The sequence below is a fragment of the Zingiber officinale genome, chromosome 9A (genome assembly GCF_018446385.1).
Source record: "Zingiber officinale cultivar Zhangliang chromosome 9A, Zo_v1.1, whole genome shotgun sequence".
Classification (NCBI taxonomy): domain Eukaryota; kingdom Viridiplantae; phylum Streptophyta; class Magnoliopsida; order Zingiberales; family Zingiberaceae; genus Zingiber; species Zingiber officinale.
In genome coordinates, this window is record NC_056002.1 from 62,167,099 (window position 1) to 62,239,187 (window position 72,089).

General features: G+C 39.5%; 3 long non-coding RNA genes across 4 annotated transcripts; all 3 read right to left on the reverse strand.

Moving 5' to 3' along the window:
• Positions 1 to 31,335: 31,335 nt before the first annotated feature.
• On the reverse strand, positions 31,336 to 32,483 carry LOC122021082. Its single transcript, XR_006122442.1, has 3 exons — positions 32,095 to 32,483; positions 31,708 to 31,965; positions 31,336 to 31,366 (listed from the first exon to the last, which is right to left on the reverse strand). It is a non-coding gene; the product is annotated as an uncharacterized LOC122021082 (long non-coding RNA).
• Positions 32,484 to 36,696: 4,213 nt separating this feature from the next.
• On the reverse strand, positions 36,697 to 39,224 carry LOC122020705. Of its 2 annotated transcripts, none has more exons than XR_006122300.1 (3): positions 38,848 to 39,224; positions 38,461 to 38,718; positions 36,697 to 36,895 (listed from the first exon to the last, which is right to left on the reverse strand). It is a non-coding gene; the product is annotated as an uncharacterized LOC122020705 (long non-coding RNA). The 2 variants fall into 2 exon arrangements; XR_006122301.1 differs by lacking the exon at positions 36,697 to 36,895 and adding an exon at positions 38,089 to 38,119.
• A 30,122-nt stretch (positions 39,225 to 69,346) lies between these two features.
• Positions 69,347 to 71,897, reverse strand: LOC122020703. The gene is made up of 4 exons (XR_006122299.1): positions 71,554 to 71,897; positions 71,340 to 71,449; positions 71,049 to 71,262; positions 69,347 to 69,384 (listed from the first exon to the last, which is right to left on the reverse strand). It is a non-coding gene; the product is annotated as an uncharacterized LOC122020703 (long non-coding RNA).
• Positions 71,898 to 72,089: the final 192 nt, after the last annotated feature.

Genomic DNA, 72,089 nt, shown 5'->3' on the forward strand with positions numbered 1-72,089 from the left:
TTTGCCTTTGTTTAAAATGACTATCTATTCGCTTGTTTACTTAACTTCGAATTTGTGTTGCCATAATCAAAAAGGGGGAGATTGTTGGTGCGGGAAGCATCCGACGATCGAACTCGTGTTTTGATAACGACAAAGAATTCAAAGTTAAGATGTTTTTTAGTCTAACAAGTCTACTTGAGGATTTCAGGAAAGTCCTAGCTGCGGTTAGGCAAAGGGAAAACCCTAGGGGGCGGTAACCCTAGGTCATAGGGGGTGGTAACCCTATGCGTAAAGTCTTGGTAGGTTGATGGCTTCAGGCAAAAGTCCTAGGGGGTGGTAACCCTAGGTGAAAAGTCCTGGTGTCGCGAACCAGGTGAAAGACTGGACTAGCCGGGGAAGCGGATGTCCAGCAGAAAGTCCGGAAGCATCTAGTGCTGAGCAAAAGTCCAGTCGATCTGGAGGATCGACTGGCAATAGGTAAATCTCCTGAGTGGAGTAGGTGAGGACGCGTTCCCCGAAGAGGGAACAGTAGGCGTCAGGTCGACCTAGGGCTTCCGGCTGGAAATCCAAAGTCAGACTCGGACAGTCCGAAGACTGTCAATTATTACTTACTGTGTTTTATCAGATTCTAACATTGTCTTGCAGGGTATTTTGCTCGGACTAACCTTTGTTTGCAGGTGAGGAACCTGCTGGAAAAAGGCTGTCCGGGCGCCCGGAACAGGTCCGGGCGCCCGGGACCAAATTCTATCCCCTGCGCGACTTCGCCACGTGGAGCATCCTGGTTGGTTGGCCACGTCACACTCCAGGCGCCCGGAAGGGATCCAGGCGCCCAGAACCGCATATAAAAGGAGGGTTGAGGTGCAGCTTCAAATAAGAACGAATTCTAAGTGATCTTTCATCTACACGCTGCTCCAAAAGACGCTCCTAAGTGCTACTACAAGTGCCCGACGACCCGAAGCTTCAGAATTAGCATTTCTTGTTGTCGGTATAATTTTTGATAGCTTTTATTTGTACTCATAATTGTAATCTTTTAACGAGCTTATAGTTGTTGCCCACCGGAAGCGATCAAGGATCGCGGGCCTTCGAGTAGGAGTCGACTTAGGCTTCGAACGAAGTAAAATCGACCTGTCTCTTTGTGTTATCTCTTTATTTTATTTCCGCTTATTCCGCTGCACATTTTAACTCCGATAGTTTTTCGATAATCGAACGAAATAGCCACGAGCGCTATTCACCCCCCCTCTAGCGCTTCTCGATCCAACAGACAGCGCTTCCACAGATGCAGGAGCGGGAAGAGTGTCCACCTGTTCGGACACGTGAACAGAAGAAGTGGCCGAGCGGGTGGGGGTGCTCGTTCAGCGGCGTTTACGCCCGCCCAACGGAAGCTCATCGTCATCAGATCCGGCTTCCTCGAGCTGAGTGACCGGTTGCGCACTCGATGGAGCGATCTCCTCAGCTGCATCGGTGGTGGTCATCGGAGCGGCAGACGCCTCGCCCGCAGTCTGAACCTCTTCACTCTCACATTCGTGAGAGTCGATCGGGGTGAGGCCCAGTTTCTCCGCTTCCTGTGCGGCAACCGCTTCTATCTCGGCGGCCTTGCATTTCAGCTTGCCAAACACCACTGCTTTCATCATGGTCTCGGCTACGGGAAAGAAAAAAAAATCAGTTAGACTCAAAGAAAAGGAGAGAAGGTTATTTCTTACCAGGGCCGTGATGTGCGTAGATTTTATATACTCTTATGCATGTTTTGACGCACATTTACATACTTTGAGCATGCTTGATCTATGCATTTTTGTACTTCCAGTTTTCCTTTTAGCATATTTACTCTTTTTGTTCGGAGATTTGCTTTTGTGCTTTTTCTGTACACAGGAGTTGAATTCGGTGAAGATTCTGCATCCTTGGACAAAACTTATGAGCTAAGCAAGCGAGAAGGCACCTAGACATGTATCAGACACGACCCTACCTGGGTGGAGTGCTCTGGCCGTGTGGTCAACCTGGAGGAACAGACAAGGAACTTGGCCTGGCCGTGTGAACCTTACACGGCCGTGCCAAGTCTTGAAGCAAATTAGAGTTCAATCCTTACATGGTCGTGTGGATCTACATGGTCATGTAAGGTTTCCAGAGACCAAGAAGGCCCTGGCCGTGTGCATCACATGGCCGTGCAGGGTTCCCAGCGCTTAAAAGTGTTCTGGCCGTGTGCACCACACGGCCGTGCCAGGTTTCCAGAAGCTGGGGCAGTTCAAGCCGTGTGGATCTACACGGCCGTGCTTGGAAGTCTTGATGGGAGTTGTCCACGGCCGTGTACACCACACGACCGTGTATGGATGGCAGAGAGGGGAAAGGCTCTGGCCATGTGAACCTCACACGACCATGCCTCGGGGCCGTGTGGCGCCCGAAAGGCCCCCTCTATTTAAAGCATCTTTGAAGATTTGAAAGGGGATCTTCTCCCCTTTGGGAGAAAGCAAGATTTTGTGGATTCCTCCCATTCTTGGGAGGATCTTTGGGCGATCTTGTCACGCCCCAGAGGAGTCCCTGTCCGAAGAAATTTCGGCAGCATCTCCCCTGTATGGGTGACAATCCGAAGCATTACTAAATACAAAATATACCTCAGCTACACTCGGCTGGAATATATACACAACCACGCAGTTTATATCATCAGCCCACTCGGCTGGAACAAAATAAACACACAGCAGCGGAAGACATAAAGCGATACGACCGTAAAACTAACAACGACACTAACAAAAATACCTGTCATCACAGACTTGACCCAAAATTCACATCGACTTATTGAAAAACAAAATACACAAAATCAATATAACATCCCAAATGATAACAAAACCAAAATGAAAACTACCCTCGAGTGTGACGTAGGACCCAGGACTGGCAACCGACATCTCTCCAAGCATCCATGACTCATCTATTTGTTACATGACGAAAAAAAACCATTTTGTGGGGTGGTGAGTATTGGTACTCAGCGGGTAAAGAAAGAGATAGTGCATGAACATATGAACCAATAGAGAATGCCAAAAGGAATACAGTCTCATAAGAAGAATAGCAGATACTATAATAGAATCAAAATAAATGCTCATACCTGAAACCATATCCTAGGCTAGGTATTGTAGGTCAGAACTGATATTAATCTGTTACAGTACTGCTCATACTACAGAGATAATAAGCAAGGTATATACAAATTTCCAATGAATAAGCCAAAGTCTAAACATCTACAATGAGAGTATATCTCAACATAAGTAAGCATATCAGCATATGTGAACAACAGCAGTAAGTGAGCAATAACAACATATATAAATAGCAACTAAAGTAAATATAATAATAATCAGCGTATGCACGGATGGTCACCCCGCCCACCTCTCTGCACCATTACCCCTGTATGGTCGAGAGGCCGGATCAATGACAACTGTACCACCCAAAGGCCGCCACTCCCGCGAGTGACCGGATGGACAGGTGCTGAGTAGCTAACTAGCTACACAGCGAAGGGGGTCCATGCTACTCGCAACTCCAGCTACCACTACCCACGCGTGGCCGAGTGCGGCACGACAGGACAAGCGGCATCAACTCCAGCTACCACTCTCTCAAGTGGCCGAGGGTGAGGCTCTGGTCAACGACTCTCTCGACCGTAAGGGAGAATTGATCGTTGACATGCATGCCATGATATGATGCGCCAAATGCAACAGTCATCATACAAATATAACCAGAAAATCAGGTATGCTACATGAAGCCAGCATGTTCAATATAATACATGAATAAACAACAATCAAAGCACACAAACATGGTGTCTAATATCTACTACTTATGATGGACAACAATAAGAGACTGTACATATATGGAAACGAATATCTCAAAGATCACATGGAAGTATCAAGCGTAGGACAAATACGAGTGGAGTCAAGGTAAAACAGTCCTTATCCAAAATAGTTCATGCACCAAGGTCAAAGTACTAAAAGAAAACAAAGCAAGAAGTACCCGCCTTAAATGTAGATCGAGCTAAACAATCCCCCGCGTTGAAGTGCTCGTCTCGAAACAACGTCCTGCAAATCGTATACTGTACAATTTAGCTAATGTCATAAGCAACAACTAATCAAACCTAAACCCAACTTAATTAGGAAAAAAATCTTAATCGAAGTGATCATTAATTAACCCTAATTAATGATAATCCAACAATCCTCAATCAACCGATTGTTTCATCTTCCAATCCATTCAAATAACCCGAAGCCATCACATAAACCAAACCCACATTGGAATCTTGCTACCCACCTACTAAATCTGTCCACGAAATTTAGCTAACACAAGAAAGCGTTCACATCACCAAATTCCCCTATGCGGAACCATCACAACCTCGAAATCAATTTGTCAACAATCGAATCCACTACTAGAAGCCCAGAACCATCATGAAAATAAAGCGACCATGGAGACAAATCCCCAATCCACTCAAATCTGTTACCCTATCCTCCATTACAACAAGAAGAAACAAGTATCGGGTCACGATAAGGAAATCATTAACCCTCTAGAAAAATGTACGGTTTTCCCAATTCTATTCCGAAACTTAAGGTCATCCGAGAGAATCATTCACCACAATACAATCCCATTCAAACCAAACCCAATCTGTTAAAAATTTAGAAAACATCACAAGGTGCATAAATCTATCTCACAGGTTCATAATTATCATTAAAGGAAATCAAATTCGCATGGAAACAACCTCTAGTTCAACCCACTCTACCCTAAATTCAATCACACAGCAGCTGTATATAAAACCCCCAAAAAATCACGATAGAATTCTATCGAAATCCATGCTCAAAATCCCACAGATAACCGCAGAGACAAAACACTATCGAACAGTATCCACACAAACTCTACAATCAATCGACAAAGCAAAACAAGGTACCTACAATCCAAAATTAAAACTCCAACAATCTGACCAAAACCTAAAGAGAAATATAGCAACCACCAGCCAATCGATCAAAACCTTCCCAGGAAAAATAGGGGAGAGCAAAACATCTTCAAGATTATCCCCAAACTAAAATCTTACCTTCACTTGGTCTTTAGGTTTTGCACCTGCGAGTATTCCAGCCAGCACCAAGATTTTTTGCCCAAAGCCCTATCTAGATCAGTGAAGAGGATTCTTTGGGAAGGCTCCGTCATAGGCGACAACATCGTCGCCCAACACTAGGGCACGACCAAAGGCAGAGGAGGGGCAGCGAGGGTGGCTTCGACTTCCGGCGAGTGCTTGACATTCGCGATGAGAAGAGGCGGCAGCTCTGCGGCTCGTCATGACCGACGGTGGTGTGGCGTCTCGGGTGCTAGTGTGAGGAGGAGACGCCGGCGGAGTCCGAGAACTCGAGAGAGGGCATGAGGGATGGAGTTGGTGTTGGACCCCGTGGTAGTTTTTGATGTGATCAACCAAGTTGGTTAGGTCCTGCTGTGTTTGATCCCTGTGTCTGAGTGTGTAGGAGCTTAGGAGCACAGGAAGTCGAGCGGAAGATGCAGCTAGCGAGAAGGACGGCACGGGAAGGGAGCCGACGGGCTCGGTGCGTCCGAAGGACGAGAGAGCTGCAGAAGAGTACTCCGGTGGGCGTGAAGAGCGTGCACGGCGTTCGAGGGACGTTAAGCCGGGACGGAAGGCTGCTCGAGGAGAAGGCCAGGAATTGGGTTCGGGTGAGCCCTATTCTGGTTGGCCGCAATCACCCAAAAGAACGGAGCTTCGGAAGCCAAAGCGAAGAAGAAAAGGAGTCAAAAGAGGCTGAAAGTTACTGTAGCAGGAAGTTACTGTAGCAGAAGTTACTGTAGCTTGAAGGCGCCTTCAAGCCTGTTGAAGGCGCCCTTGAAGGCGCCTTCAAGCCTGTTGAAGGCGCCTTGAGCAGGCCAGTTTGACCGTTTGCGCTGCGGATAAAGTTTTATCTGCAGATTGAGTTAGAGGCGCCTTGAACCTTATTGGAGGCACCTTGGACTCTCGGGATAAGATTTCCAGGGCCTATATAAAGGCCCCTGGAGCTAGGAATTTAAAATCAACTCAAGCAATCAATCTGTACTCAATTTCTAGCAACTAAGTGAGCGTTCTAAGTGTAAAAAGGCTTCTTCGCCTACAGAGATTCTGATAGTAGAGCTTTTCATCGCCCTGAATTAACAACCTCCTTGGTTGTAACCAGGTTAAATTCTATTTCTGTTTCTTTTTCTGTCTCCTTAATTTAGTTGTTATTTTATTGCTGATTTAAATTCTGAGTTGAAATCCGAGGAGGGTATAGTTTGTTTTGGTTTTCAGCAATTCACCCCCTCTTGCCGGTCTCCGCTGCACCAACAAGTGGTATCAGAGCCAGACCGCTCAGAATGACTAACCGCCGACTGACGCACAACGATCAAAACGATGGCCGGAGATAGTGACTACTCACCTGCATTCGAGGGGGAGTTTGCTTCATGGAAGCAAAAGATGGTGGTATACCTTAACTCTGATTTTCTATTTATTTAATAATGAAATCTGGTTATGAAGCACCAAAGAAAGCAAACGGAGAAGAGCTCGAGAAATACCTCTGGAACGAGAAGCAACGTAACGAGTTTATGGCAAATGCACGAGCTGAATTTCATCTTCTAACCACAATACCAAATGAAGATCTCGACAAAGTCGGAGAGTACAATAGCGCAAAAGAACTTTGGGAAAAGTTTTTAAAGATCTATGAAGAGTCCGAATCCAAGGTAAATGCCGCAACAACCCCAACAGCCGAATTCCATCCTGAAGCCACAGAAAGCTCATCCCAGATGAGCATCGATGAAGGGGAAGAGACTTCGGAAGAAAGCAACTTGACAGGGGGAGAATCAATAGCTGACAAGGTAAGTCAGGTATGGTCTCCACCTTCTGAACAATTAATTACATTAATCGAGAAGGTACCTGAAAATTTTTGCGAAATAAAAATTAAATCTTCGAAAGAATTTTCTGGATTAGAAAAAATTTTGTCGAACGAATCTTACCAATTAAAAACACCGTCGAAATATTTTTTACCAACTATTTTGTTGAAAGAATTTCTAAAACTAAAAATATTGCCAAAAAATTCTTGTGAGTTACAAAATAATTTGTCGAATGAATTATCAAAAGATCTTTTATCAATTATTTTGTCAAAACAATTTTTCGCATACTTAATATTGTTTTCCTTAAATCTAAAAAATTATGATAAACTAAAGTGGAAATTAAGATATCATAATAAGGTTAGAGAAATGGCAATAACTTGAGAATGAATTTTGTTTTAATAATAATAAAAAAAAAATTTGTCTAAGTTAAAAGCCTTTTCTATAATTCTAAAAAGTAATTTAACTTAGAATTTCTTTTAAATATTCTTCTGAAAAATTCAAAAATTCATTTTACTAAAATTTTTTGGAAATTTTTTTTTAACTTGAAAATTTTTTGTGGAAACTTTTTGACTTGCAAAATTTTACCTAGAAAATTTTTCAAAATTTCATTCTTACTTGGAATATTTTTGAACCATTTATTTTACCTAACATATTGTTGGATAATTCTCTCTATTTTTATTAACCCCGTTTTTGCTGTGATCAAAGGGGGAGAGAAAAGTACAAGTTTAGGGGGAGTTAGAAAAATTTAAAATTTAATTTTTTTTTCTATTTTTTGTTGCAATTTTACTAATTGCAAAAATTATACTTAACTTGTTAGTTTAGTAATTTTACTTTAAAATTACTATTTTTTTGTCTATTTTTAACCCTAACTTGAACTTGGGTTGATGCACATCAAAAATGGGGAGATTGTTGGACCCCGTGGTAGTTTTTGATGTGATCAACCAAGTTGGTTAGGTCCTGCTGTGTTTGATCCCCGTGTCTGAGTGTGCAGGAGCTTAGGAGCACAGGAAGTCGAGCGGAAGATGCAGCTAGCGAGAAGGACGGCACGGGAAGGGAGCCGACGAGCTCGGTGCGTCCGAAGGACGAGAGAGCTGCGGAAGAGTACTCCGGTGGGCGTGAAGAGCGTGCATGGCGTTCGAGGGACGTTAAGCCGGGACGGAAGGCTGCTCGAGGAGAAGGCCGGGAATTGGGTTCGGGTGAGCCCTATTCCGGTTGGCCGCAATCACCCAAAAGAACGGAGCTTCGGAAGCCAAAGCGAAGAAGAAAAGGAGTCAAAAGAGGCTGGAAATTACTGTAGCAGGAAGTTACTGTAGCAGAAGTTACTGTAGCTTGAAGGCACCTTAAACAAGCTTGAAGGCGCCCTTGAAGGCGCCTTCAAGCCTGTTGAAGGCGCCTTGAGCAGGCCAGTTTGACCGTTTACGCTGCGGATAAAGTTTTATCCTCAGATCGAGTTGGAGACGCCTTGAACCCTGTTGGAGGTGCCATGGACTCTCGGGATAAGATTTCCAGGGCCTATATAAAGGCCCATGGAGCTAGGAATTTAAAATCAACTCAAGCAATCAATCTGTACTCAATTTCTAGCAACTAAGTGAGCATTCTAAGTGTAAAAAGGCTTCTCCGCCTACAGTAAAGGAGATTCTGATAGTAGAGCTTTTCATCGCCCTGGATTAACAACCTCCTTGGTTGTAACCAGGTTAAATTCTGTTTCTGTTTCTTTTTCTGTCTCCTTAATTTAGTTGTTATTTTATTGCTGATTTAAATTCTGAGTTGAAATCCGAGGAGGGTATAGTTTGTTTTGGTTTTCAGCAATTCACCCCCTCTTGCCGGTCTCCGCTGCACCAACAGTTGGCAGTGGCTTTGAGGAGAAAAATCGCGAGAGGGAGAGGCTCGGGGAAGAAGAAGCCCGGCGCCGTGTGGGGAGCTAGGGCACGGGCAAGGGTAAGGGCGAGGGCGAGGGCGAGGGTGAGGCAAGGGTTTGGCGCCGAGGGTTCAAGGGAAATCCAGCTTTTATAACTTAGGCTTTTTAAAAATTTAACCCTAGATAAACCTCTCAATCAATTCCCACTTCTAGGTATTCCAAACATACTTTTTCTCGCCCATAAGTGCATCCCCTCTAAATACGTCACCCGAGCTCCGATTAAATCCCAGAAAATTTCTAAAAATTCCTAGAAATTCCATTAAGATTTTTCATCCATTAAATCTTATTATTTAATTATTATTTGGTTGCAGTATTTTACAAATCTAAAGGGAGATCTTGGTGAATTCAACTCCGGGAGCAAGGATTGGATCCGAAGATGGAGCTATATTGTAGATAAGTTTTCTTTCTTTCCTCTTCTTGGATTGGGATTGAAGAAATGCTTGTAATCTTCTTATCTTTGGTTTTCATTCTTCATTTTATGGAGTAGATCTTTATGTTCTAGGATGGAGGGAGTATTTGTGAGATAAATTGATGTAAACTCTTGCGGATTTTGCATTACTTTGTTTCTATAATGTTGCCTAGTTTGTATCAATTGGATCTTGAATGATTAATTGTGATTAGGGCTTAATTCTCTTTCTTGATTGATTGTTTGGATATCTTATAGACTTTGTAGAGATTAACTCTCACTCGATTTTCCGAGGGATCCACGTGACAGGTGCAAGCCCGTGTAAGGTCGTTTGAGGGATAACCTTGAAGGGGAAATGAGAATATTCAAGAGGGTAGGATAGATTTTAAAATTCAATCCTTGTATCTTTATGAGTTAAGAAGCTATGAACTTCTATGTTGGTATCCGAGGGAAGTATAGTAATAGGTGCAATCCTGTGTAAGGACAACGTAGGTTCATATCTAATTGATCACATTTAGGTACATTTTTCAGTCCTAAGCCGGTTATCTATTGCAAGAGAGAACTGACAACCTTCTACAAATATTAGACAATTGAGAAATAAGAATTGGTAAACCATATACATTCAAGAGATCTTACAAAGAAACCAAAACTCCTAGAGCCTCCCTTTATCATAACTCAAACCCCAAACTCTTGTTTGTTAATCTTTCATTTTAGATTTGTTTTTCATCCTTAGCATTTGAAATCAATTGATTAGTTGTTTAGCTAATTCTCTTTGAGATATTTCTAGTGCTTATTCTAGTCCCTGTGGATACGATAATCTTTTATATTACTTGCGACATTTCCGTACACTTATGGAAGCGAACAAGTTTTTGGCGCCGTTGCCGGGGACTGCGCTATAACATTAGAGATTATCAATTGAGTTAGACTAAACATAACTTTTCTTTCTTTCTTTACATTTGCATAGTTGTAACTAATTTTTTTTTTTTAGAATTTTGTTTCTATAAGATTTTCTTTTCTTGAATAACATTCTTGACAATTCTTTTTGTTGAAATTCTAATTCTAATTCTAACTTTGCATTCTTGATTTCTAGCACTCTAATCTAACTTTTCTCTGTTTTCTCTTTTGATCTAGTTACTTTCTTCTTTTCTTTTGTAAACATATCTTGCAATCTTTAGCATATGAATTATTCTAGACATTTTTCTTTTTTCCTTTTATCTTTTCTTTCTTGTTTTCATTATGCACTTTCTTTCTTGCAATTTAAATTCTGCATTTTCTTTCAATGCATGAGACTTGGCCTTGCCTCTGGCATGGGTCTTACCCATACCTTTGGCTTTCATTTACCTTCACCCTTTTACACCATCAAAATGGTACTAGACTTTGCCTTCTTAAGGTTGAGTTCAGCAGTTCTCAACATGCCTAACATCTTAAGTAATGGTTTAATTTTATTCATGTTACAGTTTATTACAAATTGACTATAGCTCTCAAGTAATGACTGTAAAACAAGATCAGTGGTCAATTCTTGGCCCAAAGGAAATCCCAATATTTCAAGGTTCTCAACGTACCTAATCATTTTAAGTACATGAGCTCCTACAAGACTTCCCTCTTGCATCTTGCATTGAAATAAAGTCTTAGATATTTTAAATCTCTTGTGTCTTTCCTGCCCCTAATATAGTTGTTTAAGATGTGCAACCATATCATAAGCATTCATGCTCTCATGTTGCTTCTGAAGCTTAGAGTTCATGGTAGCAAGTATAAGGCATGACATATCTAATGTATCATCTTGATATTTCATATAAGCATCTCAACACGAGTAGCAATAGTGGCGGGTGGTTCAGGAATAGCTTGCTCTAGGATATACAGTTTTCATTCTTGCTTGAGGATAATTCTCAAGTTTTTGTACCAGTCCAGAAAATTAGTTCCATTAAACTTATCCTTATCAAGGATAGATTGCAAAGATAAAGTATTTGATGTATTAGACGACATGGTGATATACAACAAGAAATGCATAAATAAGTACTATATTTCAATGATTTAATTAGGTCTTTAATTAAATGATTCTCCCACTAAAAACTTGGTAGGAATAAATCATGGATGTGGGCAACCAAAGTTTACCCACACTACTAGCTCCAAATCCAATAGCGATGACATTTATGTGGGACAAGATCCATATTATACATCATCTTGAGTTACCTTTGGCTAATCACCCAAGACTCGTATAATGTAGGTAAGCAACTTATACCAATTACATCAAATGTAACTCTTGTATAGTTAGATGAACATGACTATCTGTTCATTTGCCTATCTCATGAAATTTATTATAACTCATCTTGAGTTAGCTTTGGCTAATCGCCTAAGACTAGTATAATTTGAATTATATCATTTGGGATATGCCTCTAAGTTCTCAATCCAATTGAGGTAACTTAGTTAAGTCACACCCGAAGTTCAATAGTCAAACATCATAATTATCCTATCACACTCTACCAAGATAGATTAAGTCACTTTACTTTGGCAAAATGTGACTATAATTAATCGAGGTAGTAGTGAGTACCAAACTTTGGTAGGCATGTTAAATTGACCTAATTATGTTCTATGTCTCTAAGTTCTCAATCAAATTGAGGTAACTTAGTTAAGTCTCATCCAAAGTCCAATAGACATTACAATTATCCTGCTGCACTCTACCAAGATAAATCGAGTCACTTTATTTTGGCAAAACCTGACTACAATTGATCAAACTAGTAGTGAGTACCGAACTTTAGTAGGCATATGTAAAATGACCTAATTATGATAACTACACATGCATTGCATACAATCATGACATATCATGGCATACATCAACATATATGCTAAATAGAACGGAACATGGTTATGGCCCCATCTACTATGATCTTCTCAAGTCAATGAAAAGATTGAAAGGTTAACTTAGGTAAAATCATCTTCTCCAAGTGTTTCCTTGGCCGTCGTGTGTTGTTGTCCTTCTCCCTTTTTCACCATAATCCAATAGACTAGTTTTTTTAAAATTTGTACATTACAAAATCTAAATATGTTAGAATGTATACTAAAAGCCTAGCTTTTGGTATAAACATTTATCTAGAAATAAGAATCACATTGGTTAAATGTCTACATTTATGATAAATGTAGTTGTTCAATTAATTTATATTGTACATAACATGGTGTGTGGTGTCACACACAGAAGATCATGTTATCAATACCTTATAAATTATAAACAGTAGCTCACGACCAAGATGGAAAGGAACAAACCATTGGAAGGTCGTAGTGTAATTAGGTATTAGTTTATCTTAACTATATAATTACACTAGTACACTTAGAGTGTATTGAGTAGGACCATTAGAGGTCGTTTCTTTTATACTGACTTTATAAAGGAACAAAGACCTCAGTTATTATGGAAGTGTGTGCTCTTAATCCCAATATAATAACAAGCACATATATTTGATATTTATTTCTTTAATTTATCAATGGGTGAGATTTAGTTCGATAAATCAATAAGCCTGATAAGTTGAGAAATGATATCACTTATAGTGTGTGTTGTTGATTATAGAAGGAAACTGTGTCCTAGTGATCTAGGTTGAGAATGTCCCCAAGAGGAGCTCAGAAGGATTGTCATGTTAAACCCTGCAGGTGGACTTAGTTCAACATGACGATGAAGTTGAGTGGTACTACTCTTGGAGCTAGATATTAATTAAGTGAGTTGTCAGTAACTTACTTAATTAATGGACATTTGTTATCTTAAACACAGGGAGACTAACACACTCATAATAAGAAGGAGCCCAAAATGTAATTTGGGATTGGTGCGGTAGTTCAATAATAGTTCTCTAGTGGAATGAATTATTATTGATAAAATTAATTTGTGTGTTCGGGGCAAACACGAGATGCTTAATTTTATCGGGAGACCAAAACCAATTCCTCATCTCGGTCCCTATCGTAGCCTCTTAATTATAGAGTACTATACCCACCTATACCCACCTTCTTACCCATCCCATAGGGGCCGGCCAAGCTAGCTTGGAGACCAAGCTAGGGCCAGCCAAAGTTTGGTTCATGGGTGCTTCAAGGTGGTCGGCCCTAGCTTGGGTTCAAGCTTGGTGTGGCCGGCCCAAATTAAAATAAAAGGATTTTTATTTTTTAAAATTTTTCTTATGTGGATAACATGATTTAAAAGAGATTTTAAAAATTTAAATCTTTCCTTTTATAAGATTCTACAAAAGAATAAGAGAAGAGCTAAATCTCTTTCCTTATTTGTAGATTAAAAGGTTGATTTTAATTTTGGTAAAAACTTTCCTTTTAATTATGTTCATGATTTAAAAGAAAGTTTAAAAATTAAAAATTCTCTTTTATTAGTTTCTACAAAAGATTAAGAAAAGATTTAATATCTTTCCTTATTTGTAGATTGAAAAGAGATTTTAATTTTTAGAGATAACTTTCCTTTTTGGAAATTATCCACATGTTTAAAAGAAAGATTTTAATTTATAAAATTTCTTTTTATTAACCAATCATGAAGGGATTAAAATTATTGGAGAAATTTTTATAAATTTCTAGAAACAAATTAGGAAGTTTTAATTTTTGTTTTAATTAAAACTCTCCTTGTTTTGGGGAAAGAGGTGGCCGACCAAATAAATTGGAGAAGAGAAAATTATTTTTAATTAAATAAATTTTCCTTTTCATGGCAAAAGAATTAAGGAAGTTTTTATTTAAATTTCCTTATTTGCCAAGACCAAGGATTATAAAGAGAGGGTAGAGGAGGCTTCATGGTGAACAACTCTATTCTTTTTCATCCTCGCTTTTCTTCCTTGGTGTGGCCGGTCCCTAGAGGTTCCCCTTCTCCTTCTCTCTTCTCCTTCTTGTGGCCGAGACTTCATCATCTCTTGGAGGCATAGAAGAGGCCGGATCTAGCTTGGAGAAAAGGAGAGAAAGGAGTCTTGTTTCTTGCATCCCTTGGAGCTTGGTTGGTGGAAAAAGATCTTCATCTTTTGGAAGCTTTGTGCTTGGCCGAAACTTGAAGAAAGGAGAAGAAGGTGCTTTGGTGGTTTCTCATCTCGGAAGATCGTTGCCCACACAACGTCCGAGGTTAGAAGAGGAATACGGTAGAAGATCAAGAGGTTTTTCTAAAAGGTATAACTAGTATTTTTCCTTTCCGCATCATACTAGTTATTTTTGGAAATAATTCCAAATACAAGAGACATACGATTCTAGTATTTCGAATTTATTTTCGATGTTGTGTTCTTTTGTTTTTTCTTTTCCTTGTGATTTGATTGTTCTTTTCGGTTGACCTAAAGTTATTTAAGGAAATTAAATATTAACTTTCCTTAAAAGGCTTTGTCTAGTCGGTGGTGGTTGTTCCCATATCCAAGAAGGTCATGTGCCTCGCCACGTCAGTACTGGGAGCCAATTTTGGAAACTAATATTAAATGAAATTAATAACCTAAGTGATTTGGATCGAACGTGTTAAGTTCCGCAGGAGATCCGAGTCTAAACCTAAAAGAACAAATAGATTAAACTTTGGATCAAACGTGTTAAGTTCCGCAGGCGATCCAAGTTTAATTTAAAAGAACACATGGTAGCTAGGAAAAGGTTCAGACCTTTGTACAAAATTTTTGTACAGTGGAACCATTAGGTTTTCTGAGTAGCAACCAACAAAATAAACCTCGAGTTATATTTGAGGGTAGTCTAAATTTACAACAAAAATGAAAAAGATGAAAGACACGACATATATACCATATTATGAATTGCAACATATACACATGCATCTAATTACATTAGGGTAAAGGGCCATAAACATATACCATGTTATATAACATTCATAATAGATCTATGACATATTATTTATTATGATTTCAATAATAAATTATAAGTCACAATGCCACAGTAGTCTCAGTTAGTGGGCGGGCTTCAAGGGGGCAGCGCCCCTTGCGAGGGTTTCAGGTGGCAGCATCCCCAAAGCAAAATTAATTTGCTAACTCATTTGAATGAGTTGCTATCATACCTGAAACCACCCACATACCCGAGACCAATAAAATTGTTCACAATAGTTTATGTCTTTCACATAATCTGTTCTTAGCAGATGCCAACCCGAGACCACTTATAGTAATGTATGTTTCTGTTGAACAAAATCAGACCATAGCACGCGTTCATAACACGTATGAAATGTTATATCCTTTAGTTTGTTCAACACAAAATAAATACCCATAACTATTGGATCGAGAATCACATGAGAGGGCAGGGTGAATTAAGTGGTTTTAAAAACTTTTTTTCAGTTTTAATAAATAAGATTTGATTGTGATTTGATTTAGGGTTTAGGGTTTAGGGTTTAGGGTTTAGGGTTTAGGGTTAGGGTTTAGGGTTTAGGGTTTAGGGTTTAGTATTTCGAATTTGTTTTCGATGTTGTGTTCTTTTGTTTTTTCTTTTCCTTGTGATTTGATTGTTCTTTTCGGTTGACCTAAAGTTATTTAAGGAAATTAAATATTAACTTTCCTTAAAAGACTTTGTCTAGTCGGTGGTGGTTGTTCCCATATCCAAGAAGGTCATGTGCCTCGCCACGTCAGTACTGGGAGCCAATTTTGGAAACTAATATTTAATGAAATTAATAACCTAGGTGATTTGGATCGAACGTGTTAAGTTCCGCAGGAGATCCGAGTCTAAACCTAAAAGAACAAATAGATTAAACTTTGGATTAAACGTGTTAAGTTCCGCAGGCGATCGAAGTTTAATTTAAAAGAACACATGGTAGCTTGGAAAAGGTTCAGACCTTTGTACAAAATTTTTGTACAATGGAACCATTAGTTTTTCTGAGTAGCAACCAACAATTGGTATCAGAGCTAGGGTTTTGCCTCTATGTATTTGGTATTAGTTTAATTATGCACATGTCATACATAATTTAGGCAGGTTAATTGTAGGATGTGCTAACTTTGTGGATGCAGGATCCAACTATTATGGCTTATAGTTATTATGTGTGTGATTGGACCCTTGGACATGTCAAGGGCATTTTATTGTGTGTGAATGATTGTATTATGAAATGCAGCAGGAACTATATTTAGTTTTATTAGGATTTTATTTTTTGATCTAGTTACATGTACATTCCTTTTATGGAATATAGGATCGATGGATGTAAATTTTATTTTATGTTCGATCTAGTTTACATGTACATTCCTTCGAGGAATATAGGATCGAAAAATGTAAAATTCTATTTATGTCGCGGATCGAATCTTGCAAGGCGTGGAACCTTTTGAGGATCAAAGGCGCAGCGGAACAAGGAGCAAGATGGATGCGACAACTAGACCCGGTGACAGCAGCTAGGGTTGACGACACACGGAGGACTGCAATAGATAAAAGCCATAATAGTTGAAAATTAGTTTTTCTATTTATTGCTTTTTATGCTGTGTTGTGTGTGCTTGTTAGTATGCATGCTATGTAGGCTAGCATAGTCAAAATTCCTCACTTTAAATAACTAAGTGGGAGAGGGATTTATTTTTAAAATAAATTCCACGGTCTCCATTACTGGTTTATAAGTGATGCAACAAGCTTGCGCGTTGGCTCTGAGTGCCTTCGTCCATATCGGATGAGCTTGTTTACGGATCACTAGCTTAAACTTCCATTTTGGATAACTATAGGAAGTTAATTAAGAGCGTGTGATCTTCCCCATCGGAAGGGACACAATCTTATTAACGGACTTAGTGTCAAGTAATGGTATACACTTAGGCACGTCTAATAGTATCCTCCCCATCGGAGTCACTGCTATTATTTGTGTGACCGAAGAAAACCAACTATTGATTTGTCAAATAAATAAGTTGACAAGCTAATAAAATTAAAAACCCCTCTAACAAATGTTTGATTTTGTATACGTTCACACTATCGTGGCATACAAAATTCACGGTGTTTGAGGTAATTTTATTTGTCATAAAAATTTATTGACAAGATAATTAATGGGTAAACCCCTCCTCTTACAAATGTTTAATTTTGTATACGTCCACACTATCGTGGCATGCAAAATTCACGGTGTTTGAGGTGTTGGAGAATTTAAATAATATTGTTTGAGGAATCAATGTTATTTTAAATTCAAAAGTTTTGACCAAATATTTGATCAAAGAAAGATCAACTATTAATTTTATTCGTCATAAAGTAAAGTTGATGAGATAATAAAATTAATGGATAAAATCTCTTCTTTGATTTTGTATACGTCCACACTATCGTGGCATACAAAATTCATGGGGATTTTAAGGAATTGATCTTGACCAAATATTTTTGTGATTCTTAGGATTTAAAATGTTTGTCAATTCCCTAGCTGTTATACTATAGAAAAGACTTAGTAGTCCCGATTGTAAAAATTGGAAATAGGACTTGGTCATTAAGGTAGTCTGTCTTTTTAGAACTAAAGAACAATATAGGTATATTTAATTCATTAGTTGAAACATGTTTAGTGGTGTTATCTACCAGAACCTAGAGAGTAGATACAGATGCCATTAATCATATTCGCAATTCATTGCAGGGTTCCAGGAAACCCGACAACTAAATGAAAATAAAAACATCGTCCATATGGGCACTGCTGTAAAAGTGGCAGCTGTTGCAGTGGGAGATGTTTATCCTTTAAATAGGAATAAAATATGGATTATTAGAAATTGTCTTTACGTACTAAGTTTAGAAAGAACCTGATTTCAGTTTCTAAACTATTATAGAATAGATATTCAAGAAAAATAGAAAAGTTATCTATTCTGGTATGTTAGTTGACAATTTATAATCCAATAACTCCCACGATGCAATAAATGGAAATTATAACACATCTTCTAACTTTAAGAGAAAGCAACCTTCGGAAATGAACCAATTATATCTTTGGCATCTAAGGCTAGGTTTTATTAACTTGAGTAGGATTCATTGGTAGCTGATGAACTTTTGGGTTTATTAGTAGTGGAAATCTTTCCAACCTGCGAGTCTTACTTGGAAGGAAAAATAACCAAAAAGCTTTTAAGTCTAAGGGGTATGGAGCCAAAGATATGTTGGAATTGGTTCATTCTAATTTGTGTGATCCTATGACTATCCAGACAAGAGGTAGTATCGAATATTTAATCTATTTTATAGACAACTATTTAAGATACAAATACATTTACTTGATGTGCCGCAAGACTAAGTGTTTTTGATTAGTTCAAAAAGTACAAGGCTGATGCGGAGAAAAGTCAAAGTAAAAGTATCAAGACACTACGGTGAGATCGTAGTGGCAAGTACCTCTTTGGGAGAATTTAGGAGTCACTTATCAGAAGTAGGGATTCAATCCCAACTAACTGCACCTGGTACACCCCAACAGAATGGTGTAGAAAAAGGAAGGTATAGGACTCTTATAGAAATAAGTAGATTGATGATGAGTTATTTAGAAAATTACCAAATTCATTTTAAGGATATACTCTGGAAACGGAAGTGAACATAGTACCATCCAAAGTCAGAACTCTCTACTCATATAGAATTGCTGAATAAGCGTAAGCCTATTTTGAAGCATATTCGGATTCGGGTAGTCTAGCACATATACTGAAGAGAGATAATGATAAGTTGGACAGGAATTCACTTGTTTGTGGGTTATCCTAGAGAAATGAAAGTAGGATTATAGTCTTAAAAATCAGAAGGTCATTGTTAGCATTAATGACCGATTTTTAGAAAAGGACTATGTAATAAATCACGTGCCCATAAGTAAATTTGTTCTTAAGGAAATAATAAAGGACATGTCTAACCTAGTACCAACTGTACAAGATGAAATATCACAAGAAACTGCAACACGTATCACAAATGATACACAATTGCAGAAAGTGTCTCGTCGTAGTGGGAGTGTTGTTAGGCAACCTAAAAAGATTAATGTTTTGGGAGAGTTTTTGAACTCGATCCCTGGAGGACATGAACCTGATCTCCGGACATATGACGAAGCACTCCAAGATAAAGATGCAGCATCTTGGCAAAGAGTAATGAATAACAGAATTAGAATATATGTATTCTAATAAAATCTGGAAGCTAGTAGAACCACCAAATGGTGTAAAAGCCTTTGGGTATAAAAAGGTCTATAATAGGAAAAGAGGGATAGACAGGAAGGTAGAAACTTTCAAAGCAAGGCTTGATGAAAAAGGAAACTTTTTCATTGGCAGCCATGCTTAAATCTATCTGGATTCTTTTATCTATTTGGCAAGTGGATGTCAAGACAACATTCCTTAATGGAAGTCTTGAAGAAAGCATCCATATAAAGCAACCAGAAGGGTTCATTGCAAAGGGCTAACAGCATCTTGTGTGCAAGCTCAATCAGTCTAAGGACTGAGACAAAGCTTCAAAGGTCTTGGAACATCCAGTTTATCAAAGTTATCCTGACCTATGAATTTATTTAGTAACCGGATAAGTCTTGTGTATACAAAAGGTGTGATGGAAACGTGGTGGTATTTCTTGTACTATACGTAGATTACATTTTTGATAGTTGGAAACAATATCAAGGTGTTATCGGAAGTAAGGGTATGGTTGTCCAAGCAATTCGTTATAAAGGACTTAGGAAAATAAGCACATATTCTTGGGAACAAGGTTCGCAAGAAAGGAATGTTGTGCTTATCTCAAACTTTATATAACAAGCTTGTTTTAGCATGCAAAACTCCAAGAAAGGTTTTCTACCTTTTAAGCATGGAGTGTCTTTATCTAAAGAGATGTCTCCGATGACATCAAAGGAGATTGAGGACATGTAGGCAGTTCTTTATGCTTCGGCAGTTAGACAACCTAATGTATGCTATGCACGAGATCAGAAATCTATTTTGCCAAGGGCATAGTTAACAGATATCAAAGTAACCCTAGACAAGGACATTGGACTGCAGTAAAGCATATATTAAAGTACCTTAGAGGCACTAGAGATTATATGCTAGCTTACAAGGCAATTAATTTGGTCCCTGTGGGTTGCACGAATTTTGACTTCCAATCAGATAGGGACAATAATAAGTCAACCTCGGGGTTTTGTGTTTACTTTAGGAGGAAAAGTCATAACTATGGAAGAGTGATAAGCATAGGTGTTTTTCTGGACTCCACCATAGAAACTGAGTATATGGCAAGCCTCTGAGGTAGCCATAAAAGCTAAATGACTCAATAACCTCAAGATGGACTTAGATATGATTTCTGGTTTGTCCAAAGATTATTACAATTCATTGTAATAATAGTGGTGCAGTAGCAAACTCGAAGAAACCATAAGTCTATAAGGCAAGTAAACGCAATAGAGCGCAAGTACCACCCAATACGAGAAATCGTATAAACGAGAAGAAGTTGTTGCTGCCTAGATTGCATCAAGTGATAACCTAGAAGATCTTTTCACTAAAGCCCTTAAGGCAAGAGCTTTTGATGGGCATGTTGAAGGTTTGGGAATTAGATGTATGGTAGCAGTTATGGCAGCTTAGTCTTTTAGTATAAGTGGGAGATTGTTAGAATGTATACTAAAAGCCTAGCTTTTGGTATAAACATTTATCTAGAAATAAGAATCACATTGGTCAAATGTCTACATTTATGATAAATGTAGTTGTTCAATTAATTTATATTGTAGATAACATGGTGTGTGGTGTCACACACAGAAGATCATGTTATCAGTACCTTATAAATTATAAACAGTAGCTCACGACCAAAATGGAAAGGAACAAACCATTGGAAGGTCGTAGTGTAATTAGGTATTAGTTTATCTTAACTATATAATTACACTAGTACACTTAGAGTGTATTGAGTAGGACCATTAGAGGTCGTTTCTTTTATACTGACTTTATAAAGGAACAAAGACCTCAGTTATTATGGAAGTGTGTGCTCTTAATCCTAATATAATAACAAGCACATATATTTGATATTTATTTCTTTAATTTATCAATGGGTGAGATTTAGTTCGATAAATCAATAAGCCCGATAAGTTGGGAAATGATATCACTTATAGTGTGTGTTGTTGATTATAGAAGAAGCGTGTCCTAGTGATCTAGGTTGAGAATGTCCCCAAGAGGAGCTCATAAGGATTGTCATGTTAAACCCTGCAAGTGGACTTAGTCCGACATGACGATGAAGTTGAGTGGTACTACTCTTGGAGCTAGATATTAATTAAGTGAGTTGTCAGTAACTTACTTAATTAGTGGACATTTGTTATCTTAAACACAGGGAGACTAACACACTCATAATAAGAAGGAGCCCAAAATGTAATTTGGGATTGGTGCGGTAGTTCAATAATAGTTCTCTAGTGGAATGAATTATTATTGATAAAATTAAGTTGTGTGTTCGGGGCGAACACGGGATGCTTAATTTTATCGGGAGACCAAAACCAATTCCTCCTCTCGGTCCCTATCGTAGCCTCTTAATTATAGAGTACTATACCCACCTTCTTACCCATCCCATAGGGGCCGGCCAAGCTAGCTTGGAGACCAAGCTAGGGCCGGCCAAAGTTTGGTTCATGGGTGCTTCAAGGTGGCCGACCCTAGCTTGGGTTCAAGCTTGGTGTGGCCGGCCCAAATTAAAATAAAAGGATTTTTATTTTTTAAAATTTTTCTTATGTGGATAACATGATTTAAAAGAGAGTTTAAAATTTTAAATCTTTCTTTTTATAAGATTCTACAAATGATTAAGAGAAGAGCTAAATCTCTTTCCTTATTTGTAGATTAAAAGGTTGATTTTAATTTTGGTAAAAACTTTCCTTTTAATTATGTTCATGATTTAAAAGAAAGTTTAAAAATTAAAAATTCTCTTTTATTAGTTTCTACAAAAGATTAAGAAAAGATTTAATATCTTTCCTTATTTGTAGATTGAAAATAGATTTTAATTTTTAGAGATAACTTTCCTTTTTGGAAATTATCCACATGTTTAAAAGAAAGATTTTAATTTATAAAATTTCTTTTTATTAACCAATCATGAAGGGATTAAAATTATTGGAGAAATTTTTATAAATTTCTAGAAACAAATTAGGAAGTTTTAATTTTTGTTTTAATTAAAACTCTCCTTGTTTTGGGGAAAGAGGTGGCCGGCCAAATAAATTGGAGAAGAGAAAATTATTTTTAATTAAATAAATTTTCCTTTTCATGGCAAAAGAATTAAGGAAGTTTTTATTTAAATTTCCTTATTTGCCAAGACCAAGGATTATAAAAGAGAGGGTAGAGGAGGCTTCATGGTGAACAACTCTATTCTTTTTCTTCCTTGGTGTGGCCGGTCCCTAGAGGTTCCCCTTCTCCTTCTCTCTTCTCCTTCTTGTGGCCGAGACTTCATCATCTCTTGGAGGCATAGAAGTGGCTGGATCTAGCTTGGAGAAAAGGAGAGAAAAGAGTCTTGTTTCTTGCATCCCTTGGAGCTTGGTTGGTGGAAAAAGATCTTCATCTTTTGGAAGCTTTGTGCTTGGCCGAAACTTGAAGAAAGGAGAAGAAGGTGCTTTGGTGGTTTCTCATCTCGGAAGATCGTTGCCCACACAACGTCCGAGGTTAGAAGAGGAATACGGTAGAAGATCAAGAGGTTTTTCTAAAAGGTATAACTAGTATTTTTCCTTTCCGCATCATACTAGTTATTTTTGGAAATAATACCAAATACAAGAGGCATACGATTCTAGTATTTCGAATTTGTTTTCGATGTTGTGTTCTTTTGTTTTTTCTTTTCCTTGTGATTTGATTGTTCTTTTCGGTTGACCTAAAGTTATTTAAGGAAATTAAATATTAACTTTCCTTAAAAGGCTTTTTCTAGTCGGTGGTGGTTGTTCCCATATCCAAGAAGGCCATGTGCCTCGCCACGTCAGTACTGGGAGCCAATTTTGGAAACTAATATTTAATGAAATTAATAACCTAGGTGATTTGGATCGAACGTGTTAAGTTCCGCAGGAGATCCGAGTCTAAACCTAAAAGAACAAATAGATTAAACTTTGGATCAAACGTGTTAAGTTCCGCAGGCGATCCAAGTTTAATTTAAAAGAACACATGGTAGCTAAGAAAAGGTTCAGACCTTTGTACAAATTTTTGTACAGTGGAACCATTAGGTTTTCTGAGTAGCAACCAACAAAATAAACCTCGAGTTATATTTGAGGGTAGTCTAAATTTACAACAAAAATGAAAAAGATGAAAGACACGACATATATACCATATTATGAATTGCAACATATACATATGCATCTAATTACATTAGGGTAAAGGGCCATAAACATATACCATGTTATATAACATTCATAATAGATCTATGACATATAATTTATTTTGATTTCAACAATAAATTATAAGTCACAATGCCACAGTAGTCTCAGTTAGTGGGCGGGATTCAAGGGGGCAGCGCCCCTTGCGAGGGTTTCAGGTGGCAGCATCCCCAAAGCAAAATTAATTTGCTAACTCATTTGAATGAGTTGCTATCATACCTGAAACCACCCACATACCTGAGACCAATAAAATTGTTCACAATAGTTTATGTCTTTCACATAATCTGTTCTTAGCAGATGCCAACCCGAGACCACTTATAGTAATGTATGTTTCTGTTGAACAAAATCAGACCATAGCACGCGTTCATAACACGTATGAAATGTTATATCCTTTAGTTTGTTCAACACAAAATAAATACCCATAACTATTGGATCGAGACTCACATGAGAGGGCAGGGTGAATTAAGTGGTTTTAAAAACTTTTTTTCAGGTTTAAAAAATAAGTATGTAGTGAAAAATTAAATACGAAAATAAAAACTTGGTCAATTTTACTTGGTTCAGAGCCTTCGGTGACTCCTACTCCAAGACCCGAACCTATCAACAAGTAATCCACTAATAACCTCTTTCGGAATCACCAAAAGAGGGGCTCAAATACAAAAAAAAAATAGGAAAAAGTGTAACACACTTCACTTTTTCTTTTGCAATAATTAAGTATAGTACTAAAACTTGTTACCCAACACTTCGAAGATGATCAGATCATGCTCAGTGTTGGACGACTTCTCAGTGAAAGTTTGGAGTAGTAGAGTTGTAGCAAGCTAGCAAGAAACCGGAGCAGTTGGAACACCAAACTAACACGTAGAAGCTTTTAGAATTGATGATGAAGAAGCCTTGGTCGAATTCCTCTTTTATAAGGGATGGAAGGCGCCTTCCATAGCATTGAAGGCGCCTTCAATGCCAAGTTCAATACTTAAAAAGTGGCTCCTTATCGTCGATGACGTCTTTGCCTTATCCGATCAAAGGCGCCTTCCAAGAACTCAAAGGTGTCTTCCATGAATAGAAGTCAAGGCACCTCAAGTATTGTTCACCCGAGGCCTTTTATACTCACTTTCCCCTGTAAAAAGTGTTAGTCTAATATAAAAATATTTAACTTGCAAAATAATATTAGCATAATAATAATATAATTAATTTATGACTTATACCCTATCCTCCAAACAAAGATCTAGTCAGGGTCTCAATTTAAGTTTCCAAAATGGAGCTAAATTGGATCAATGCCTACTATCCCCTCAATAGAAACGTGTCCTCACTGAGCCACTGTCCTCTAGTGACTTGCCTCCATTTACTTACCAAACATCTGGTCCTCCAGATCTATTTAGACTTTCTCTGGTCTTGCTTAGTATCTTACCAAGATGATCTAATAACACTTACCTGCAACACTGAGTTAGCATAATAGATAAAATAGTAAAGTAAAATAGTGTTAACAGATTTTAGGATTCACATGGTCAACCGAAAACCAGCTAGTCACACATGCTTAGAGTTTACTCCTCTAAGACTTCTCATTACCTAGGACTACCTCCCCCTAGGGTTGCCCAGCTTTACTCACTAGAACTCTCATTGTCTGGCTTCACTCACTAGAACTTCCACCACCTAGCTTCACTCACTAAGACCCGACTTAATTCATTAGGACTTCTTCCACCTAACTTCACTCATTAGGGCTCGACTTTACTCACTGAGACTTTCACCACCTAGCTTCACTCACTAGGGCTCGACTTCACTTACCAAAACTTCCACTACCTAGCTTCATTCACTAGGGCCTAGCTTCACACACTATGACTTCCACTATCTAGCTTCATTCACTAGGGTCTGGCTTCACTTATCAAGACTTCCACTACCTAGCTTCACTCACTCGCCCGGTTTCATTCACTAGGACTTTCACCACCTAACTTCACTTACTAGGACCCTGCTTGACTCACCAGGACTTCCACTACCTAACTTCACTCACTAGGGCCTAGCTTCACTCATCAAGACTTTCACTTGCTTAACTTCCAATTAGGACTATTTATTCAGTAAACTTCTCACTTACCTATCCTTCGATTAGGACATACCCTTTCTAGTCATCTAGTCCTGACTAGACTTCTCTCTTCCAAACATCAAGTCTTGTTTGGATCAATCCTACTGGTAAGACTTAGGTGCATTGTCAAATATTAAAACCCTAGAGGTCGGTTGTACCAGCAATCTCCCCCTTTTTGATGTTTGCCAATTTTCTTAAGTTAGGCATGGGTCTTTAAGGGTTAATCTTAAAGTTTAAGAGATTCAAAAAGTTTGGGAGATTAGAAATATTATCTCTCAAAGTTTGAGAGATTAGAAGTATTCTTAACTTTTCTAACTTAAAATCACTCTCCCCCTTTTTTACACATAAAAAAAACAGTCTTAAGGTCACTTTTCCATTAGGTTGTGCACCAACAATAACTTGGGAAAGACATAAGTAAGACACATATTAATTTGTGAAATCATTTAGAGTATTCAAGATTCTTTTCAAAGAAAAAGCTTCAAAGTTCTTTAAAAAATGTTAAGTACTTGAATTTCTTTAAAAAATAAAAATCTGTTAAATACTTGACAAAAAGATTTTTCAAAACTATTTTTCAAAACATATGTATTTTGAATAATTTTCTACCAACTTTTATGAAAGAATTATTTCAAATTTTTGGCAAGATGATTCCTTAAAATGTTTGGCAAGATTTTCAATGAGTTTTCAAATATCGTTTCAATGATTGGCAAAACTACTTTTGAAAAAGTTTTGAAAAGTATGTTTAATCTTTTAATCAGGACTCCCCCTCAACTTGACACACTCTTAGGAGTCCTTGTTAACTACAAGGAAAATTTCCTATGTGTCCTGGGGGTTGATCTAAATCAAAAGAATACCTAAGCTATTTTTAGAATATTTTTAAAAACTATTTTAGAATAATTTCATAAGTTTTTTAAAATTATTTTTTAAATATTTTTGTTAAAGAATTTTTAAAGTAATTTTCAAAAATAAATTTTCACAAGGAATTTGAAAAAAAATTATGTTGAAACTATTTTATCAAAAGTTTGAAAATAAATTTTTAAAATATTTTTCAAAGTATGTGATTAAATTTGTCTTTTAAATAAGTCTCCCCCTTAACGTGACACTTTCTTAGAAAATTCTTATTAACTACCTATGTATCTGGGGGTCTACAAATTTATGGTTGACCTTAAAAGATCTAAACACTAAGTGTTGGTCAATAATTATTTTAAAGCGTGTATACTTTTGAAATCTATACAAATAATTATAGTCATGACTTAATTTTCTTTTCCTAGCATCTCAACTATTCTAGATTTTCAAACATAGCAATCTTATGTGTTTAGAGAGATGCTTAACATGTATACATAATTTGATTTTTAATTTATTTTAGATTAAAAATTCTAACTTAAATAATCCAAAATTAATCATAAGTTTGATTAAGTAAAGTTCTTAAATCATTAATTAATTATGGATTACTTAATTATTCTAAATTTTAAAATAAAAGTTCAAATTAATCTTGAGTTATATTTGAGTTAAGTTTAAGATTATTTTCATATTAAGTTATTTAGTAAAATTAAATTTAGAGTAAATGAATCAATCAGATGTTAAAGTATTAAGTTAAGATTGAGTTAATAGTTGATTTTTTTATTAACTTATTAATTAGGATTAACTAGAATTTAATATAATTTAATCTTAATTTCAATTTACAATTATTTTTGGAATAATAGTAAACATTGAATTAATTATTGAAAGTAATTAATTTTATTCAATTGATTAATTTACACTAATATTGGTTTGATTAAGTGATCATTACTTGAATTAAATTAATTTAGATAAGTTAATAAATTTTTAAATAATTAACTAAGATAAACAATTATTAAATTTCACATTGAATTTATGTTTTATTTAATAATTTCAGCTTAAGTTTTAAGTTTAAGTTTTAATTTTAAATTTTAGTTTTAATTTAAGTTTTAAGGTTTAAGGTTTAAGTTAATTAAATTTTAGTTGATATAATTATTTGTTTAATTAAAATTTAGGTTTAAATTAATTAATAATTTTTTAAAATAATTTTTAAAATAATTTTTAAAGATTTTTAAAATAATTTTTAAAGGATTTATAATAATTTTTAAAGGATTTAAAATAATTTTTAAAGGATTTAAAGTAAATTTTAAAACAATTTTAAAAATATCTTTTAAATATTTTTTAAATAATTTTTAATAGATTTAAAATAATTTTTAAAACAATTTTTAAAATAATTTTAAAAAAAAGTAAAATAATTTTTAAAGATTTTTAAAATATTTTTAAAATAAGTTTTAAAATAATTTTTAAAATAATTTTTAAAGATTTAAAGTTTCTTAAATATTTTAACAAGAAGTTTTTAATTTATTTAATTTTAATTTTAATTTATTTTATTTTATTTTATTCATCTCACCCGATGTATATTTTTAATCAAGGGAATTCTATAATTTCATGAAATGAGTTAAGTTTAAATTTCAGGCTTTGGTTTAACTTTTGTTAAATTTAAGTTTAGCTTTGGATCCAACAAGCAAACATTCTTTGGATAAACGTCTAGGCTATGATGAATCACTTGGACATCATTAGAGTAACTGCGTATTACAAACTTTTTTTCTAAGCAGATAGGATTAGTAAGGGATAGCTTCAGTTAGTTCTACTAAGCCAAATGTACCAAGTCGAAGTCATATCTTTCTACATATGCATTGACAGAGCTTCCCTAACTTACTATCATCTAAAACTTCTCCAGTACTGTTTGTCAAGTTAAAGTTTGTCTCTCATTTAATTAGTCGTAATTACCCAACTGGGTAGACTATTATTTTGGAGATGCTAATTAATTTAGTGTCTCCCCTTGAATTATTGAACCTCTATTTTAAGTTTTTTATTTTAGTTTAGATTTATTATTATTTTTATTAATTAGTTTCATAATTAAAAAAATACTTGATTATAGCTTGGTTTGTGGAGTTTAGGTTTTAAATTTGATTTAGACTTGTAACCCAAGACTAAATTTTGTATGCTAATTAAATTATTAATATTTTTTTCTAGTTTATTAATTCTATATTTCAAAAGCCTGCTTTATTTTTCTAATTTTCTAACGCTTGAAGATAAATTTTTAAGCTTTGAAACATTATTAGATTATTTTGAATTATTCTTATTTAGATTTGAGTTAACTTGATTAGTTAAATTATTTGAGTTAATTGATTTGTTTAAGTGAGCAAGCATATCTAATTCTTGGGGAGAGTCTAAACTTGAGCAATAGTGATTGTCTAAGTTACTAACATATGTAGAAAAAAAAGAATTTCATGTACTGTAAACTTACTAACCTTTGCTCCCCCTAGAATCTTGGGTCTTCTTTCTGGGCATTGATGTTTGTAATGACCCATCTTTCTGCACTTGAAACATTGGATGTGCTCCTTCCCTTTCTGGACTTTTGGTATTGATTTCTCCTTTGCCTCCGATTGTGTGGTTTGAGTCTTAAAAGTGGGGCACTTACTTTTGTAATGCCCTCTTTCACTACATTTAAAGCATGTTATATAATCTTTAACTTTTAAATTTACTAGTTTACCTTTTGAATCTTCATTAGGATTCTCCTCCTTATCTATCGTCATCTCTGATCTGAATTTTGACTTTTGTTCTGGCTCAAATTCAGATCTTTTTATCTCCTCCTTTGCTATTAATGCCATGAGGTTAGTTTGGTCAAATTCTAAGGATGACTCTAGGGATTCGGACTCAGATTCAAGCTCAAGGTTAATTTGATCTTCTAGTCGTGACAGATCCTTGTGAGATTCATTTATCCAGGTCCAAAATGTTGGATCGAGATGCGCTATAAGGGGGGGGGGGGGGGGGGAATAGCGCTTATCGGAATCATAAAAACTCGTTCAGAAATAACGCAGCGGAAAGTAAATAAAAAGGAAAGCAAACACACACAGAAGGACATGGAGAATTTACTTCGTTTGGAGCCTGTAGCGACTCCTACTCGAAGGCCCTCGATCCTTGATCGCTTACTGTGGGCAACAACTATAGGCTCGAATAGATTTACAAGTTTAAGTACAAGAAGCAAAATAAAGAACGTAAATAAACTTTTATACCAACAACTAAAATGCTAAATTGAAGCTCCAGGTCGTCGGTGTCGAGTTGTAACACTTCAGAATGAGTTCGTTAGCCGTTGAATGCAGAAGAATCGCTTGGAAGTTGTTGTTCTTCATTGCTGCTCGAAGACCCCTTATAAAGGGCATCCAAGGCGAATTGAAAGCCTCCGAAGGCGCCTCCACAGCTCCGAGTCCACCGTGCAGATGAGCGCTGACCATTCTGCGCTTATCGCCTTGAAGGCGCCTTCATCCATCTTTAAGGCACCTCCAATGGAGCATCCAAGGCGCCTTTGTGCACCACAAAGGTGCCTCGAGCGGGTCTGCGCAGCTGTCACGCCCCCAGGTAGTCCCTGTCCGAAGAAATTTCGGCAGCATCACCCCTGTACGGCGGACAATATGAAGCTCAGTATACATATATCTTCATACCTCGGCCACACACGGCCGGAATAATACAATACAATAAGAACAAGCCACGCAGTTTATATCAACATTCCACATGAGTTAACATATAATCAATCCACGCAGTTAATAAGAAAAGACGATATAAAATCTCGAAAATATATGTACACATCCTACTCCACTACAACGAAGAAACGAAATCCACGAAGTAATGAAATATTCGCAGCGGAAAACAAAAGTAGTAAACCCAATGTGCGTCATAAAGTCCACAATACAAAACCCACATCACAAGTACATAAGATGCAAAAGCAAAATCAACAGGCAAATCCTCGCGATAAAGGGGCTAGCGATGGAATCTCTCCTGAACCCGAAAAATAGTAACAACGGGTGAGTTCAAAGAACTCAGCGTAATCAATAGATATATACGAACATATAACTACGGTAATATCCTAGGTACAGCCTCTAAACCATAAGACCTACGATCAGTCTCTAACAATATAATAGGTATGCATAGTTGAATAAACTGTAATGAGTAACCAGAAGCATGAATCTATAGCAAGAATAATAAGAAATGCATAACGAAATAAATTGTACTCACTGCGAGGCTTGGGCGAACGTGGACATACAGATAAAGATAGTCGAACAAATACGCATGTATCACATGCATGTCAATCGTATATGATCACCCAAGTATCATCCAATACGCAACAATCACAATAAATGCAATGCATATGATGCGATATGACATGGTCACCCCTGACGTATCTCACACACAATGGTAAGACCGCGTGGGTAGGGCTATGACACCGTGCACTCAGCTACCACTACCCAAGAGTGACCGAGTGCGGGACGCTGTCGAGTACACCTATCCTCCTACCTCAAACATAGTGAGGGAGCGTAATGCTCTCATCTGGGATCCCGGCTGCAACCCCGCTGTGTCGTGCTACCCATGAGCACCCCGGCGGTGCACCACCGAGCAAAATGCCATACACACCCTGAGTGCTGTGCCACTACCCATGCAGTAGACACGTTGTGTGCAGGCCCTCATGTAGCCGGCCGACGAGCTCAACAATAATGGAGTCGTCCATCGCCCAGCATGCAATCATGCGGTATGGTGCATGCGGCTACAGAATGTCATACCTGAACGTATCCTCCAGATGCGTAGGTGCCATAAAGGTAAACGCAGATATATAACAGAGATGTAAACAACATGAATCCAACAATATATAACAGGTATCTCCAGCATCTAATCATGGGTAGATAAGCACTATAAGTAACCATAACCACAAACACATATACACATGACAAGAGATAAAAGTAAACCAGACTAATGTAAAGCATCTAACAGTAGAAGCATGTGATAGGTATCAACTAAACCTAAATCCAGAGAAGTGCTAAATCTACCAATCACTAGTAAGTATATATAAACTATACATATCATAAGACAGTATCAAAAGATAAGTCAAAGGGTACCCGCCTCGAATAGAAGGTACAATCCGGTCCTAATCCAATATCGAGATGCTCGTCTCGAATCAGAGTCCTGTGTAAATACATTTACCTTTTATTTAGCTAGAATACTAACAAATAGCTAAATAAAGCTTAAGTAGAAATTTAGGAACAACCCTAAACCATATCCCACAACCTTTCTAACGGTTGACTAAGGATAGTTTCCTAATCCCTAATCAACCACTAGATTAGCAAATCAAACCTAAATCCATATAACCTAATTAATCTACACAACCTAATGATAATTAATTATCAATAGGTATCAAGATCATACCTAATCATCTAACACATAATCTATAACATGTTCCAACCACAATTCATTTCAAACCTAACCCTAAATCAACACTACACATGTATCAAAATCCCTACACATACCTCAATTCCCAGCTGAACTAGGTGCTGTATCAAGTACACTGAGGTATGGATGACTGCCGATCCAAACTGAGCTGGCTGGATGAGGTGTCTGCCGAAGCCAAAAACACCACAGCAAGAACCAAAACAGATCTTCACCTTGCTGGATCAGAAAACTCACAGCAACCTCTGCTGGAGTTCTTTCCCAATTCACCCGAGACCTCAATCAGCAGCGACACAGAGGGAATCCAAGATCGCCTTCACAGAACAGGACCTCGCCTCCTGATCGGATCAAGAAGGGTTCAATCAATGGAGATCACGGATCACACAACACCAGAATAGAGCGCTAACCCATGAATCAACAAGAACCCAACCATGAATCAAGAGGAAAGAAGAGTTTCGATGGCTTACCTTTGAAGCCCTAATTGCTCTTCCACGCCGGCGATCGGGCGGCACGACTCAATCCAGTGATGTCGATCAGGGAAGAAAAGGATCGGCAGACTCGGCTGAGAAGAAAGAAATCGGAGATTGAAGGAAACCAGAGGAGGAGAGAATCGGAACCCTTATGCTCCGAGCTCCGATCTGCGCCGACGACGCCGAGAGAAGATCAGCGCTCTCACCTAGGGCTGGAGAAAATCACCCACGTCCGGATCTGCGCTAGCGACTGCTCCCCTGGGTCGAGATCGACGATCGCCGGAGCTGGACCCTTGCTCCCGTCGCCGTCGCTTGTCCGCGAGAGAGAACAGAGAAGGAAGGGAGGTTCGCGTCGGCAGAGAGGGGAAAGGTCGGGTCGGGATCGGCGATTTGGGGGAGGAAATAAAGGGAAAAGGATTTATATAATAAAAACATTTTCTCACTTAAATTGGTATCCCAAACAGGCTTTATCCGAACTTATCGATCTATCCCCTCAAAATCCTCCGTACAAGCTCCGAAAAATTTCCAGAAAATTTCTAAAAATTCCGGAAAAATTCTATAAGGCTATTTCTGAAATAACCCTATTTATTTAAATTTTCCGAGATCTCACATCCTCCCCTACTAATAAAAATTTGGTCCCCAAATTTCGCTATAACCAACAGCAAACACTAGAATATAACCAAACGGTATAAATACTGAAAGGAACTCTAACCCACATACCTCAAGCAAAAGATGAGGGTATCGAGCTCGGATCGTATCCTCGTGCTCCCATGTAGCCTCCTCGTCGAATGATCGCCATCCGACTTTAACCGGACGGTCTTGTTCCGTGGCGCTCCCGTGGTCCGAATCCGCACGGAACCTCCTCGTAAGTAACATCAGTGAATAGGAGATACATCGGCGAACATGTCTTTGGATCGGATCGTATCTCCTCGGCGTAGATACATGGAATACATCATGAATGCCAGCTAGAGATGGTGGTAGCCAGTAAGCCACCGCTCCAATCCTCTCCAAGATCTGGAATGGTCCAATATATCGGGGGCTAGCTTACCTGGAGACCAAATCTCTTCACCCTTCGTGGGTGAAACTCTAAGAAATACATGATCACCAATGGAGAACTCGGGGGTCTCCGTCTCGATCATCATAACTTTTACGGTCCGGGCCTCGACATCCTCCGTCGATAGTGCGAACCAGCTCCGCATCTGCTGAGCTCTCGAGGTCCTACCAGAGCCTCCCAACCTCTTCCCGGAGGGCGGGTGTCAAAGGCCTACCATACAACGCCTCAGCGGTGCCATCGGATAGCCGAATGATAGGCATTGTTGTGGCGAACTCCACTAATGGCGGTGGTCCTCCCAACCGCCGAAGTCCATGACACAAGACCTCGGCAAGTCCTCCAATGTCTGAATAGTCCGCTCGCCCATGCTGCGGATGGAATCCGTCTTGAAGCAGTGTGCCCAAGGCTGCTGCAGACTCTGCGAGTCGGGCGTGAACGCGGGTCTCTATCGGATATAATGCTCAACGGAACTCCATGCAATCGATAATCTCTCGACAATATAACTCGCTAATCGATCCGAGAATCGGTCTTAGGATCGCTATAAAATGTCTGGATTTGGTTAATCGGTCAACGATTACCCAAATCGCATCATAGCCTCGACGAGTCCTAAGCAAACCAACCACGAAATCCATAGTAATGTGCTCCCACTTCCACTCTGGAATAGGGATCCTCTGAAGTAAACCGGCAGCTCGGCCTTCACCTACTGACAAACAAGACACCTAGCTACAAAATCTGCGATGTCTTTCTTCATGCCGTTCCACAATAGGAACGTCTCAAATCGCGATACATACGAGTCCCACAGGTGGATAGCAAATCTAGAACGATGAGCCTCCTGAGTAACTCCTCCATGGCCGGGTGAGACCGAGGTACACATAATCTGCCTCGAAATAAACCCTCCTCATCTCGTGTAAACTCGGTCTGTTGTCCGGAAGCTATCTGACTGATAAATGTTGATCTCCGGCCTGGGCCTCTCGAATCCTCATCACGATCGGCGATCGAGCAATCACGGTAACAAGAATACCGCTCGTCCACCTCCTCAAGGCCCAACTCGGCGAATCCCTGAATCAAGTCCGTGACTGTAACTTGATGATAAGCTAAAGTCCCTCTGGACTTCCTGCTCAGTGCATCAGCAACCACATTAGCTTTACCCGGATGGTAGCTAATAGTACAATCATAATCCTCCAGGAACTCCATCCATCTCCTCTGTCGGAGATTGAGTTCCTTCTGGGTGAAAATATATTTGAGACTCTTATGATCAGTGAGAATCTCAAAAGTAATACCATAAAGATGATGTCGCCAAATCTTCAAAGCAAAGATAATAACGGCTAGCTCTAAATCATGTACTGAGTAGTTCTTCTCATGCTCCTTCAACTGACGAGAAGCCTAGGAGACTACCCTACCGTGCTGCATCAAAACAGCGCTCAAGCCCTGAAGAGATGCGTCTGTATACAGTATGAATCCGTCATCACCAGAAGGTAAAACCAAAACTGGTGCTGATACCAATCTCCGCTTCAGCTCCTGGAAGCTGGTCTCACAAGCCTCTGACCACGTGAACTTCACGCCTTTCCTAGTCAGACGTGTCAATGGCATAGCAATGCTGGAGAAACCCTCAACGAATCGTCGGTAATATCCAGCCAAGCCCAAGAAAATGCGAATCTCTTGGACTGACTTCGGCTGTCCTCTCGGAACAGAAACTCCGGACGCTACATGCTGAGCCTTCAGCGAATAGTTTCGGCTCAAGTGCCCAGGCAGTTTGCAATAATAGCAACTGACTGTCCCAGGGTGCATGCAGAGGTGATGTGACCTAGGGATCCATATCGGATGCAGTAAGAGTCACCGGTGGACTGTTTCCGGTTCTGCTAAGAAGACCGGGAACGTCCTGATGAAGATCGTCCGGACTTCTGGGGTCGACTAGATGACCCAGAAGTACTCTGACCCGTCTGTGTGCGACTGCTCTGCTGCTGTCCAGTTGTCTGTGGCTGCTGGATTTGTCCGGAAGTCCGATCAGTCTGCTTCCTCTATTTGTCCGCATTTACTCTCTGATGAGCTAACTCAATCATAAGAGTTCTACCAGTGCCTCTATGTATGATGAACTACCAAACCGGCAATCTTCACCTGAAGATGCCCGTCTAGTCCCTGGACAAACTGAAGCATACGAGATCTATCCTTGACAACTAACTCAGGACAGAATCTGGCCAACCGATTAAATTCGGCATTATACTCCATCACTGAGCGGTTATTCTATCGAAGACTCAGAAAATCCTGCCGACGTGTCATCTGATACGCCCGGGGAAAATACTGACTCTCGAATGTCTCCCTAAATCTCGCCCATGTAATATGTTGCTCGCCTATAATCGAGCGCTGCGTGTCCCACCAGATCTCTGCCCCATCTCGCAGGTGGTAAGCAGCTAGCTCGGCCTTCTCCCACTCGGAGCAGGCCATGTAAAAGAATGTCCGCTCCATAGTCTCAATCCAGGACTGAGCTATGCTCGGATCAGTCTCCCCGCGGAATAATGTGAATCGACTCTTCATCGACTCAGCTAAGGCTGGGATCCGTGCTCGTGCCGCAACTATACCAGTAGGGATCGCTGCGGAACTAGGTAGAGCCACTGGAGCTAATCCTATGGGTGGTGCTGAGGGATAGGTTGGAAGAGGTACCACTGGTGCTGTCGTATAACCTGGGATGGGTACTGCTGGTGGAACTGCTGAGTAGGCATAAGTAGGGGCGACTGGAGGTACGGTGGGCGGTACCGGATAAGGAGTAACCGGTACTGCTGGTGCGGTACCGAGTATGTAGTAACCAGCACAGATGTCTGTGGTGGTACCGAGTACGCAGTAGGCATGGCTAGAGAAGGTGCCGAGTACCCTGTAGGTACTACTGGCGGTACAGGCGAGGTAAGTACCTCTGAAGTCGGAACCGTCAGGATCTGACAGTCTAACGTGGTCACAATACCCTGAGGAGTCTATCCCTGACGGACAGGCTCAACCCTAACAGAACTCTCTGGAGACTCTGTCTCTAGAGAACCGATCGCCCTCATACATGTGCGACCACGTTTAAGTACTAGAACACGTATCATATATGTAAAAAAATGTTATACAGATATCACTACAGGTATGAAAACTATAAAATTACCTGATTTACCTATTGCAGATATCCTGTCGCTGCATAGCCCCAAATAGATCCAATAAAATCTCGTCAAAATGCCTCGAAATTCCGAAGCGAGAAAATCGACGAAATCACAATTGAAATACGAAATATCCGGACACGCATAAAACTCGTAAGAACCAGATGTCCGCTCGATACCAAAATTATCACGCCCCGTAGTCCTCGTCCAAGAAATTTGGACATCTCCCACAATATGAAGCTCGATATACATATATCTCCATACCTCGGCCACACACGGCCGGAATAATACAATACAATAAGAACAAGCCACGCAGTTTATATCAACATTCCACATGAGTTAACATATAATCAATCCACGCAGTTAATAAGAAAAGACGATATAAAATCTCGAAAATATATGTACACATCCTACTCCACTACAACGAAGAAACGAAATCCACGAAGTAATGAAATATTCGCAGCGGAAAACAAAAGTAGTAAACCCAATGTGCGTCATAAAGTCCACAATACAAAACCCACATCACAAGTACATAAGATGCAAAAAGAAAACAGATCCCGACAACAGGCAAATCCTCGCGATAAAGGGGCTAGCGACTGGAATCTCTCCTGACGGCCTCAACCTGAAAAATAGTAACAACGGGGTGAGTTCAAAGAACTCAGCAGGTAATCCAATAGATATGTACAGCAACATATAACTACAAGTAATATCCTAGGGTACAGTCTCCTAAACCATAAGACCTACAGTACAGTCTCCTAACAATATAACAGGTATGCATAGCTGAATAAACTGTAACGAGTAACCAGAAGCATGTAGTACAGTTTACAGCAAGAATAATAAGAAATGCATAACTGAAATAAACTTGGGCGAATGACTGTGGACATACACAGATAAAGATAGTCAGAACAAATACGCATGTATCCTGTATGCATGTCAATCATATGCAGTCACCCAAGTGCATCATCCAATATGCAACAATCACAATAAATGCAATCTGTGCATATGATGCAATATGACATGGTCACCCCTGACGCTAGTCTGTATCTCACACACAATGGTAAGACCGCGTGGGTAGGGCTATGACACCGTGCACTCTGCTGTCACTACCCCTGAAGAGTGACCGAGTGGACGGGATGCTGTCGGAGTACACCTATCCTCCTACCTCAAACATAGTGAGGGAGCGCAATGCTCTCAACTCCCGGTACGCGATGACGGGGAGGGATCCCGGCTGCAACCCCGCTGTGTCGTGCTACCCATGAGCACCCCGGCGGTGCACCACCGAGCAAAATGCCATACACACCCTGAGTGCTGTGCCACTACCCATGCAGTAGACACGTTGTGTGCAGGCCCTCATGTAGCCGGCCGACGAGCTCAACAATAATGGAGTCGTCCATCGCCCAGCATGCAATCATGCGGTATGGTGCATGCGGCTACAGAATGTCATACCTGAACGTATCCTCCAGATGCGTAGGTGCCATAAAGGTAAACGCAGATATATAACAGAGATGTAAACAACATGAATCCAACAATATATAACAGGTATCTCCAGCATCTAATCATGGGTAGATAAGCACTATAAGTAACCATAACCACAAACACATATACACATGACAAGAGATAAAAGTAAACCAGACTAATGTAAAGCATCTAACAGTAGAAGCATGTGATAGGTATCAACTAAACCTAAATCCAGAGAAGTGCTAAATCTACCAATCACTAGTAAGTATATATAAACTATACATATCATAAGACAGTATCAAAAGATAAGTCAAAGGGTACCCGCCTCAAATAAAAGGTACAATCCGGTCCTAATCCAATATCGAGATGCTCGTCTCGAATCAGAGTCCTGTGTAAATACATTTACCTTTTATTTAGCTAGAATACTAACAAATAGCTAAATAAAGCTTAAGTAGAAATTTAGGAACAACCCTAAACCATATCCCACAACCTTTCTAACGGTTGACTAAGGATAGTTTCCTAATCCCTAATCAACCACTAGATTAGCAAATCAAACCTAAATCCATATAACCTAATTAATCTACACAACCCAATGATAATTAATTATCAATAGGTATCAAGATCATACCTAATCATCTAACACATAATCTATAACATGTTCCAACCACAATTCATTTCAAACCTAACCCTAAATCAACACTACACATGTATCAAAATCCCTACACATACCTCAATTCCCAGCTGAACTAGGTGCTGTATCAAGTACACTGAGGTATGGATGACTGCCGATCCAAACTGAGCTGGCTGGATGAGGTGTCTGCCGAAGCCAAAAACACCACAGCAAGAACCAAAACAGATCTTCACCTTGCTGGATCAGAAAACTCACAGCAACCTCTGCTGGAGTTCTTTCCCAATTCACCCGAGACCTCAATCAGCAGCGACACAGAGGGAATCCAAGATCGCCTTCACAGAACAGGACCTCGCCTCCTGATCGGATCAAGAAGGGTTCAATCAATGGAGATCACGGATCACACAACACCAGAATAGAGCGCTAACCCATGAATCAACAAGAACCCAACCATGAATCAAGAGGAAAGAAGAGTTTCGATGGCTTACCTTTGAAGCCCTAATTGCTCTTCCACGCCGGCGATCGGGCGGCACGACTCAATCCAGTGATGTCGATCGGGGAAGAAAAGGATCGGCAGACTCGGCTGAGAAGAAAGAAATCGGAGATTGAAGGAAACCAGAGGAGGAGAGAATCGGAACCCTTATGCTCCGAGCTCCGATCTGCGCCGACGACGCCGAGAGAAGATCAGCGCTCTCACCTAGGGCTGGAGAAAATCACCCACGTCCGGATCTGCGCTAGCGACTGCTCCCCTGGGTCGAGATCGACGATCGCCGGAGCTGGACCCTTGCTCCCGTCGCCGTCGCTTGTCCGCGAGAGAGAACAGAGAAGGAAGGGAGGTTCGCGTCGGCAGAGAGGGGAAAGGTCAGGTCGGGATCGGCGATTTGGGGGAGGAAATAAAGGGAAAAGGATTTATATAATAAAAACATTTTCTCACTTAAATTGGTATCCCAAACAGGCTTTATCCGAACTTATCGATCTATCCCCTCAAAATCCTCCGTACAAGCTCCGAAAAATTTCCAGAAAATTTCTAAAAATTCCGGAAAAATTCTATAAGGCTATTTCTGAAATAACCCTATTTATTTAAATTTTCTGAGATCTCACAGCAGCCACGTCACCTTAGCGCCCGAGGCGCCTCCAAGCTCCATGGAGGCGCCTCGGACACTGTTCATCCGAGACTATTCTTCACACTTTGGTCCCTACAAGATACATTAATCCCAAATATACCCTGCAGCACAAAGTTAGCACATAAAACATAATAGATATGATAATGACAGTCTCCGGACTATCCGGGTCTGACTTCGGGTTTCCGACCGGAAACCATTGGTCGACTCGACGCCTACTGTTCCCTCTACGGGGAATGCGTCCTCACCTACTCCCCTAAGGAGATTTACCTGTTGCCAGTGCGATCCTCCAGATCGACTGGACTTTTGCTCAGCAATCGACGCTTCCGGACTTTCTGCTGGACATCCGCTTCCCGGCTAGTCCAGTCTTTCACCTGGTTCGCGACACCAGGACTTTCCACCTAGGGTTACCACCCCCTAGGACTTTTGCCTGAAGCCATTGACTTGCCAAGACTTTCTGCATAGGGTTACCACCCCCTATGACCTAGGGTTATCACCCCCTAGGGTTTTTCCTTTGCCTAACCGTAGCTAGGACTTTCCTGAAATACTCAAGCAGACTTGTTAAATCACAAAACATCTTAACTTTGAATCCTTTGCCATTATCAAAACACGAGTTCGATCGTCAGATGCTTCCCGCACCAACAATCTCCCCCTTTTTGATTATGACAACTCAAATTCAAAGTTAAGTAAACAGATATCAAATAAAGAATAGATGCAAGTAAAAACATTTAAAGCAAGCATAGCATCAAGTTTAGACTCCCCTTTAACCGTTACTCCCCCTTTAATATTTTGTTATTCATCAATTTGAATTTGCTACTCTCATTTTTGAATTTGAATTTGATAATTATTTGAGTATTTGAATTTGCTACTCTCCCCCTTTGCCATATATCAAAAAATAATCAAAATAGTCATTCGATTTATAGAGAGGGATAACAAGACTTTGATAACACTTAACATTTTATAATTTCCTTTTCTTAGTACAAATTTTTGAAAGAAATGAGTTAAATTTTGCAAAACCATGCTTTACTTAGGAAAGCAAGAATTTACAAAGTTAGATTTAAAAGTGGGCTAAGTTTTAAAATTTTAAAAATAGCTATGTAGATAAAAGTTAGCTAAGCTCTTTGCAAGTATTGACAACTATAGCTTAAAAAAAACTTAGCTTAATTTTAAACAATACTTATTAAATTTGAGGACTGGGAGGGAGTGGAGTAGTTAAAAATTTGGTTTAGGTTATTTATTCAAAGTCAGTTGGTCCTTAAGTCCAAGCATGAGTCAAGTTCAATAGATTTCAAATTATCCAGTTTTACTTTAAGAGGTATCAGAGCCCTAAAGATCAAACATGCTTAACCAGAAAACTGAGTATCCTTTACCAACTATCTAACCTTTAGCTACTTGCTGATTGCTTAGAGGGCAACATCTTTCACTTGGTTAGTCAAGTTAAGTCAATTTGGTCCAAATAGATTTGACTAGAGCTGGAAAACTTGACTTGATTGATGTATATTGTAACGACCCGACCCATTTGGCGGCCCATTTGGCGACCCTCGGGTCGTCGACCGTCGACCGTCGGCCGTGCCGTTACTCACTAGGACTTTCCACCCCTGGGAGTGGATTTTTGCCTCCCCCAGGATTCGAATTCTAAACCTCCAGGCTTAAGTATTAGAGTTTATGAATCCTGGTAACCAAGTGAGATGATCTCACTTGGTTACCAGGATTCATAAACTATAGTAGTGAGTAACGGCACGGCCGACGGTCGACGGTCGACGACCCGAGGGTCGCCAAATGGGTCGGGTCGTTATAATAAAAAGGTGATCTCACTTGGTTACCAGGATTCATAAACTCTAATACTTAAGCCTGGAGGTTCAGAGTTCGAATCCTGGGGTAGGCAAAAATCCACTTCCAGGGGTAGAAAGTCCTAGTGAGTAACGGCACGGCCAAGGGTCGTCGGTCGACGACATGAGAGGTCGCCAAATGGGCCGATGACATAAGGGCCGATGGTCGACGACCCGAGGGTCGCCAAATGGGCCGCCAAATGGGCCAAGAGGGCCAGGTCGTTACAATAAAAGGTGCCTTTTTATTATAACGACCCGACCCTCTTGGCCCATTTGGCGACCTCTCATGTCGTCGACCGTCGGCCCTTATGTCGTCGGCCCATTTGGCGACCTCTAATATCGTCGACCGACGACCCTTGGCCGTGTCGTTACTCACTAGGACTTTCCACCCCTAGCAGTGGATTTTTGCCTCCCCCAGGATTCGAACTCTAAACCTCCAGGCTTAAGTACTAGAGTTTATGAATCCTGGTAACCAAGTGAGATCATCTCACTTGGTTACCAGGATTCATAAACTCTAGTACTTAAGCCTGGAGGTTTAGAGTTCGAATCCTGGGGGAGGCAAAAATCCACTGCTAGGGGTGGAAAGTCCTAGTGAGTAACGACACGGCCAAGGGTCGTCGGTCGACGATATTAGAGGTCGCCAAATGGGCCGACGACATAAGGGCCGACGATCGACGACATGAGAGGTCGCCAAATGGGCCAAGAGGGCCTACGGCGTGTGTCAGTATAACTCTTCTGTCTACTCTGGGCAATCTCAATCCTCTATCTGATCTTCACTTTGCTCTCTCTGTATGCCCTCAAGCAAGGTAGACTCTAAGGTCATTGCGGAGAGCTGTCCATAAATAAATTTCAAGTCCAAAATTTGACAACTCCTTCTGCAGTAGCAGGGCTAATGATGACAGAGACATCAGGGATGCACTGGACTTTCTGCATAGTACATCTGCCACTTTGTTAGCTTTGCCTGGGTGGTAGAGGTTCTCACAGTCGTAATCTTTGACCAACTCCAGCCACCTGCGCTATCTCATGTTTAAGTCCTTCTGAGTGAAGAAGTACTTAAGACTCTGATGATCTGTGAAGATTCTACACTGAACTCCATACAAATAATATCTCCAGAGTTTCAGTGCAAAAATCACAGCTGCCAGCTTAAGATCGTGAGTGGGATAGTTCTTCTCGTAGTCTTTGAGTTGTCTGGAAGCATAGGCTATGACTTTTCCTTCTTGCATGAGTACAACTTCTAAGCCCATCTTGGAAGCATCACTGTAGATGTCGAAACTCTTGTCGCTCTGTGGAACAGTCAGAATGGGAGCACTGATCAATCTCTTCTTTAGCTCTTGGAAACTCTGCTCATATTTATCTGACCATTCGAATCTCTTGTTCTTTCTGGTGAGGGCTGTTAGTGGAGAGGCTATCTTGGAAAAGTCCTCCACGAACTTCCTGTAGTACCCAGCTAAACCAAGGAAGCTTCTGATCTCTCTGACGTTCTTGGGTCTACTCCAGTTGTTGACCGCTTCCACTTTGGCTGGATCCACTTGAATACCTTCTTTAGAAATAATGTGACCTAAAAACGCCACCTCATTTAACCAGAACTCGCACTTTGAGAATTTAGCATAAAGCTGCTTTTGCTGAAAGGTCTGCAATACTATCCTCAAGTGAGGGCTGACTAAGTAGGGAATTTTTTATTGTAACGACCCGACCCTTTGGCCTATTGGGCGACCCTTGTGGCAGCCCAACTGGTGGCCCTTATGTCGTCGGCCCATTTGGCGACCTCTCATGTCGTCGACCAACGACCCTTTAGCCGCCAGTTGGGCTGCCACAAGGGTCGCCCAAGAGGCCAAAGGGTCGGGTCGTTACAATAAAAAAAAAACTATAAGCGAAAACGCTTAGTAAGTACTAATCTATCTCACAAAACTCGAAGTGCATAAAAGTAATGCAATAATACGGAAACTGAAATGCTAAAGAAAAGCCGCATGTACTCATGGTATACAGAAATAAAACTGAATACTAAATATGATCACTAACTGACAGGAAAATAAGGAAACTACTACTGTAGGCTTAGAATTAAAGAACTAAACTTTTATTGATTCTAAGCATAAACCTGTTTCCTTTTCTTATATCCTTATACTAGAAATTAATCTTTTAATTTCTCTTTCACTTTCTTCTTCTTTTTCTTTCCTTACTTTTCTTACATTTCTTTTCTTTGTTCTTTTCTTCTTACTTTCCTTATACTAGAAATTAATATTTTAATTTCTCTTTTACTTTCTTCTTCTTGTTCTTTTCTTTTCTTTTCCTTTCTTTTCTTTTCTTCTTTGGGCCCAGGCTTAGTACCATCTTTATTTTGCGCGCTCTCTAATAGTGACTGAGGTAGCGAGCCTCTAGTCCTATGAGGTAAAGACCTTGGTCTTACCAGGGCCAAGACCTTGGAATTGGTCACCTGGATTTGTTTAACGACAACCTTGGAAGTCGGGTACTAGCCTCTTACTTTAGTTAACTTGTTATCTCTTTTTAACTAGACCTTGGTCTTTTTCTTTTTACTCAGTTTTCTCATAATCCTTAATTAGAGTTTATTGGAATCCTGTAGATATACCTAACAAGTGTAGGATTACAATTAACTAAGCATGCTATAAAAATAATACAAGGGAAACAAATCTAGACTCTCTCTAAGCATGTTATAAAACAAAGCAACAGAAAAGCAAATCTGAACTTTCCAAACATGCTATAAAACAAAGGAAAAGAAGCACATCTGAACTTACTAATCATGCTCTAGAATAGAGCAAAAGAGAGCTAGTTTGAACTTTTAAAACATGCTGTGATAAGAGCAAAGAAAGCTAATCTAATCTTACTAATCATGCTATAAAATAGAGCAAAAGTAAGCTAATTCAAACTTGCTAATCATGCTATAAAATAGAGCAAAAGTAAGCTAATTCAAACTTGCTAATCATGCTATAAAATAGAGCAAAAAAGAGCTAATTTGGACTTTCTACACATGCCGTAAAATAGAGCAAAAGAAAGCTAACTTAGACTTACTAAACATGCTGTAAAATAAACCAAAAGAGAGCTTATTTAGATTTCCTAAACATGCTGTGATAAAAGCAAAAGAAAGCTAATCTAACCTTACTAATCATGCTGCAAAATTAAGCAAAAAGAAAACTAATTTGATCTTGCTAATCATGCTACAAAATGGAGCTAAAGAAAATAATTTGATCTTGCTAATCATGCTACAAAATGGAGCAAAAGAGAACTACTTTAAGCTTACTAATCATGCTATAAAAATAGAGCAAAGAAAGCAACTTTAAGCTTACTAAACATGCTGTAAAATAGGGAAAAAGAATGCAACTTTGAGCTTTCTAAACATGTTGTAAAATAGAGCTGTGAAATTCTGAATTTCAGGTTGAAATGCTAAGGAACTAAGCAACTGAAATGCCAAGCAATCAAATACTAGAGTGCTAGAAAAGTAGCACAACAAGCTAATCCGAATCATAAAAACAAGGTTGTTCATGTTAACCCAGGAAGCTAAGAACTCATAACTGAAATGCTGGGAACTAGGGTTGATCGGCCTCATTGAGTTGGCACAGGAAGGACCAAACAGAAATCTCAAAGAGGGTTGTTCGTTCTACCAGACAGCACAAGAAAAAGAAATCTAACCAGATCTACTAATATAGAGCTGTTCTTTTCAATTTTAATAGAAAAACTATGGCAGTAAATGCTCTAATCTGCATGGTATAAGGAACTAACAGTATAGGCAGAACATGCTGTCACCTGCACAACCTAAGGAAATTAATAGCATAAGCAGGAAATGCTATAACCTACATAGCATATGAAACCCCAATTCGGTAGAAATCTCAACCAAGGTTCGTCACCGAAAACATCCAAGCATGTAAGCTCACGGCAGATTCAAACACAAGGAGAAACAAAACCTCAAACAAGGACTGTTTGGTCTGCTACAATTGGAGCATCTCCATTACAAAACTCAAAACTCTCATGCAATTAGGTATAACCGTTCGGCTTGACAAACAGAGCAAGGAAGGAAAAACCCTAGCACAAAATTCTACTCGGCACTGTGAAAATCGGAAGCAAAGAAATCAAATCGAAGCTCAGAGCAACTCCTACCACAGGTGAGTAGTACTTACCCCTTGTTCTTGCACTTACAACCGGAAAGGAAGAAGGGGCGGCTAGGGTTCCGGGTGGAGCTCGAAATCTCGGTCTCCTCTTGTGCTCGCGGGCTCTCTTCGACGGGAGGAACTCGGATCCGTAAGGTTCGCCGGAAGAAGCCTTCGCCGGCCACCGGAAGAAGCTCCAAAGTGCTGCGTTTCCGCCCGAGACCAGCGACGCCGACGCACGAAGAGGAAGAAGAGAATTAGGGTTCGGGGAAAGAAATTAACCCTTTATAACCCTTGGTTTAATTCGATTCCAACTATGGCTTATATATATTTCATTCCCTACTTAGTTAACAAAGCCCGTGTAGCTCAGCTGGTTGGGCCGGTTTTGCTTGGGTCAGTTCGACCCGAGGTCGTGGGTTCGAACCTCGTCTTCAACAGTTTTTTTGTCAAAATTTCTTTCTTTTTGTAAACATACTAAACGACCTCCAAAAATTACGTAAAAATACTCTAAAAATTTCTAAAAATCTCTAGAATATTTTTAAAGCATTTCCAAATATTTTTATGGACATTTGAAACTCGAGATAGGGAAAATTGGGTCGTTACAATCCCCCATACCTTATAAAAAGTTCGTCCTCGAACTTAGAATAGCTCTGAATACTTCTGTCTCATACTGTCCTCCCGCTCCCAAGTGATTTCCTCGTGCTTCTGGCTCTGCCAGACGACCTTCACTAGTGGTACTTCTTTGTTTCTCAATCTCTTGACTGCTCTGTCCACTATCTGTGTAAGTATGCTCTCATAACTAATATCCTCTTGGATCTTCACTGACTGAGGCTGAATCACTTGGCTCGGGTCATGGAGACACTTCTTTAGCATGGAGACATGAAATACATTGTGTATTGCTGACATGTCTTGTGGTAAGTCCAGCCTGTAAGCTACTTTCCCAATCCTCTCTATGATCAGGTAAGGTCCTACATAGCGAGGACTTAATTTGCCCTTCTTGCCAAATCTCATCACTCCCTTCATAGGAGTGACCTTGAGGAAAACTGAATCTCCTACTTGGAATTCCAATGGCCTATGACGTGTGTCAGCATAACTCTTCTGTCTACTCTGGGCAGTCTCAATCCTCTGTCTGATCTTCACTTTGCTCTCTCTGTATGTCCTCAAGCATGGTAGACTCTAAGGTCAATGCGGAGAGCTGTCCGTAAATAAATTTCAAGTCCAAAATTTGACAACTCCTTCTGCAGTGGCAGGGCTAATGATGACAGAGACATTAGGGATGCACTGGACTTTCTGCTTAGTGCATCTGCCACTTTGTTAGATTTGCCTGGGTGGTAGAGGTTCTCACAGTCGTAATCTTTGACCAACTCCAACCACCTGTGCTATCTCATGTTTAAGTCCTTATGAGTGAAGAAGTACTTAAGACTCTGATGATCTGTGAAGATTCTACACTGAACTCCATACAAATAATATCGCCAGAGTTTCAGTGCAAAAACCACAGCTGTCAGCTCAAGATTGTGAGTGGGATAGTTCTTCTCGTAGTCTTTGAGTTGTCTGGAAGCATAGGCTATGACTTTTCCTTCTTGCATGAGTACAGCTTCTAAGCCCATCTTGGAAGCATCACTATAGATGTTGAAACTCTTGTCGCTCTGTGGAACAGTCAGAATGGGAGCACTGATCAATCTCTTCTTTAGCTCTTGGAAACTCTGCTCACATTTATTTGACTATTCGAATCTCTTGTTCTTTCTGGTGAGGGCTGTTAGTGGAGAGGCTATCCTGGAAAAGTCCTCCACGAACTTCCTGTAGTACCCAGCTAAACCAAGGAAGCTTCTAATCTCTCTGACGTTCTTAGGTCTACTCCAGTTGTTGACCGCTTCCACTTTGGCTGGATCCACTTGAATACCTTCTTTAGAAATAATGTGACCTAAAAATGCCACCTGATTTAACCAGAACTCGCACTTTGAGAATTTAGCATAAAGCTACTTTTGCTGAAAGGTCTACAATACTATCCTCAAGTGCGCGTCATGCTTCTCTAGAGTCCTTGAATAGACCAGAATGTCGTCGATGAATACGATGATAAATTTGTCAAGATATTCTCTGAACACTCTGTTCATTAAGTCCATGAAGACCGCAGGTGCATTAGTCACTCTAAAAGGCATGACCACAAACTCGTAGTGTCCATATCTGGTCCTGAACGCCGTTTTGGGTATATCTCCTTCTTTCACCTTCAGCTGATGGTACCCAGAGCGCAGGTCTATCTTTGAGAATACTGTTGCTCCTCTTAACTGATTAAATAAGTCATAGATCCTGGGAAGGGGGTACTTGTTCTTGATTGTCACTTGATTCAAAGCTCTGTAGTCTATGCACATCCGCATTGATCCATCTTTCTTCTTGACAAACAACACAGGAGCTCCCCAAGGTGAGTGACTGGGGCGAATGAAGCCTTTGTCAAGTAACTCCTGTAGTTGTTCTTGTAACTCCTTCAGCTCTGCTGGAGACATACGATACGGAGCTTTTGAAATTGGACCGGTTCCAGGAACCAATTCAATCTCAAATCCACTCATTTATTGGGAGGTAGTCCAGGTAGATCTGCTGGGAATACCTCAGGATATTCACAAACCACCCGAACCCCCTCTTACTTACCTTCTTTATGTTCTTCTGCACTTACTCGACTGGGGCTCCGGACTCCCTATTGTCTTGTCTTCTATCTTGGCTGGCTTGAACTCTATAAACTCCTCATAGTGCTTGTTGGTGATAGAACTCTTCATAGAACTCTAACTGAAAATCTGCCCAGCTCATCTGATCGACTGCTCTCTTGGTCTTTATCCTCTCCCACCACATACGAGCATCTCCAGACAGGCAGAAAGAGGCGCACTTGACCTTCCCGACTTCTGGCCAGTCAAGAAGCTCCATAGTGCTCTCTAGTATTTTAAACCAAGACTGGGCATCCCAGGGCTCAGTCGTGCCTGAGAAGCTCTCTGGTTTCAGCTTCAGCCACTGTATAAGACAAGCTTCTGGTCTCTGGGGTGCTGTGACGGCTCCCTGGGTAGCTGGTGGAGTCTCAATTACCACTGGAGCCTCTGAAGTGATAGCTGGAGGAGGGGGAGGAACTGCTGGCTGGTTTGCCATCAGATTGGCAATCACTTGCTGCTGTTCTGCTACTTGTCTCTAGAGTTAGGCAACAACTTCAGAGAGATTGGGCTCAGTTGATCTAAGCTCTTCGTTCTCTTGAGTTTGGTCCTCAGCACGAACAGTACGGGGACGTCCTCTTCTTGCCATCTAGTTATGCAAGGAAAAAGACTTGATATTTTCTCTATCCTTTCTAACATACACATTTGTACAGGAATAAAGAAAACAACAAAAACTCTTATCTAATTTAAGCACTTATAGGCAATTACTTTATACTGCAATTAGTAATAAAGGAAAGCAATAAAGAAAGAAATTAAATACTTTCTTACTTGGAGACGGCGAGGATGATGCTGATGTGTGTGTGATGCTGGAGAATGGAACACTGCTCTGATACCAACTGTAACAATCCACCCTTCTTACTACTACTTTCTAAGGGCGACCGTTACCTAACTACTACTCTACTTACTCGTGTCACTGACGCTATTATTAGCATCAGTTAGATTTATCACGGTCCAGAGGAATTCCTACCGAAAAATTTCGGCAGAGTCTCCCCTGTACCGGTGACTAAATCCATAATACAAAAGATATATACGCAGCCATAGGTGGCTGGAACACATTTTTCACAATCACGCAGTTATAAAAATCACAATAAAAACAAAGAAACTACTCCAGCAATAGCAATGACTACAGCACTCCACAAATAATAAAAGAGAGACATGCGGAAATAAACTCAACTACAATCCCAAATTTAATATAACATTAACAGAGAACTAAAAGAAAGTCTTGACAATTTTGCCAGCTACTTCTGGATCTCTCCACAGTCCAGTCATCACACACCTTCACCACCACCACCACCCTGTTGTCTCCCTTCATATCTTAGCTTTTCCTTTATCTGCAGTAGGAGGAAAGAAAACAAAACTATAAGCGAAAACGCTTAGTAAGTACTAATCTATCTCATAAAACTCGAAGTGCATAAAAGTAATGCAATAATACGGAAACTGAAATGCTAAAGAAAAGCTGCATGTACTCATGGTATACAGAAATAAAACTGAATACTAAACATGCTCACTAACTGACAGGAAAATAAGGAAACTACTACTGTAGGCTTAGAATTAAAGAACTAAACTTTTATTGATTCTAAGCATAAACCTGTTTCCTTTTCTTATATCCTTATACTAGAAATTAATCTTTTAATTTCTCTTTCACTTTCTTCTTCTTTTTCTTTCCTTACTTTTCTTACTTTTCTTTTCTTTGTTCTTTTCTTCTTACTTTCCTTATACTAGAAATTAATCTTTTAATTTCTCTTTTACTTTCTTCTTCTTGTTCTTTTCTTTTCTTTTCCTTTCTTTTCTTTTCTTCTTTGGGCCCAGGCTTAGTACCATCTTTATTTTGCGCGCTCTCTAATAGTGACTGAGGTAGCGAGCCTCTAGTCCTATGAGGTAAAGACCTTGGTCTTACCAGGGCCAAGACCTTGGAATTGGTCACCTGGATTTGTTTAACGACAATCTTGGAAGTCGGGTACTAGCCTCTTACTTTAGTTTACTTGTTATCTCTTTTTAACTAGACCTTGGTCTTTTTCTTTTTACTTAGTTTTCTCATAATCCTTAATTAGAGTTTATTGGAATCCTGTAGATATACCTAACAAGTGTAGGATTACAGTTAACTAAGCATGCTATAAAAACAATACAAGGGAAACATATCTAGACTCTCTCTAAGCATGTTATAAAACAAAGCAACAGAAAAGCAAATATGAACTTTCTAAACATGCTGTAAAACAAAGGAAAAGAAGCACATCTGAACTTACTAATCATGCTCTAGAATAGAGCAAAAGAGAGCTAGTTTAAACTTTTAAAACATGCTGTGATAAGAGCAAAGAAAGCTAATCTAATCTTACTAATCATGCTATAAAATAGAGCAAAAGTAAGTTAATTCAAACTTGCTAATCATGCTATAAAATAGAGCAAAAGTAAGCTAATTCAAACTTGCTAATCATGCTATAAAATAGAGCAAAAGAGAGCTAATTTGGACTTTCTACACATGCCGTAAAATAGAGCAAAAGAAAGCTAACTTAGACTTACTAAACATGCTGTAAAATAAACCAAAAGAGAGCTTATTTAGATTTCCTAAACATGCTGTGATAAAAGCAAAAGAAAGCTAATCTAACCTTACTAATCATGCTACAAAATAAAGCAAAAAGAAAACAAATTTGATCTTGCTAATTATGCTACAGAATGGAGCTAAAGAAACTAATTTGATCTTGCTAATCATGCTACAAAATGGAGCAAAAGAGAACTACTTTAAGCTTACTAATCATGCTATAAAAATAGAGCAAAGAAAGCAACTTTAAGCTTACTAAACATGCTGTAAAATAGGGCAAAAGAATGTAACTTTGAGCTTTCTAAACATGTTGTGAAATAGAGCTGTGAAATTCTGAATTTCAGGTTGAAATGCTAAGGAACTAAGCAACTGAAATGCCAAGCAATCAAATACTAGAGTGCTAGAAAAGTAGCACAACAAGCTAACTCCGAATCATAAAAATAAGGCTGTTCATGTTAACCCAGGAAGCTAAGAACTCAGAACTGAAATGATGGGAACTAGGGTTGATCGGCCTCATTGAGTTGGCACAGGAAGGACCAAACAGAAATCTCAAAGAGGGTTTTTCGTTCTACCAGACAGCACAAGAAAAAGAAATCTAACCAGATCTACTAATATAGAGTTGTTCTTTTCAAGTTTAATAGAAAAACTATGGCAGTAAATGCTCTAATCTGCATGGTATAAGGAACTAACAGTATAGGCAGAACATGCTGTTAGTGAGAGCCCTAGAGCCAATCATGTGATGGTTACTTTTTGGACTCTTTGTATCATATTCTTGTACATATATTTCTGATATATAAATAAAGGCATTGTGATTATTATACTTGTGTGTATTTGTGCTATATAAATAAGTATAATAATGTCCTAGGGTAGTAGGTTCATATCTATATCAATCGATTAGTTAAATCGATAGTGAGATGATATAGAGAACACTACACTTAATTATTCCTAGTCAAGTATTAACATAGAAGGACAATGTTAATGCATTGAGACTAGCATGTAGGTCAACATGATGACTTGATCTCACAAGTCATGGATATGAGATATCAAGTTGACACATGGGTATACATTGGAGAATGTATACTGAATGACCCGCCATGAGAAAGTATCATGGATCGTTATATGAGTGTCATATACTTTCTCAAGTGACTATTAGTATGACTTTAGTCCTTAGACCTGAAGTCACCATGGTTCCCTACATAAGGAGTTATGTACTTTGGTTTCGTCAAACGTCACCCGTAACTGGGTGGACTATAAAGGCGATTACTGGGTATGTAACAAATTATGCGGAGGGATGTGAGTGATGTAGATGGGATCTATCCTCCTATATTACAGGAGTGATATCATAGTCTTGATAGAGTGAGATCACTAAGTGCATGGCCATGCCCAAATAAGGCAATATGTGATATTGTGCGTATTTGATTATAGTGAGGCTACTTGTAGTTCAAGACACGTAGATTGATTGGAGGATGACACGGTCTATGCCTCATATAAGATCAATCTAGATATCAAGGATAGAAGGACAATGTCACATATTGTGAGAGTCACAATTATTAGTCATATTGGTGATGTTGGATCTCAACATTCTTGTAACTTGGGTAGCAATGATGTGTTGCTAGATACCTCTCATTGCTTATGTCCCTAATTGGATTTAGGGACATTGCCAACATTGACAAGAACCTATAGGGTCACACACATAGAGCAATAGATGGAGACTAGTTCATATGATGAACCAAGAGGAAAGATGAAGTCAAGTTTGACTTGGCTAAATATGGAAAGTCTATAAAAGGCAAGTTTGACTTGACCTAAATCCACAAGTTTGACTTGACTATGAGTTAGACTCAAGTATGATCCAAATGTTGGATAAATCAATTAAGGGAGTTAATTTGGTCATGTTTGACTTTGGCCAAATTAGGAAGGTTGAAAGTCAATATTGACTTGACTTGGATGCCACCACATTTGATGAGGTGGCATGGGAGAACCAATGGGGATGCTACACATCACCATGCCACCTCATGCTTGCCACCTCATGGGAGGTTACCCATGAGTGGCCGGCCACATTAAGGGGGCAATTAAGAGCATTAATTGCCCACTTAATGACATTTATGTGGCCACATGATATGGTGGATTGATTGAATTTTTGAATTCAATTTTTGATTCTTCTTCTTCCTTGGTGCTCTCGGCAACTTCTCCCTCTCTTCCTCCTCTTCTTGGCCGAAAACCACATAGGTGCTAGCACACCTTGTTTCGGTCATCTTCTCCACCTAATTGCTTGTGTGGACACATATAGAGGGGCTCTACTTTGTGCCCTCTAGATCCAACTTCAACCTTAGTCGAGCGGGATAAGCGAAGGGCATGCATCAAAGGTAGTTTTTTCTTTAAACTATAGATCTAGGAGTAGATCTAACATATTCGGGTATTAAGCATGATATAAATACGTGGAATTTTTCGAATCGGATTTTTCTTTGCACGAGATCCTTGGCTAGGGTGTTTCGGGGTTTCCGCGACGCGAAAAGCGGTTTTCGTGGCCCGAAAAATTCTAACACATGCTGTCACCTGCACAGCCTAAGGAAATTAATAGCATAAGCAGGAAATGCTATAACCTACATAGCATATGAAACCCCAATTCGGTAGAAATCTCAACCAAGGTTCGTCACCGAAAATATCCAAGCATGTAAACTCACGGCAGATTCAAACACAAGGAGAAACAAAACCTCAAACAAGGGTTGTTCAGTCTGCTACAATTGGAGCATCTCCATTACAAAACTCAAAACTCTCATGCAATTAGGTACAACCGTTCGGCTTGACAAACAGAGGAAGGAAGGAAAAACCCTAGCACAAAATTCTACTCGGCACTGTGAAAACCGGAAGCAAAGAAATTAAATCGAAGCTCGGAGCAACTCCTTCCACAGGTGAGTAGTACTTACCCCTTGTTCTTGCACTTACAACCGGAAAGGAAGAAGGGGCGGCTAGGGTTCCGGGTGGAGCTCGAAATCTCGGTCTCCTCTTGTGCTCGCGGGCTCTCTTCGACGGGAGGAACTCGGATCCGCAAGGTTCGCCTGAAGAAGCCTTCGCCGGCCGCCGAAAAGAAGCTCCAAAGTGCTGCGTTTCCGCCCGAGACCAGCGACGCCGACGCACGAAGAGGAAGAAGAGAATTAGGGTTCGGGGAAAGAAATTAACCCTTTATAACCCTTGGTTTAATTCGATTCCAACTATGGCTTATATATATTTCATTCCCTACTTAGTTAACAAAGCCCGTGTAGCTCAGCTGGATGGGCCAGTTTTGCTTGGGTCAGTCCGACCCGAGGTCGTGGGTTCGAACCTCGTCTTCAACAGTTTTTTGTCAAAATTCCTTTCTTTTTGTAAACATACTAAACGACTTCCAAAAATTACGTAAAAATACTCTAAAAATTTCTAAAAATCTCTAGAATATTTTAAAAGCATTTCCAAATATTTTTATGGACATTTGAAACTCGAGATAGGGAAAATTTGGTCGTTACATATATTATGTGTTTAACGCACAGACTCATATTGATCCACAGATATAAACATTCTTGAGTCCAGGCTTATACCCTATGCATCTCACGCCGTTCTATGTCTTTCAAACACAAGCAAGGTATACCTAGGTGTTTGTGAGATGCTCTGGCTTAAGTCTAGGGGAACATGATTTCTAGGGGGAAAGCCTAGGCTTAGTCTGAATTTTGAAAATTCTAAGAAATTGGAATTTTGAAAACTATTTTTCCTAGAATTTTTAAAACCAATTGAAAAGTGATTTTGAAAAAAAACACGTAAAAGTAAGATGATTAAGTAAAAGAAACACTTATTCTACCCAACACATTCCTATTTGCCTTCTAAGTGCACTGAACTCAAGTTCAGGTAAGGGTTTTGTAAAAATGTCAGCTATGTTTGATTTGGACTCAACATGGTTGAGTGCAATTTCACCCTTAGCTATGTGGTCCCTTACAAAATGGTGTTTTACCTCTATGTGTTTAGTACTAGAATGGTGAATAGGATTTTTGGTCAGATTAATTGAGCTGATATTATCAATAAGGATTTTTGTATTTTTATATTCTAGTTGATAGTATTTTAATGTATGCATCATCCACAACAGTTGAGATGCACATTCTCCTGGGGCTATGTATTCAGCTTCTGTAGTAGATAAAGCAACACAGTGTTGCTTTCTACTTGACCAACTTACTAGGCATTGACCTAGAATTTGATAGCTACCACTTGTACTTTTTCTGTCTAATTTGCACCCGACATAGTCCAAATCAGAATAGCCAAAAAGGTCAAAGGTGCAAGTTCTAGGATACCAAAGTCCTACATTTAGAGTACCTTTAATGTACCTGAGTATTCTTTTAACATATGTTAGGTGTGACTCTTTTGCACAGGATTGGTATCTTGCACACATACCTACTGCAAACAATATATCGGGTCGGCTTGCAGTTAGGTAAAGTAAGCTACCTATGGCACTCCTATAGTACTTTGGATCTACTGGTTTCCCTTCTGGATCAGAGTCAATGTTGATGTTGGTTGCCATTGGAGTATTTATTATTTTTGAATTTTCCATGCATAATTTTTTAATTAACTCCTTAGCATATTTAGTTTGATAAATGTAGATTCCATCTTTGGTTTGTTTTATTTGTAAGCCTAAGAAAAAGTTGAGTTCCCCAACCATACTCATTTCAAATTCATTTTCCATTAATTTAACGATTTCTTTTAAAAACTTAGAGTTAGTTGAGCCAAAAATTATATCGTCAACATAGATTTAGGCTATAAAGATGTCTTTTTCTATAGTTTTTACAAATAGGGTCGGATCTATTTGTCCTTGGTTAAAGCCTTTGGATATTAAGTAATTAGATAATCTTTCATACCATGCCCTAGGGGCTTGTTTTAGTCCATATAAAGCCTTTTTTAGTTTAAATACATGGTTTGGGTAGTCTAAGTCTTCAAATCCTGGGGGTTGGCTTACATAGACTTCTTCCTTGATAAACCCATTTAAAAAGGCTGACTTAACATCCATTTGGTATAACCTAAACCCTTTATGTGCTGCATAGGCTAATAACATCCTAATTGATTCGAGTCTAGCTACTGGTGTATAGGTTTCATCATAGTCTAAGCCTTCAATTTGACTAAACCCTTTGGCTACTAGTCTAGCTTTGTTTCTTATTATATCACCCTAATCATCCAACTTGTTTCTAAAAACCCATTTAGTGTCTATTATTGATTTATCTATGGGTTTAGGTACAAGGTCCCAGACTTGGTTTCTCTCAAATTGTGTTAATTCTTCCTGCATTGCAATAACCCAGTCTGGGTCAGGTAGGGCTTCTTCTATAGTCTTAGGTTCAATTTTAGAAATAAGGGCAATCTGACTCAGGTTTCTATAGGAGGATCTAGTTCTGACTCCTGGGTTTGGGTCACCCAAAATTTGGTCAGGTGGGTGAGAGGTACTTACTCTAGTTGGTCTTATGTGTGGGTCAGAAACTGGTTCTTCTGGTTTATTAAGGTTAGGTTAGATTTCATCATCTTCTATAGTTCTTGGATTGATGTCAATATGTTCATTTATATTAGGTAGGTTGTTTTCTTCATCAAAGATTACATTAGTTGTTTCTTCCACTTTTAAGGTATTTTGATTATATACTCTAAAGGCCCTACTGATTGAGGAGTATCCTAAAAATATTCATTGGTTAGATTTGAGTGTAAATTTTCCTGAGTAATCTTTAATATTTAAAATGTGAACTTTACAACCAAATACTTTTAAATAATTTAGGTTGGGAATTTTATGGTAATAAAGTTCATAAGGTGTTTTATCGTGAGATTTGTTAATTAGAATTCTGTTTTGAATATAATTTGCTGTATTTATGGCTTCAACCCAAAATTGATGATTTAAGTTATACTCATTTAGCATGGTTCTAGCTGCTTCTTGTAGTGTTCTATTTTTACATTCTACTAGACCATTTTGTTGGGGGGGGGGGGGGTTCTAGGACATGAAAATTCATGTTGATATCCATTTATTTTACAGAATTGGGTGGATTGTCAAATCCCCCCCCCCCCCCGTGATCACTCCTGATACTTTTAATTTTAGTATCTTTTTCATTTTCTGTTATTTGCAGAAATTACTAAATATTTCAAAGGTTTCATCTTTTGTTTTTAGAAATTTTACCCATGTGAATCTAGAGTAGTCATCAATTATAACTAAGCAATATTGGTTCTTGCTTAGTGACTTGGCTCCATGTGAATCAAATAGATCAAGGTGAAGGAGCTCAAGCACAGAGTTAGTTCTTTCTAGATTTGTTGACTTGTGTGTTGATTTGGTTTGTTTTCCTTGTTGACAAGCATTACTGATTGATTTTTCAATGAATTTTAATTTTGGCAAACCTCTAACTAGACCATTTTGACTCATTTTAGAAATGAGTCTAGTATGAGTGTGACCCAGTCTTCTGTGCCATAGTTGGGTCTCCTCTTGTTGTGTCATGAGACACTTTATTGAGGATATTGATAGGTCAATTGTGTAGATGTTATTTTTTCTAAGTCCCTTAAGTCTGATTTCAGGGTTTTTGATGTTTTTAATTAAACACCCAGATTTGTCAAAATTGACTAAGTATCCACTATCACACAATTGATTTATACTTAGTAAATTAAAGTTAAAATTTTCAACCAATAACGCATTTCGAATAATGAAGTCAGAACTAAGTTCAATATTACCTTTTCTGATTACATTCAGTTTTAAAAGGATTTTGAAATTAATTTTTAAAATAATTTTGAAATTAAGTTTTAAAAAGATTTTGAAATGAAGTTTAAAAAGATTTTGAAATTAAGTTTTTAAAATAATTTTGAAATTAAGTTTTAAAAATAATTTTGAAATTTAGTTTTAAAAAGATTTTGGAATTAAGTTTTTAAAATAATTTTTAAAAGATTTTTTAAAGGAATTTTGAAATTAAGTTTTAAAGATTTATAAAATAATTTTTAAAAGATTTTTTTTAAAGGAATTTTGAAATTAAGTTTTAAAGATTTATAAAATAATTTTTAAAATATTTTTTAAAGGAATTTTGAAATTAAGTTTTAAAGATTTATATAATAATTTTTAAAAGATTTTTTAAAAGATTTTGAAATCAATTTGAATTTGAATTAATTATCAATTTGATTTTAATTACTTAGTCATCTCACCCGATCTAAATTTTCAATCAGGTAATCCTATAATTTTCGTGAGATGAATTGAGGTTGATTTTTAGGGTCTGGTTTAACTTTGTGTTAGATTCAGGTTTAGCTTTGGGTTCAACAAGTAAGCATTCTTTGGATAAACTTCTGGGCTATGGTGAGTCACAAGGAGCTCATTAAAGTAACCATGCCTTCGAGGTTTTCCAAATAGTCCTACCCATTGAACTTAATACTAAACATTGGTCTAACTGGTTAGGATCCATTTAAGGGTATCTTCGGTCAGTTCCACTTGGCCAAATACACCAGGTCGAAGCCATATCTTCTTAGACATGCGATGCCCAAGCTTCCCTAACGTACTATCATCCAAAAACTTCACCAGTACCGTGGGTCAAGTTAAACCTAGCCCATTTTTTCTAACCTTAATTACCCCGCCGGGTAGTCTACTCTTGTTTACCCATTTCGGGTAGATTAAGTTCGATTACCCAGTCAGGTAGTTTAGTTAGGGGTGCCAGCTATTCTGGATCCTCCTTCTAAATTTTTATTTGATTGAATTTTGAATTTTAATTAATTTTAATTTTTTAATTTAATTTTGAATTTTGAATTTTACTTTTGAATTTTGAATTTTAATTTAATTTCGAATTTTAATTTTTTTTTTTTGAATTTTGAATTTTACTTTTGAATTTTGAATTTTAATTTAATTTTGAATTTTGAATTTAATTTAAATTTTAAATTTAAATTTTAAATTTAATTTTGAATTTTGAATTTTGAATTTTACTTTTGAATTTTGAATTTTGAATTTTGAATTTTAATTTTGAATTTTAATTTTGAATTTTGAATTTTGAATTTTGAATTTTAATTTTGAATTTTGAATTTTGAATTTTGAATTTTGAATTTTGAATTTTAATTTTGAATTTTGAATTTTGAATTTTGAATTTTGAATTTTGAATTTAATTTCGTTTAATTTTAATGGTTTTTCTGTTAACTCCCCCTGGATTATAGCCTCGATATGGCTTATCAGGTAGTGTATTTGATCCTTCGGGACCCAGTATTGACCAAGTCCAACTTGATTGACCAATTTGGACTTGGGGACCCATGCTTGGACTGATTTACTATTTGGTTTGTTTATTAAAGATAAATAAGATTTATATTTCTTTTTGGTTTTATGTCCTAGCCCAGTTTTATTATAGACGACTCTTTGTGTCCCAAGAATTAGGTCAAGATTCTTGGAGCCTAAAGAAAACCATTCTAAGGTATTTTTTAAATCCTTGACCTGATTTTTTAAACTTGAATTTTCTTCCTCAAGTTTTTGAACTTGAGTTGAATTTCCAGTCTGAATTTGATCAGGTAAGGATTTAGAGTTAGTCACTTCTTTAAGGACTGCTACTTCCTTTAGAAGTGACTTAATCTTAAGGTTTGACTTAGCTAACTTGCGTAATAAATAATTGACTAAATTATTAAGTCTAGGAATACTTACAATGGAGTCTGGCCCTTCGAAAATGGATGCGGATCCGTGGCTTCGCTCGGACTCGGCCTCTGACTCGCTCTCGCTCTCGGATTCGTCGATCTGGTCTCGAGCCATCAACGCGAGTAAACTCGTATGATCGAGTTCGTCGTTGTCGTCCTCCGAAGAAGATTCGTACCACGTCGCCTTCAGGGCCTTCTTCCTTCTTTGCTTTTTTACTTCCTTTTGGTTAGGGCAGTTGGCTTTGATGTGCCCCTTCTGGTTGCAAACGTAGCAGATTACTTCAAATTTTACCTTAGAACTCGGTTGAGCCTCCTTGGATTGTACCGCCTTCTTCAGGTCTTTCTTGTTGAAGCTCTTCTTCTTCTTGTAGAGCTTCTTCACGAGGTTCACGAGTTCGCTGGTTAGTTGGTCTTCTTGATCTTCTGAGTCGGGTTTGTCTTCTGATTCCGGTTCAGTTTTTCGCCGTAATCTCGGTTCCCGTGTTCGACTGGTACCTGCAATCAAAGCAACCCCCTTTTCGGTTGGCTGTGCATTAGTCTGCTCGTGAAGTTCAAACTCAGAAAATAACTCATCTAATTTTAAACAAGACAAGTCCTTGGAGACTTTGTAGGCATCTACCATTGATGCCCACAATGTACTCCTTGGAAATGAGTTTAGAGCGTACCTTATGACGTCCCGATTCTTGACTTTCTGCCCGATTGCATGAAGAGAGTTGAGGATGTCTTGAATCCGTGCATGGAGTGAACTCGCTGACTCTCCGTCCTGCATATTTAGATTGTACAGTTTATTAAATAATAAGTCACGCTTACTTACCTTGGTTTCCGAGGTGCTCTCGTGGAGTTCGATTAATTTCTCCCATAGCTCCTTTGCCGTTGAGAATGGACCAACTCTGTTGAGCTCCTCCTTGGTCAGCCCACACTGGAGGATGCAGGTTGCTTTGGCATCAGCTTCCATCTTCTTGATTGTGGAAGATTCCCATTTTTCACAGGGTGTCGCCTTGCCGTCTTCGTCGGATGGGAGTAGTAGGCCGGTCTTGATTATCATCCATGTATCGAATTGTGTCTTCAGGAAGGTTTCCATTCGCCCCTTCCAATATCCGAAGTCTTCTCCGGAGAAAAGTGGGGGGCGAACGGTGCTGAACCCTTCTTGTTGGGCCATTTGTAATATAGACAATATATGTAAAACAAAAACAAAAGAAATGTACCAAGACTAGGTCTTGGATTAGCAGTGCGGGTGTTGGGGTTGCAAGGTTGCAAACATAGTCCCATATTGGAAACACATGGGAAAGATCATGGGTTTATAAGAGAAAGGATATCTCCATTGGCACGAGGCCTTTTGGGTATAGCCCAAGAGCAAAACCATGAGGGCTTAGGCCCAAAGTGGACAATATCATGCAATTGTGGAGATATCTAAATTCTTTTCGATCCTACAATTGGTATCAGAGCCCAGACTGCCAGAAGGTTTAACCGCCGACTGTGCACAAGAGCTATAGTCTGATTGAGCCATGTGGGTACAATATTGACCTTGAACAAAGAAAGTGGGGGCTCCTATGTTCGGATCAAGAGGACCAGACACCAGGCAAGAAGTCCTAGTTGTGACTAGGCAAGGAAGTCCTAGTAGGTCGGGTGGATCGAGGGGCAGGAAGACCTGGTGGGTCGAGGATCAGACGTGGGAAGCCTATGGTCCTTTGTTTGAGGGGGAGATTGTTGGGGTTGCAAGGTTACAAATATAGTCCCATATTGGAAACACATGGGAAAGATCATGGGTTTATAAGAGAAAAGATATCTCCATTGACATGAGGCCTTTTGGGTATAGCCCAAGAGCAAAACCATGGGGGCTTAGGCCCAAAGTGGACAATATCATGTAATTGTGGAGATATCTAAATTCTTTTCGATCCTACAGCGGGAAGATAAAGATAAGAAATAATGAACTCAAGTGGTGTTGCACCAGCTTCGAGTAAAAACCGATTCGTAAAATAATTAGAATGTAGCTAATTAGCTAATTCTAATTGACTCCGAAAAAATAGAAAATAACCACGAAAAAAATGCGTGATTGGTGGTTGCACCAAATCAACGCGACCCCGCTCTGATACCAATTGTTGGATCGAGACGCGCTAGAGGGGGGGGGTGAATAGCGCTCATGGTTTTCACTTGTTTGATTATCGGAATCGTAAAAACTCGTTCAGAAATAATGCAGCGGAAAGTAAATAAAAAGGAAAGCAAACACACACAGAAGGACATGGAGAATTTACTTCGTTCGGAGCCTGTAGCGACTCCTACTCGAAGGCCCGTGATCCTTGATCGCTTACTGTGGGCAACAACTATAGGCTCGAATAGATTTACAAGTTTAAGTACAAGAAGCAAAATAAAGAACGTAAATAAACTTTTATACCGACAACTAAAATGCTAAATTGAAGCTCCAGGTCGTCAGTGTCGAGTTGCAGCACTTCGAAATGAGTTCGTTAGCCGTTGAATGCAGAAGAATCGCTTGGAAGTTGTTGTTCTTCACTGCTGCTCGAAGACCCCTTATAAAGGTCATCCAAGGCGCCTTGAAAGCCTCCGAAGGCACCTCCACAGCTCCGAGTCCATCGTGCGGATGAGCGCTGACCATTCTGCGCTTATCGCCTTAAAGGCGCCTTCATCCATCTTTAAGGAACCTCCAATGGAGCATCCAAGGCGCCTTCGCGCACCATGAAGGCGCCTCCAGCGGGTCTGCGCAGCCACGTCACCTTAGTGCCCGAGGCGCCTCCAAGCTCCATGGAGGCGCATTGGACACTGTTCATCCGATACTATTCTTCACACTTTGGTCCTTGCAAGATACATTAATCCCAAATATACCCTGCAGCACAAAGTTAGCACATAAAACATAATAGATATAATAATGACAGTCTCCGGACTATCCGGGTCTGACTTCAGATTTCCGACCGGAAACCCTAGGTCGACCCGACGCCTACTGTTCCCTCTACGGGGAACGCGTCCTCACCTACTCCCCTAAGGAGATTTACCTATTGCCAGTGCGATCCTCCAAATCGACTGGACTTTTGCTCAGCACTCGACGCTTCTGGACTTTCTGCTGGACATCCGCTTCCCGGCTAGTCCAGTCTTTCACCTGGTTCGCGACACCAGGACTTTCCACCTAGGGTTACCACCCCCTAGGACTTTTGCATGAAGCCATCGACCTGCCAAGACTTTCCGCATAGGGTTACCACCCCCTATGACCTAGGGTTACCACCCCCTAGGGTTTTCCCTTTACCTAACCGCAGCTAGGATTTTCCTGAAATACTCAAGCAGACTTGTTAAATCACAAAACATCTTAACTTTGAATCCTTTGCCATTATCAAAACACGAGTTCGATTGTCGAATGCTTCCCGCACCAACACAAAAGTCATATGCAAATTTGAATTCTTCGATTTTGCATATAATTTTATTAGGCAATAATTATAAAAATGAAGGTTTATTACCTTTTGTTGGATTGTAAAGACGTTAGAGATGGGGTGAATAGCGTTCATTGAAAATCATAATTTAAAATAAGCTACTCAGCGGAATAAAGAAAACAAAACCACATGCTAACACAAGTAATTTTTTACTTGGTTCGGAGTCTTCGATGACTCCTACTCCAAGGCCCACATTCGTTGAGTATTTTCGTTAGGCAATCTCTATCAGTTAGAATAATGAGTTATAAAGATTGAGTACAAGAACTAAAATTACTTGTTACCGACAAACAAAAAGGAAATTTGAAATCTTTCGTTCTTTAAACTTTGAAGCAGCCTTTCAATGTCATCGAAGACTTTTCAGAGTAGCACTAAGAATAAAACTTGTAGTAGATGTTGTTATAAAGCTGCTGGTCGAAGACCTTTATATAGGATTATTTCGAGTGTCTGGAACCCCTTCGGGCTCCTGAACCATTGCTGACATGGCGATCTCTTATTAAAACATAATCTGTCAAGTTTATCCACTTCCGGGTGCCCGGACCCCCTCCAGTTGCCTAGACCGTTGATGTGGGTTCGGCTAGTCGTCACACTCCAACTCAGCTTCAGGATGAAATTTATGGTCTGGGCGCTTGGACCAACCCCAAGCGCCTGAACCGCCCATGTGTCTAGCGGCCACCCGGGCAAGGTTGGTCTGGGCGCCCAGACTCTCTTGTTTAAGCAACTTCTTTTTCTAAAAACAGAGTTAGTCCAGACAACAAAATTATGTTTATCCTACAAAACAATGTTAGCACAATATAGTAGAATAATAATAGTAATTAGATTCTGTCTCCTCGAGACCAGGATCTAGTCAAGATCTCAACTTAAGTCTTCCAAATAGACCTAAGTTCGACTGACACATACAGTTCCCTCAATAGGGAATGCGTCCTCATTGGATCTCTCCTCTAGTTGTTTATCTTTTACTTACCAACTGTAGTCGCTTGACTTACTTTTGACCCACCAGGTCTTCCCATCAGTTGTCAGGTCCATAGACCCAATTGGATTTCAGTTGGTTGTTAGGTCCCCTAGACCCAACCAGACTTTCTACCAGATATCAGGTCCTATGGACCTATCTAGACTTTACACCAGCTATCGGCTCTCATGGACCTAGCTAAATTTCAGCCTGGTGTCAGGTCCTCCAGATCCGTCAGCTCCTACACACTTGGTAAAGCAATTAGATAACAAACATTCTAACTTTAATCCATTTAATATTCATCAAAACCTGAGCTAGATCATTAATGCAAATTGCACCAACACCTTTTGATTTGCTTCTAAATTTTGGGTGTATCTTTTCAATGCTATTCCACAGTCAAAGTCACCCATCATGATAAAGCACTCCATCTGATGTTCTATATTCTGAAATAATCAGTTTCATATGGTGGAGGTTCGAGAACACTTTATCCTTTGCCTTGAGCCATTGATGTGAGAAGATCTTGCAAGACAGATATAGGCAAGAAACAATTTCCAAGACTTTGTCTTGGGATTAGTAGTGTGAGAGAAAAAGAAAAAAATATCTCGAGTGGTGTTGCACCAAGTTCGAGTAAAAATTGAACAAGAAAGAATTATTTGAAGAGGTAAATTTTACCAATTCAAATAAAATATGAAAAATTGAAATCCAAACAGAAATAAAATAATTCCACTTGCTTGATTGGCGGTTGCACCAATTCAAAGAAGAACCTTGTTGTGATATCACTTGTTGGATCGAGACGCACATGAAGGGGGGGGGTGAATCACATGGTTTTTAAAAAATCTTTTCAGTTTTAAAAATTAAGTACGCAGCGAAAAATTAAATATGAAAACAAAAACTCGATTGGTTTTACTTGGTTCAGAGCCTTCGGCGACTCCTACTACAAGACATATGCCCCGCGGACCTATCAACGAGTAATCCACTAATAACCTCTTTCGGAACCACCAGAAGAGGGGATCAAGTACAAAAAGAATAGGAAAAAATGTAACACACTTCACTTTTCCTTTTGTAAAAATTAAGTACAGTACTAAAAATCGTTACCCAACACTTTTGAAGATGATCAGATCGCGCTCAGTGTTGGACAACTTCTCAGTGACAGTCGAGCATAGTAGAGTCATAGCAAGGCAGTAGTAGGAAGCCGGAGTAGTCGGAATGCCAAACGAACACGTAGAAACTTGTAGAATTGATGATGAAGAAGCCTTGGTCGAATGCCTTTTTTATAAGGGATGGAAGGCATCTTCCATAGCATTGAAGGCGCCTTCAATGCCAAGTTCAATCTCTTAAAAAGTGGTTCTTTATCGTCGATGATGTCTCTGCCTTATCCGACCGAAGGTGCCTTCTAAGCACTCGAAGGCACCTTCCATGAAAAATACTCAAAGCACCTTCCATCGCCTGAAAGGCGTCTTGGTTACTGTTCACCAGAGGTCTTTTGTGCTCCCTTTGCTCTGCAAAAAGTGTTAGTCCAATACAAAAATATTTAACCTGCAAAACAAGGTTAGTACAATAAAAATATGATTAATTTATGACTTAGACCCTAGGATCTAGTAAGTGTCTCAATTTAGGTTTTTGAAATAAACGTAAATTGGGCCAATGTCTACTATCCTCTCAATCGGGACGCATCCTCACTGAGTCACTCTCCTCCATTAACTTACCTCCACTTACTTGCCAAACATCTGGTCCTCCAAACCTATTTGGACTTTTTTGGTCTTGCTTAGTATCTGACCAAGCTGATCTACTAACACTTACTTGCAACACTAAGTTAGCACAATAGATAAAATAGTAAAGTAAAATAGTGTTAATAGACTTCAAGATTCGCATGGTCGATCAGAAACCAATAGAGCATATATGCTTGAAGTTTACTCTTCCAAAACTTCTCATTACCCAAGATTACCTCCACCTAGGGTTGCCCAACTTTACTCACTAGGACTTCCATTGTCTAGCTTCACTCAGCAAGACTTTCACCACCTAGCTTCACTCACTAAGGCTCGACTTAACTCATTAGGACTTCGACCACCTAGCTTCACTCACTAGGGTCCAACTTTACTCACCAGGACTTCCACTACCTAGCTTCTCTCACTAGGGTCTGACTTACTCACCAACACTTCCACTACCTAACTTCACTCACTATGACCCAACTTCACTCACCAGGACTTCCGCTACCTAGTTTCACTCCCGGCTTCACTCGTTAGGACTTCCACTTACCTAACTTTTGAAGGATCAAGAAAGTGCGATAGAGGGGAGGGGGTGAATATTGCTTTTATAAAAACTCTTTTCCTTTTAAGTGTTTAAACCAAAGTAGTGTAGTGGAAAATAAAGAACATGATTCGGTTACTTGTTTTGGAGCCTAGGTTGACTCCTACTCCATGACATGAGATCCTTGATCACACTGTTGGGCAATTCACTAAAATCCTTCTTTTCAAAACCTTCGAAAAGAAGTAATTTATATAATGAAATGTGTAAGATAGTAACAGCCTAGTATCTTACTTAAAATAAAGTACAGAGCAAGCTAAATAAAAATATATAGACACTAGATGTAGGATGTGTTAGTGCAAGAAGTACCAAATGATCGAACCTGGATTTTGATTATGTCAAAGGGGCCAAATTTAAGTTGTCTTGTGATCTAAAAATGTTAATTGAACTTGTAGAAAAGTCCTAAGTTGTCTTAGGCAAAAGTCATAGTGGATTTTAGGTCGATGAAAACTCTAGGGGGTGGTAACCCTAGGTCCTAGGGGCGGTAACCATAGGTGATGGAAAGTCCTAGCTATGGTTAGGCAGGTGAAAAATCCTAGAGGGTGGTAACCCTAGGTACTAGGGGGTGGTAACCCTAGGCAGAAAGTTAGGGACACTAGGTGAAAATCCCGGTGGTTGTAGACCAGGTGGAAGTCTGGACGGGTCGTCGAGCGGACGTCCAGCATAAAGACCTGAAGTCTCAGGTGCTAAGCAAAAGTCTAGTCGGTCTGGAGGACCAGTCTGACAACAGGTAACTTCTCCTGAGAGGAGTAGGTGAGGATGAGTTCCGATGAAGGAACAGTAGGTGTCGGTTCGACTTAGGATTTTCAGAGAAAACCCGAAGTCAGAACCATACAGTCTGAAAGATGTCAAGTTATTGATTTATATATTATTTGTTATTTTTGTCTAACTCTATTTTGTAGGAAACTAATAGTTTTGCATGGTTGGACTTAGCCTTGATCGGTCGACCGAACCTCTGTACAAAAGGATCAGAATTCCAGCTCTCGGTGAAGTGTTGAGTAGAGGTTCGGTTGACCAAACCTCGGGATTGATCGACTGAATCGAGGATTGATAGAGACTCAGTCAAGCCGAGTTGATAGGATCAGATGAGGCGAAGATCATCAGCTGATCGATCGACCGAACAGTGGGATCAGTCGACCGAACAAAGGTGCTATCCGAAGAGGATGTATCTGGACGGAAGGTTGAGAGGATTCAGCAGGTTCGGTCGACTGATCCGGGTCGAGTCAAAACTTGATCCTGAGATCAGAGGATCTGGATCAGGTTTGAAGAGACTATAAAAAGGGGTCTCAGCCAGCACTTCAGAAATACCAAAAATCAAACTACTTGCGCTCCTGTGTGTTGCTCCAAAACGCTTCAACAACGCTCAACTACTGCTCCGACAATCAACGACTCTTTTACTCATCCTTATATTGTCGGTATACTTTGTTTAGTTTTGTACTTGTAATTGCTTACTTGTAAAGAATTTTCGAGCTATTAGTAATTGCCCATTGAAAGTGGTCAACGATTGCGGGCCTTAGAGTAGGAGTCGTCACAAGCTCTGAACTAAGTAAAAGAAATCATGTTAGCGATTGCTTTTGTGTCTTTCTTTATTCCACTACATTCTTACTTTGTATTTTCCGATAAACGAATGAATTAACCATGAGTGTGCTATTTCACCCCCCCCCCCCTTTAGCACATCATCGATCCTATAAGATGAAGCTCGGTCAGTACTTCTTGGATGGAGCAGCAACTTGCTTGGAGATGAGTAGTAGACTTGTCGTATGAACAACAGCTTTGCACAGAGATGAACTCAAAACTGATGCCTAGCCTCGAACCTCGAGCACGACTTTTATAAGAATCATCAATGTTCGATCAACCGATCCTTAGGTTCAGTCAATTAAACCCGCTCCCTTCCTTCTTTCCTGAGATCCGATATTCGGGCATTAATGACATTGAATGGTTCGGTTGACTAATCATCTTGTTCAGTCGACTGAACGGTGCACTTTCCCTGTTCATCAAGATTCTTCATTAATGTGCCTTTAATGCGATGATAGTTCGGTCGACCAATCCTCTGGTTTGGTCAACCGATCAGTCTGGCTTCCTTCTTCACCTCAGCTCGATTTGATCTGTGCCACGTCTGCTAGGTTCGGTCGACCGATCCATGGTTCGGTCAACCGATTAGTTACTTTGCCAACTTTACTTTGACTGATCTATGGTCTGAATCAACTTAGTTCGGTCGACTGACCCTGGTGTTCGGTCAAATGATAAACTTTGGTTCCTGCAACACAGAATTAGAATGAAAGCTCCTGCAAAACAAAGCTAGCACAGTAATAGTAAGATGTATGAGTAGTAATTGACAGTAATATTATCTTGATCTCAACTTGAAAAGCTTCTCAGTTTCTTCAGTTGGATCAGTGACCTAGGGTTTGTTCCCTTCTAGAATACAACCTCACTGTTGATCCTCAAGTTGCTTACCTCAACCTACCTACCAAACATGGCCCTCCAGACCAGTTTGGACTTTATCGCTTAGCATTGGATCGGCTACCCAGGACTTTCCCTCGAACTACAGTCCTCCAGACCTATCGAGCTTCCTCACAAAGTGTCAATTCCTCTCGACCCACTTGGTCATTCCGCCTAGATTCCATGATCTGTGAAGTCTTTCCTACCTAGCCTCCAACTAGGACTTTCCCGGTTGAGTAATAGCCTGCACACTTAGTCAACTTGTTAGATCACAATAAGACTTAACTTGAACCTTTGGTAATATCAAAACTTAGGTTTGATTTTGGTGCTACCTACACCAATAACTTTCAGTTAAGACTAGTCACTCAGTAGACTTCTCACCTACCTATCCTTCGGTTAGGACTTATCCTTATTAGTCATCTAGTCCTAACTAGACTTCTTTCTTCCAAACATCAAGTCATATTTAGATCAACCCTTGGTCAAACTGACTCGACTTAGATACATTATCAAATATTAAAACCCTAGAGATCAATTATACCAACAATAAGATGATGCAAATTGTCACGCCCCAGGTAGTCCCTGTCCGAAGAAATTTCGGCAGCATCTCCCCTGTACGGCGGACAATATGAATCTCAGTATACATATATCTATACCTCGGCCACACTCGGCCAGAACAATACAGTACAAATAAGAAACAAACCACGCAGTTTATATCAATATTCCACACAGCTCAACATAGACTCAATCCACGCAGTTTAATAATGAAGAACGATATAAAACCAACAAAGATATACGTACACATCATACTCCACTACAACGAAGAAAACAAATCCACGAAGTAGTGTGAAAATCTGCAGCGGAAAACAAAAGCAGCAAACCCAAAGGTTCGACATAAAGTCCACAATACAAACCCACAATACCGGTATATAAGACGCAAAAGCAGAATAAATCCGACAAAGAAAATCCTCGCGCTAATGGGGCTAGCGACTGGAATATCTCCCGACGGCCTCAACCTGAAAAAAATAGTAACAACGGGGTGAGTTCAAAGAACTCAGCAGGTAAACCAATAGACATGTACAACAATATATATCCATCAGTAATAGCCTAAGGTACAGTCTCCTAAACCATGGGATCAAGAGTACAGTTCTCTAGCCATACAACCTACGGTATAGTCTCCTAACAGAATAACAGATATGCATAGCCGAAATAAACTGTAGTAACCAGCAATAGGCATAAGGTACAGTCTATAGCAAGAATAATAAGAAAATGCATAACTGAAATAAACTGTACTCACCTGCGAGGCTTGTGCAACTGACTGTAAAGATAGTCAGAGCAAAAGCATATAACCTGTATGCATGTCAATCATATGCAATCACCAAAATGCATCAATCATAATTAATGCAATATGTGCATATGATGCAAATGACATGGTCACCCCTGACGCCAGTCAGAATCTCACACACAATGGTGAGACCGCGTGGGTAGGGCTGTGACACCGTGCACTCTGCCGTCACTACCCCTGAAGAGTGACCGAGTGGACGGGATGCACCGGAGTACACCTATAGGAGGGAGCGCCATGCTCTCATCTCCCGGTACACAATGACGGGGAGGGACCCCGGTGTGCTACCACACTGCCTATCACACTACCCATGAGTGGAGCCTCCAGCGGAGCACCACCGAGCAACCTACACACCCTGTGTGCTGTGCCACTACCCATGCAGTGGTCACGTGGTGCACAGGTCAATGTAGCCGGCCGACGAGCTCAACAATAATGGAGTCGTCAATCGCCCAGCATGCAATCATGCGATATGGTGCATGCGGCTACAATATGACATACCTGAACAAAGCCTCCTCCATATGTGTAGATGCCAAACAGACAAACACATATATAACAGTGATAAGAAACAGCATAAATCCAAAGACATCACATATAACAATGATGTAGGTATCATGAATCCAAGAGCATGTATCACTCATGTAAAGCAACAAATCCAGTAGAGTAGAGCACTATAGATATGCATCTCTATGAACATATATACACATGGCAAGAGATAAACTATCCAATCCTGAAGTAAAGCAACTAGCAGATGAAGCATGTGATAGGTATCAACTAGCTAAAACCAGGGAAGAAATGATCTACTATCTACCACTAGTAAATATATATAAGCTACACATATCATAAGACATTATCAAAAGATAAGTCAAAGGGTACCCGCCTCAAATAGCAGGTAGTATCAATCCAAATCCAAAGTCGAGACGCCCGTCTCGAATCAGCGTCCTGTGTCAAACACGTATAAATATTTTATTTATCTAAATCCAAATGAATAGCTAAATAAAATCCCTAATACTAAATTAGGGCAAAACCCTAATCAACACAATAACACCTTACCTAGTTAAATCTAACGGTCGATTAGGGTTAGTTACCTAACCTCTAATCACCAATTAGATTAGAAATCTAAACTTAGATTAAATCCAATAGTTGACTAGGGTTAATTGTCTTAACCCTAATCATTCCATTAGTTTAATCTAAGTAAATAAATCTAATCACAATCAACAACTAGTAATCCAAAAATACCTAATTCAACATGATCATAACCCTAGTTCATCCACACTAAGATCAATCATCTAAAACAAAGAACAAAACCTACACATCATATATCAATTATCTGTTTCTTACCTCAATCTCAGCTACTGGATGCTGGAATCAAGTAAGAACCTCACTGGAAATCAATCCCGTGACCTAAATCATTGATCCACAGCAGCCCAATGCTTCCTTTAATCAAGAACAAGGAACCTCCCAACCTACAGAACACCTCTATCACAGCAAAGAAGGAAACATCCAAGAACTGATCTGTGGGTTACAGCAAGTAATTGGATCCGATCTCTCCCTCCTAGTTCAGAACCGAAAGATATCACCAAAACGAAGAATTCATCGAAATCCTTGAATCTACAGAATTCCCCATGTTACCTCAACTGATCATTTCCAGATGGATCACCTACTCCGCTCCGTGAACCAGCATACCAGGGATTCCCCTGACTCTCAATCAACAACAACAAGGAAGGGATCCAAGACCTGACCTGCGATCGCCAACAATTAGAGAGGAAACGAGCAAGAATTGGGAAAGAAGACTCGATCTAGGGCACAAATCAAAGAACAGACAAGAGGAAGGATCGTCACTTACCCTCAAAGCCCTAATTATCTCTTCACGCCGACGATCAAATCTGACTCGATTCCAGTGGCGTCGGCAGTCGGCGTGAGGGAGGAGAGGGAAGGCCTACCGATGGAAGACGATGCAAGATCTAGCTCTCACCGTGCCCTAGCCATCGATCGTCGACACTCGGCCACAGAAATCACCAAAGCAGCGACCCCTCGGTCGAATACAACTTGGATTCCGTCGAGCTCCGGTGACTTCCTCCTCAGGCAACACCGACAATCGTCGAAGGTGCTCCTCCGGTCTCGGCGCCAAGTCGTCCGCGAGAGAGAATCGATGGTGAGGAGAAGAGATCGGGGAAGAATGGTCGGGGATGAGGAGATCGGGTCGGGATATCGGCGTTGGGTTGGGGGAGGAAATAAGAAAAGAAAAAGGAAAAAGGAATTTATAATTAGAAACATTTCCTCATTTAATCGGGTATCCCAAACAGGCTTTATCCGTGCCCGAAATTGATCCCCTCAAAACCCTCCGTACGAGCTCCGAAAAATTCCCAGAAAATTTCTAAA